Source organism: Magnolia sinica, chromosome 6, assembly GCF_029962835.1.
Source record: "Magnolia sinica isolate HGM2019 chromosome 6, MsV1, whole genome shotgun sequence".
Classification (NCBI taxonomy): Eukaryota; Viridiplantae; Streptophyta; class Magnoliopsida; order Magnoliales; family Magnoliaceae; genus Magnolia; species Magnolia sinica.
The window spans coordinates 23,742,350-23,814,438 of record NC_080578.1 but is presented as its reverse complement, the minus strand read 5'-3'; the positions used below and the strand labels follow the sequence as shown (position 1 = coordinate 23,814,438).

The 72,089-nt window shown below is 38.3% G+C and overlaps 3 protein-coding genes and 2 non-coding genes across 12 annotated transcripts in view; all 5 read right to left on the bottom strand.

Annotated features, from left to right (window-relative positions):
• Positions 1-1,031, bottom strand: part of LOC131248553 (bifunctional fucokinase/fucose pyrophosphorylase) — a 20,318-nt gene extending 19,287 nt beyond the window's left edge. The window contains exon 1 of one of the 4 annotated variants that reach the window (XM_058248882.1): positions 555-1,031. In XM_058248882.1, the coding sequence (XP_058104865.1) occupies positions 555-899 (345 nt within the window). In that variant the 5' untranslated portion in view covers positions 900-1,031. The remainder of the gene's footprint in view (positions 1-554) is intronic. The other 3 variants (XM_058248881.1, XM_058248883.1, XM_058248884.1) reach the window with 3 other exon arrangements.
• A 14,495-nt stretch (positions 1,032-15,526) lies between these two features.
• On the bottom strand, positions 15,527-15,600 carry TRNAV-AAC (transfer RNA valine (anticodon AAC)). The gene has a single exon. It is a non-coding gene; the product is annotated as a tRNA-Val (tRNA).
• A 14,525-nt stretch (positions 15,601-30,125) lies between these two features.
• On the bottom strand, positions 30,126-30,199 carry TRNAV-AAC (transfer RNA valine (anticodon AAC)). Its single transcript has one exon. It is a non-coding gene; the product is annotated as a tRNA-Val (tRNA).
• A 2,552-nt stretch (positions 30,200-32,751) lies between these two features.
• Positions 32,752-43,664, bottom strand: LOC131248552 (pentatricopeptide repeat-containing protein At3g53170). Of its 5 annotated transcripts, none has more exons than XM_058248880.1 (4): positions 43,173-43,664; positions 38,257-39,357; positions 37,326-37,485; positions 32,752-33,089 (listed from the first exon to the last, which is right to left on the bottom strand). In XM_058248880.1, the coding sequence occupies exons 1-3, from the start codon at positions 43,497-43,499 to the stop codon at positions 37,474-37,476; spliced, it is 1,440 nt and encodes a 479-aa protein (XP_058104863.1). In that variant the 5' UTR covers positions 43,500-43,664; the 3' UTR covers positions 32,752-33,089; positions 37,326-37,473. The 5 variants fall into 5 exon arrangements, with proteins under 5 accessions (XP_058104863.1, XP_058104859.1, XP_058104858.1 ...); XM_058248876.1 differs by lacking the exon at positions 32,752-33,089 and adding an exon at positions 33,211-34,110; XM_058248875.1 differs by lacking the exon at positions 32,752-33,089 and adding an exon at positions 33,211-34,101.
• Positions 43,665-47,712: 4,048 nt separating this feature from the next.
• LOC131248551 (uncharacterized) lies at positions 47,713-58,739 on the bottom strand. Its single transcript, XM_058248874.1, has 3 exons — positions 58,528-58,739; positions 56,210-56,297; positions 47,713-48,088 (listed from the first exon to the last, which is right to left on the bottom strand). Exons 1-3 carry the CDS (start codon positions 58,639-58,641, stop codon positions 47,958-47,960), a joined length of 333 nt encoding a protein of 110 aa, XP_058104857.1. The 5' UTR covers positions 58,642-58,739; the 3' UTR covers positions 47,713-47,957.
• Positions 58,740-72,089: the final 13,350 nt, after the last annotated feature.

The window sequence follows — 72,089 nt, the reverse complement described above, 5'->3', positions numbered from 1 at the left end:
ATAATGGGGTGAATCACGCTTTAAGGATGGCGTAAATTTTACGTGATTTAGCCTGGTGAAACGAAAAACAATTAACTTTATTTTATTTTTATTTTCGGTATTTCCAACAAGGCATAACCAAAATTCAATGTGATTGGACAATTGTCACAACTCCGACCATCCAGCACAAGCATTCTGCAATTTGACTGTGAACAGCTGCTCGAAACATTACTTTTACAGACCAATGATCGGATGCCATCACCATCTATCCATGTAGCTGCCCACAAGAACAACAGCCTCGATTGCCATGTAAGTTTGCCACATACTATGAGGAGTAGGCATTGATTCCTCTTGAACTAATTATCGCATTTCTACATGAATACTGCGAAGAGTGAACTGTGTCAATTCCTCTTCAACTGATCATAACAATTCTATTCAGTAGTGCATCCAAACGCAGACTAATACTATCAACATAAATTAACATTAGCTTAATCCGTACATATTCACAGAAGCTTAAACCTCAGTCATTTCCGAAGACAAGAACTAAGAAGAATAAGACAAAGCAATTGAAATACCTGGGGACAAAGGCCGGCCCGGTAGAGATGCTCGGCAAGTGCCGTGATGGCATTAAGCGTCGCGGCGCCGGACCCAATACGGGCACCTTCAGGGTCGGGCACCGCCAACGTGACGGTGGAGCCAGCAATGCGGCCCATCCGCTTCGCCCGTCTCAGCTGCCACTCGTAGAGCTCCGCCTGCTCCGGGCTCGCCGCTGTTAGGACGATCGCGTCCCACGTCGGAACTCTAGCCGGATGCCGCACGGATAGCCGTAGATGATACCATGATTTCCGCAAGATCGCGGCCAGATCCCTCTTTCCCCTCTTCCTGATCGTTCCAGATCTCATTTCTCTTCCGCTCTCCATTTTCTCTCTCAAGATCGGATGCAGGAACCCTAACCCTAGTTTTATTTTCAGTTCTCCGCCATTTGAAATGGTTGGAGAGCGAGATCTGTGAGTAATCTACGAGAGGAAGAAGATGGGGGTGATGAAAGCTATGCCGACGGAAGGTTCGTGCAAACTCTCGCGTGCGACGGACGACGGTCCTGCGCACACGTGCCAAGATGAAATACGTGTATAAAATCAGAACCATTCATCGGGTACGGCGCCACTGTGAACATGCCTTAGTCTTAGAAATCATTCTGGTAGAATCATTAAATGGCCTAAGCTTGTTTGAGAAAAAACGGACGGTAAAAAATAATTATCGACGGTCTGGATTAAAACAATTTGTTTGGCTTAGACAATGAGTGGACCAGCCTAATTTTTTGGCATAAGGTATGATCAAATGATTCATACTAGATCAATGGTTCGGATCTTCTACATATTCCCGTTTTGATACGCGTGTGTGAAAACTGCCATCCTACTCACGTGAGCGAGTAGACAATAGCATTGCGATTAAAATCTACACCCATGACATGATAGTGACATGCAGTCCTTGACTTGTCGAACGCGGATTGCATACCGACACTGCCAGCAGTGAGACGGCGTGTGGGCCCTACAATGATATATTTGTTTTATCCATGCCGTCCATTAATTTTTAAAGTTAATTTTAACTCATTTTCTAAAAACTAAGACGGATCTAAGTATTAAGTGGACCACACCACAGGAAACAATGGCGATTGAAAGCCCACCATTAATATTTGGGGGGCGATAAAAGTTTTGGATCAAGCTGATATTTATGTTGTCCCTTAATCCATGTCTTTTTTACCTAATCAACAGTTTGGATGGAAGATAAAAATTACAGTACGCCTAGGAAGTTTTTAATGGTGAGCCTTCCATCACCACCGTTTTTCCTGTAGTGTGGTCCACCTGAGATTTGGATCTACTTCATTTTTTGTGTGATTCCATAAAATAATGATCCACAATGAATGGACGGCGTGGATGAAATAAATACATTATTTTTGGACCCACAGAACACCGTACATCGCTACTGGCGGTGTCAAAACGCAAGTCGCGTCCTGACCGTTGATTTTGTTAGAGTAGAACAATCAGACTACAGTAGTGCAAATCTCCGTCCGAATCCTCTCCCAGACCTTCTTTTCCGTAATGCTTCGAACAACCACGCTCTGTGGCCCACCCTGTTGTATGTTTGACATCTACTCTGTCCGTTAGGTGGGCTCCACAGGTTTTGTGTGGGACCACTGCAATTCATATCTTTCATCAAACCCGTTCATCATGTGTGACTCAGCAGGATGAAGGGAATATACAAAAATCAACGTGGTCCAAAACTCAGATAGACCACATACGTGAACTTTTAAATTTTAGGAGCAATTTGAATCATTGTGGCCTGCGTAATTTTTTATCGATCTGATTTTTTTAAATGTATGGTGAACATAAGGTTTCCCACGTCATGGACCGATTCGATTTCAAATATAAAATATTGTGGGCTCTGCTAAGCTTTTGCATTTTACACCGTGGGTGGAGTGTGTAGTAGACAATTTGGGCTCGTGTTTCGCGATTATCATCAGAAGTTGAGCTGTCGTTGGGTTGGATGGGGAAGCGGATTGGGTACCTCACACAAGCTATATAACTGCTGTAGGTACGTGTCGTGCGATACTGACGCAGTGAAGCTCCTCGACCTCCGAGTTGTACGAACGGTTCAAAGGAGATCAAAGCTACGTAGTGTCATATTTAATATATATACACCGTTCATCTATTTTTAGAGCTAATTTTAGAAAATTATTTAAAAAACCAATCATATTCAAAGATCATTTGGACCATACAATAAATAGTAGCGGAGATAATGATTTTCACAGTTAAATAATTCGTAGGCCCAACCATAACATATATTTTCCATCCATCTATTCGTTCGGTCACAAAGACTTAAATGAAGAGGAAAAACAAATTTTATATTCAAAACTTAACCTCAAAAAAGGTTTCAGTGGTGGATGTTCAATCCGCCACTGCTTTTTGCAGTGTGGTCTACTTGATAGTTAGATCTGTCTTATTTTTTTGTCTAAAGCATGGATGGACGGTTTGGACATAACACACACCTTATAATCAGACCAACAAAGCTTACTGGCGTCAATACACGCGTGTTGGTGTGAGGTACACCAGCCGCTCTGCTTCCGTTGGATGGAGAGGAGAACGACGCGGAACGGGCAGGTCTGTGGGCGGGCCCACCGTGATGTATCTGTACATCCAAGCCGTTTATCCCTTTTCTCAGATCCAATGATCAAGTGGACCACACGAAATAATGAGGCAGATCCAATGATCAAGTGGACCACACCAAATAATAAGCTTGGTCGCAATAGAATGCACAAAAGCATTAAATGTCAATTGCATTAAATGCAAAAGTCATTTGTGGTGTGGTCCATTTGATCGTTGGATCTACCTCATTTTTGTTTTGATACCTTAAAAGAATCCGAGAAAAGGGATAGACGGCTTGGATGTAAAGATACATCACGGTGGACCCGCCCACAGACCTGCCCGCTCGGAGCTAGGGTCGGGCGAGGGTAGTACGCAATCCGCGTCCAGAGGAGAATGCAAAACATTGAGTAGCCCCGCTCGAACAAGACGCGGATTGGGTATTACCCCACCTATTCATAGCTCGTAACAGCCTGGGCCTCCGAGGGATACACAGTGATTTATAATTTTATCCACACCATCCATCCAGTGTTTCATATCATTGTAGTATAATATATTTAAAATGAAATAAATCCAAGGATAAGGTAGACGACACCACGGGAAGAAGCGGTGATAATAATGTCCACCATTGAAAACTTCATGGGGTCAACCGTGATATTTATTTTCCATCCAACCTGTTCATACATAAGGTCACATAGAACTAGATGAAGGTAAAACCCACGTATCAGCTTGTTCTAAAACTTCCGCAACTCCCAATGAGTTTTTAACGGTGGGCGTTTAATCCCCGCTATATGGCTTACTCGAGCGTTGGATATGCATAAATTTTGGGCTTATGCATCAAGATTACATGGAAAAATGAATGGACAGTGTGGATATAAATCACGGTGGACTCCTCAGAGCCCCAGCATGTTCCGCAGCTCGGTGGCATCCAATCCGCATAAAGCAAATCCCAAGCCAGCCCATTGACAGCCCTAGCCAAAAAGTAAACAGAGGAGTTTATGTCAATCAAGGTCACGTAATAGTCTGCCGTAAGTAAACGGATCATTGCGTGGTGTGCCACACACAACCCACCTTGGTGGTGTGTTGATCCCATCAAGTTCTGTGGAGCCCACCTAGATGTATGTATTGTAATAACCCAAATTTGTATAGTAATTTACACACGCTTGTACTCACACAAAACTACTATACATAGAATGCAGTAAACATCTAAACACACAGCTGATTATAAAAAGTATCCTTATCACCCCTTTTGGTGGGTGTGCTTGAATTTCGGGGACGAAATTCTTGTAAGGGTGGTAGAATGTAATGACCTAGAATTTTAGTACACGTGCGTACACATATATGTATGTACAATTGCCTTCATTGGAGTATACACACATAGACCCATGCATACATCCATGCACCCATGCACACATGCATCTATCAGCTCATGTAAATTGTGACCGTTGATGTGTGATCGTTTTGCTTGGTGTGAACTATTAATTAATGTCATTAATGATTACATGATTTTGATAGAATATATATAAGTTTATTTATAATGCACTCTCTCAACTCATATACTTAAGACCACGTGTTTAATTATTAACTAATCCAAATCTAGCCAACATCAACTATTGACTATGCACTGAGATTAATCTGATCTTAACCACTAAATTGTTATTAAAAAATAAAATAAAAATAAAAAACAACCCATTTTTTGTGGGAACCAACTCCACCGTCCGCTTGTGTGTAGCTCACCTGAGTTTCGGATCAGCCTCATTTTTTGCCTTATATCTTCTCTTGGCCAGGCCGAGATGATAGACGGAGTAGATTTAAATTATTGTTAGTGGGACCCACCATATCTTAAAAATAAAAATAAAATAAAAAAATAAAAGTTATATCTTCCGCACGACTAAACCACTTTCTCCACTTTCTTTCCTTTTTGTACGGTAATGGCCGTCGAACCTCCCACTAAATGAAACCGTCCCATAATTCTCACTCATCCATTCCATTACGCATCCATTTATAAAAAAGAAAAAAAAAAGAAAAAAAGGAGAAAGAATCGAAGAATCAATTAAATTAAAAAATAAATAAATAAATTTTGAGTGAAGGAGAGAAAGATCTCTGTAAATCAAGAGAGAGAAATTAAAGCGGGGCCGGATCATCAGACTTTAAGGTAGGTGATCTTAACCTGAAATTTACCATTTTCAGTTATTATTATATTTATTTAATCCAAACTTTCATAGAAATATTATTGTTAGTTTTTTTTTTTATGTAGAATCTACTCATTTAAGAATTTCTATTTTATTCTTTTTTAAATATTTAATACTGAAATAATTTATAGATAAATAAAATAAAATAAATTTACAGAATAAAATAAATAGTTTATTTAAGATTATTTTGTTAATTCTTAAATGTTTTGATAAGAAAAAAAAATTTAAAATTAAATTTCAAATAAATTATAATATCCTACAATATTTTACAGTACAAACAGAATATATAATTAATTATTTAAAGTATTGATGATTCATTATGCAGAATTGTGAATATAAGTGATGTAAGATTGATAATTATATATAAGCAAATATGATTATGAAAATAAAATAAAAATATATAATAGTAATAACAAATTATAAATTATATAATTGTAATATGTAATCAGTATTAATATGATATATAATAAGATATATAATAAAATAAAATAAAATAAAAAGGTTTATAAGATCATTAAAATATGCTAAAATATAAATATTATGTTTCATAATAATATAGTAGTAATACAATATAATTGTAGGTTAAAAAAAATGACAAAATATATAACATAATTAAAATAAACATGTGTAAGATAATATTATATTACATAATTAATACATAAGTATTTAATATTATTTATATGATTATGTTATAAGTAAAAAAGTTTTATCTGATAATATATAAAAGTTGTAATAAATATAATTTATTATTTCTATAAAAAAAATTATGTAAATGATGATATTAACAATTTAACATAAAAGTAATATAATAATTATATTAAATGTATCAAACAAAAGTAAATTTATTAATTTAAATAGTCAATTATAAAACAAGGTTAATCATACTGACATAATGTTGTAACAAATAATTTATATAATAATAATAGTATTCAAAGTCCAAATTAATATCTTTCTTAACCTTATTAAATTTAGATTTAAAAATAAATAATAATAAAATTCTGAATTTAGATTTAAATAGTTAAATAAAATAATAATAATAATAATAAATTTTAAATTATCAAATAATAATTTAATTACATTATTAATGTTATATTACAGAAATCAGTGTGATAATTTTTGTTCTGTAAAGATTAAAAATTCAAATTTTAATTCTAAAATTTGAAGAGTTAATTAAATTAAATTTAAATGAACCTAAGTTTAAATTTCTTTTTTTAAATTTTGGAATTAAAACTAAATTGATTAGATTTTTATACTTTGGAATTCTAATGATTAATGTATATTTAAAACTTTATTAAATTAAAATTTTTATAAAGTATAATATTAGATTTTTAACTATATATATATATATATATATTTTCTTTGTAGCTCAAAATTTTTGTTTAAATTAAAATTTAAATAATTTATCGATTAAACCTAAATATACATTCTCAATGAATTATTAAAAAGAAATTAAAATTTGTTATAAAATAATCAAGTTATTTCAAGATATATGTGTGTGTGTGTGTGTGTGTGTGTGTGTGTGTGTGTTTATTTGTTTGTTAAGTTTATGTGCTAAATAAAATAATAAAATTTAATTTTAGAATTTAGTGAATAAAAATAATAAATATTTTTATGCTAATATTTAACATTATTTAAGTAAAAAAATAATTTAATTAAAGTTAGAATTTAAATAAAATTTCTTGTACATTATTTCATTGTAATTCCTAAATTAAATAATAGTAAAAATAATATTTTATTTAAGTATTTGAATTATTAAAGTTTTAACAAAATGATATTTAGAATTATTAATTAGAAATAAAAATTTATCTTGTTGATATTTTTGATTGTAAAGCAGTGAGTGATTCATTTTACATACCATATCAACCCAACAACACGAATAGTAGAAAACCTTGATTGGAAACAACCATGGTTAAATAAACTAACCTGAAATCCAAACCATTCATTAAATAGACCACTTAGGTGTTATTTTCTTTTAGTAGATGGTGTCCTGAAACTTAACTTCTCACGCATCTAGCGAGTGTAGACAGCAAGTTAATGCTATGTGTTGCGTCAGTGGGAGAAACTCGTTGAGAGCGTAAGCGTGGGTCAGGTCTAACATGCGACGCTAAGTAGGTCGTGGGCATATTGTTTAGTCCAGAAATCGACGGTCCAAATATCAGGTGGGTGATTCTCCTCCATTTATAAACTTTCTGATTTTATGTATTTTAGAAAATTTATTTATTTGACATAATGACTTTAAATTAATATTGTCAAATTCCTTTATACATAATATCTACTTTTCTAAATTTTAGCATTTACTGAATCTGATTAACTTGTAGAGTTAGATTTTAATCTAACTTTTATTTCTGAAATTTGGTGTTAAGATTTAGACCTTAAATCTATGTTAAAGTAATTGATTTAAATTAATTAGTTTAAAATAATATTAATTAATTTGATTCTAAATTTTGGTTCTCTCTTTTTTTAAAAAAAAAAAAGGGCAAAGAAGATAGCTTGATGTTTCAGTATTGAAATTTTACGGCATCGAATTTCTGCACATTTGTATAGAACTTGCATTGTTGTATCGGGATTGAAATAATTAAATTATTTCGCTACTGATTTTAGAATAATTCATGACATGCATTCATCTATACTGATTACGAAATTATGAAAAAAGAAAGAAAAATGAGAAAATGATTGTGATATTAGCAAGTAGGGCAATCGTGTCCCTTGGGTGAAAGACCCTAAAGCTAGCAAGTAGGGCAATCGTGTCCCTTGGGTGAGAGACCCTAAAGCTAGCAAGTATGGCGATCGCGTCTCTTGGGTGAAAGACTCTAGAACCCGTTGGATCCTTCAGAGTCTCCTTTGTGTACGGCGTATGAGTACAATTGTGTGCGCGGACATACATCAGAGGTACAACTGGAGTAGTAGTCTGACCAGCTAACGTATAAATGGGTTCCTCACCACGAGGTACCAGTGTGTGGGCGTTAATGCAACATAACCATACACCTAAGTACGGTGTTGTAAGATGTGATAATTATTTAATTTTATTATTGAATTCGTGATAGTGTAGCATTCAGTACGTCTTTATGATTCCAACATCGCATTAATGTCATATTTAATATTCAATATTTTGATTCATGTTTTGAATTTCAAGAAGGTAATTTTATTATTTATTTGTTTAATATAAATCTAGAAATTTCAGATTTGGTTGGATAAGATCCCACGAGCGGTTGTGCTCATACCCAAAATAACAGTGTTTCAGGGCATCAGAGTTTAGTTAAGGACAAAGTGGAGTGAAGATCCAATCATCAATTTACTTATCTTTTATTTGTACCGATGAAAAAAAAAATGTATAATAAGAATTTAGAAGTGAGTTTAGGCTGTAATAGTTAAAGGTTATATTTGATAAGCGTTGTTATTGTAATGAGGTTGATTAAGTGTAGTTGTGAATGTTTAATATTAAATCATGACCTGGCATTCGGACCTGGGTTTGGCCAACTCGGGTACCGAATTTCAGGGCGTGACATGTATTATATCCACACTGTACATCCATTTTGACAGATCATTTTAGGGAATGGGCCCACAAATAAGACAGATCCAAAGATCAAGTGAACCACACCATAGAAAGAAGCAGGAAAATGATGCCCACTGTTGAAACCTTCCTAAGGCCAGCCATGATCTTTATTTGGGCTATGGCCCACTGTAACGTATGTGTTATATGAATGTCAATCATGGAGAGATCATTTTAGGGCATGAGCCTGAAAATGGGCAAATCCAAAGCAGTGGAGACAATGACTATGGAGATGTTTAGTTGCCATCCAACCTGTTTATAAGGTCACATGGACCGGGACGAAGGGAAAGTACTAATATTAGCTTAATTCAATACTTCATGGCACCCAAAAGTTTTCAATAGTGGGTGTTGAATCCCACTGCTTTATAAGGTGTGGTCCAGTTTAATTTCAAACGTGTCTCATTTTTCAGCTCATGTCTCAAAATGATCGGCCAAATGGATGAGCCATATGCATATAACATATACATTATGGCAGGGCTCAAAGAACCCTGGTGATGTCAACACATACCATGCAATCGTCTGCCCAAACCCAGTCAGGTTAGGTAGATCCAACCGAGCCCAACTCATCCACAATCCAAGACCCAACTAACCTGGCCTTGTATTGGACAGGTTTGCATAAGAGTGACCCTTTTTCTTGGCTAGAGCTAGACATGAGTTGAGCTAGCTCGTTTGGCTCACTTGACTCAGCTTGAACCAGATTGACTCGGCTCAGCTCAGACATTGGTTTCAAATCGAGTCAAGCCATTGTTTTAAGATTGAAAAATTTTTGAGCCGAGCTCAAGCTGACCCTAGCTCGCTTTGGATTGGTTTGGAATTCGGATCAGCTCGACTCAGTTTGAGTTTGATTTAGCTCAGCTCATTTCTAATTAATATAATATAATATAATATAATATATAAAGAAAAATATATAATGGCCTTAACAGACGGGCGCTCATTTTTCATTCAACCTAACTCTAAAATTCAGCCTCAGCCTCTTCTGATTTCTGAATTTTTTTCTCCACATCCTTGCTCACCGAGTCTTGACAACTAGCCCTTCTCGATGAGCAAGCTAGATCATCTTTACAGAATCATTTTGCAATAGAAACCCTCACAGAACATCACTCCCTAGAGTAGGGCAACCTTTGCAAAAAATCCAAAAACAATTTTCAAAGCAGAGCACCAGGCTTTTGAAGGACTAAGAGATCGATCCCCCATATATCTGGGTGGAGGCTAGTGCAAAATCAAATAAGATCTTCGCCTCTCAGTTTCACCGAAGCCATCGGATTCGTATGGACACAAAGTCTAGCCAGTTTGAACTCAAGTGTCAGAACAATCGTACTAAATGCTAATGTAGGAATGAATAATAGTCCAACTCCTAGTCAAAATAAATAGTATAAAATTATGGAAAAGATGAATTATAACTTAAGTATCAAAACAAGTAGATTACATAGAAAAAGGTCACCTGCACATACCTAGTCCTGGATACTTGAGGAATTTGGTCGAGTCCAAGTCGGCATAATGAGTTCCCTATAAGGCTACAAAAAACGTAAAGTAGCTTACTTTGATGATTGAGTAAAAACAAGTACTCTTATGATGATCTGAGAAACAATAGACATTTATCTCTAGTCAGTATCCTCACGAGGCCGCGAGATGCATAAGGGCTCTAATTCACTAAGTTCTTCCGATGTTAATATTGATCAGGAATGAAAGAATTGTGATTAGTTACCCCTAATGCCGCAGAAAGTACAAGGACAGTCACAAGGTTTTCCTCAAACCCTCATGATATGTGCGAGTTATCTATTTTCAGATAATCAATTGACATAAATACAAAGATAGACAATGAATTCATATTACCTTAAAATCTGACTAAGGAGGGTGGGGTGTCCACTCACTTTAGCATTCAGTTGCACACAACCTCTACCAATGAGGTGCATCTATAGACACCCCATCTCGAGCCGACAAGCTGATTGAAAGCTTAATCAAATTAACTCCACCAAACCCTAACCCTAAAACCAAATCCAAAACCTAACTCTAAAAAAAACCCAGTCAACTCATTGAGTCAACTCACCTACAACCTATCCAACTAATCCACCTTGTCATAACAAGCCCAAACCTACCCTTGTCCAAGCCCATGTGCCTAAGCCTCTTCGAAATCTGAAGCAAAACAACAACCAAGCATTCTTGGAAGTAAAGCCAATACGTGTGCAGGAGAACTCACCTGCCAAAGCAGGAGACCCCGTCACATGGCAAGTCTCATGTCTTGGTAGGAGCTCCATTCGTGTGGCTTTTCCCCCTCTGCGGTCTTTAAATGTGTGACACTGTGAATTAACTCCAATGACCCTCACTTACACCCAAAATTGCAGCCCATGCCTTCAAATCCATCTATTGATATCTTAACATGTGTCAATATCAAATCCCAACCATCCAAGCGCTTTTTCAACCCCAAACTTGTAAGGAATTACTAGAATACTGGACTTGGGGCTATAAATAGCCTACTCCTCTTCCCATTTCAATCATCCTCCACATTCAGAAAGAGACATTCTTCTTTCCTTACACCCCTTAGCTATCTTATCTAGTCCATTCCTCCACCATAGAGAGGAGAGACTCATAGGGGTAAGTCTAACCCAAGTCAATCTAGTCCACCTGTAATGTCATGTCCAACAAGAACAGTATCCTGAGGTGTCCACGTAGGATTTGCCGCAAAACCGTTCGCTTAAACAGCTCATGTGTGGGGTACCACCAATAAATTAACCCTGGTTAGTCCATTAGGGTGGACCAGTCTGGTTATGATCGGACCGGGTGCGAGCCGTCAAGCCAGATAACCTACTTGTACTTGACAACAGCTTGTGCGGGCCGTGCAGCGGCCTAGGAAGGTCAGAAAAATTTTAAAATTGGAGAAACCGCAGATCTCACTGGGCTTGTGATCCATCGCGGACTAAGGACTCATTAGACACCTATAAATCAAGTATCCACACCGTCCCAGCCGTACTTGCCAAACACAACCCCAGCCTTGACCCAAAGGCTAGAATTGAAATCTGACACTTTTAAATGAAACTGAGATATAAGGCTTTGCAGCCGTCGGATATTTTCTATATTTATGGTGAAGGCCTAAACTATTTTCCTGCGCCTGTCTACAAAATCTCGGACCTGATCGTGAAACGGTGACCGTTGATTGCAAATTGAACCTGTACAGTAAAACCCCACATCCGTTGGCCTTCAAATTTTGCACGGCACTTCATCAGGCCATGGAGCACCCATCCTATAAATTTCATAGCCAGGAGGCCATCAAAACAGCCCCAACGGTCAAAATGGACCTCATAGGGCCATTTAAAGATCGGAACCGTACTAAAATTTCACATCCGTTTGTCCCCAAATTTTGTACAGCCCCTCATCGGGCCATGAGATACCTGCACACCAAATTTTGTGACCAGAGGGGTGACGGAGCTACCCCAAAGCCAAAAAAGGGGCCCCCACAGGGCCCTTGAGGGCAATTGTTGAAACTTAAGGCCAATGGGCCCAAACCTAGGAAATAAAGCCCTAAGGCTCTTTTTCTCATACTCCCACCATTACTCCAACAACCAAAGAGAAAGGAGAGAGTAAAGAGAGAAGAGAGAGAGAGAGAGAGCAAGCTGTGACAGAAGAAGGGAGACGGTGGATCATAATTGAAGTGGGACCCAAGATAGTCCAAGTCTTGCAACTTCCTACCTCCTCCTCAAGGAATCTCTCACCCACAACTGGAAGAACCCCTCTCCACCGATTGGTAGGTAAACCCCTCATCCTTTTGGAAACTCCTCATGTTAAGGGAAGATTTGCATGAGATTCTAACATGCAAATGCTTTACCTCAGGGATTCCAGTCAATCGACCCCAAATTTCGACACTCCTAGGTCACTTCCCAAGATTTTAACAATCCATAGGTGCGGACTATTATGCTTAGGTGGTCTAGCACCAATTTTAGTATGAATTTCATGATTATGAATGTTTGGGTGAAGTATTTGAATAACCTAGAGAGAACCTAGTTAAACCCTTGCATGATAGATCCTCCAAATGATATGAATGATTTTGTATTGCTTGTTGTTCCTTAACATGATTGGGCATGAATTTGGTGAGTGCATGTTCATCTCATATGTGTATTCTTGTTCTATGCTTCCTTGTAGTATATATGATGCATTTACCCTTGTTATATTTTTTTTGTGCCATGAGATATATAACTCTTGATCTCTCCGCTAACCCTTCACAACACACATGCACATTCATTTCGTAATATTGTTAGTACTTGCATTTATAAAAAATCTGGATTCCTATGTGGATATATGAGTACATGACATTATTTGAGCTTAGATGGTAAACCATAAATTGTTGAAGTATTACTGAATACCATTAAATCCCTAAGTTAATCAGGAAACTAAGGAGAGTGAAGGTGATCCCGTTGGTAGGACTATCCCGAGGCTAAACCCGTGAATTTGGGTGGGTGCGAATGGGCGACAGTACTTGGACTACATGGGTCACTTGTTCTCGATGTCGTCCGTCACGTACCCGCCTAAACTCGCACGGTCTAGTCCACGTGCTGACCAACTTTGTTTGTTAACCTTGTCTGCTCACGCCTGTATGGAACCTGGAACACCCTTCAACCACTGAAGGCCATTGATAACTATTGAAAATCGATTCACTGACTCGAGAGCCAGGCATGGTGGAATGGGACACTGTGTCCGAGCTGTCGGCCTACGCCGGGGTGACGAGCCTCCCCGTAGTGACTACGGGTGATCCCACTTCTTGGCACTCTCCATGTGCTTGAAATCGGGGATGGGGAATCCGATGGGATCAAGGATCGCGGGGTCCTAGCCTCACACGTTGGGGGGCCTTAGCCTCGTAACCAGTTGAGGGTATTGATATCTTGGGGTGTACTAGTTTCCCCAATTTGTTGGTTGAATGGGACTAATTAAAAACACGGCTAACATGATCACGATTGCATCGCACTAGTTAGGTTGGCGACTCGGCAATTGAGGTCGCAATGAGGGAGTGTTGGTCATGCGCGATCATTAGACAAAGTCATTCGAGGGAGTGTTGTTGCGAGGGCATACATCATGTCATATTTCATGCATTTGTATTAACAAGATTAGTTAAGACTTTATGAATGTGTTGCTTTTCATTAAATTCATAATACAATTGATATTTGTGTAACTTAAGACTACTGGCACCCACTGAATTGATCACTCACTCCCACTCTGGGACAGTGTTTTAAAACACCAACTAGACTCTTCAGTAGCTGCAGGTGATGCTGAGTTCTAGGAGCCGAGCAGCACTGGCATTGATGAGGAGAATGAGTTGTCCTACTTCCAGCTGATGGGCGGCTCGACATAGTTTGGGCAGCTTATTTTAGATCTCTGAGTGGTGGACTCAGCACAACATTCTTTTGGACTTATCATTCTTTTGTACTTTTGCTGGGCAACGCCTTATGCGACCCATTCATATTTTTGGACATATATAGATATATTTTGTGACTTTTATTTCAGTAGACTAGTTGTATTTGTGATTCATGTTTCAAGAAATTCCATACTGCTTATTAAACAGGACTAAACACAGAACAATAAAATTGGTTATAAGTGATACCCGGAAACTTGGGAGTCGAGCGTATGCACAACCCCCAATTTTCAGGGCGTTACACTGCCCCAAAATCTTAGCCACTTGAGCAACCGAAGCCCTAATTCGACACTACTGTCCACCTGACTTTCAATCAGCCTCATTCATTTTGCATAAACATCTTGCCAAACCTGTTCCCTTCTCACCTCCTTTGTTTACTACGTCCATCGTATTGCATTCATAACATTGTGCACCCAATCTATTCAAACGTATGCCATGCAGCTTGCCAACTTAGTTAGACCATGCCCATCAAAAGCTTGGACTGATTGATTTATTGCTTTGACAAGTGGGGCAGTTAAGACGGATTTATCCAGCTAAAACTACAACTTGTCATAGGCGTTACATCTAACACATTTATACACACAACATTAAATACATAATTTCACTCTTTTACATACACCGCACTCAACACACGATCAGTTCAAACGTCTGCTCTGCAACTCACTGAGTTAATCGGATATTGTTCATCAGAAATTTGGACCGGTTGGTTTATCGCTTTAATAAGTGAGCAGTCAAGGCAAATTTATCTAGCCAAAACTACAGCTAGTCATAGACATTGCATTCAACATACCATTGCATTATTAATACGCAAGAATTAATCATAATCATCAAAAGTTCATGGAATTTCGTGAAGTAGAGACCATACGTTTGTACGAGCAGAGTAGGTGCCTAACCCATTCCCTCTATATAACCGTGGTTCCTTATTCAGAATCTTCAACTGCATATTAAGGAGTCATATTAAGCCCTGGAATCCTTTGATTCTCTATCTCAAGGCTTCTATATGGTCTAACCGATCATGTAATCGGATTAATTAACTAGTGGTAACTCAAGTCAAACATAATCTCTTTACAACCTCACTTAAACATCAACCTAAGTGTGTACAATCCGCCCCCAAGCTAATCCCAATGTCCACAAGTAGGACCACTTGATCTTGTTTGGGTTTTTTTAGAGACCCCACCCATTGTGGGTCTAGATAAATATCAATGGTCAGAAATCAGGATCGACCTATCAAAAAAGAAAACATTGAGTAAGGATCCTTCTTTAAGAATGGCTTCGCCCGGACTCGAACCGGAGACCTTCAGTGTGTTAGACTGACGTGATAACCAACTACACCACGAAACCATGGCTGCTAATAATTTGAAATAATATTATAAGCTCTACATTGTACATTAAACACAGGATATAATACTACTTGATAGTAGTTCCAGTACTATTTTCAACAAGCTACCCATTAATTTAATAAATATCATCAATAGCATCTTGCAATTAGATTTTGGAAGTGCAGGTCAAGCGTTGGATGAATAGGGTCAACAATCACACCATAAAGTTTATGTGAAATCCACTCCAACCACTGGGTGCTTCACTACATGTTAGGCCTAGGGTCCAAAAGTCAGCTCCATCCATGATGCAAGTAGAATACACAATATGAAATAGTGTATAGGACAACACTCACCCTCCAAATTATTTCCTTTATTGTGGCCCACTTAATCACGAATGGACCTGAATTTTGGGTCTCATAACTAAAATTTGGTGTTGCATTTAATGTTTGGAGTAGATTTCATATAAATATCAGAGTGGACCTCAAACAAATTAAGGGTGGACATTCTCCAAACTCTTTTCTTCCATGTGATCTACCTTAATCATAAGTTAGCCTGATTTTTTATGGTGAGAGTGGAAATGTTGATATTTCCAAGTATCAGTGAAATATAGGTTAAATATGGTGAAAATATCAATTTGGATTGTATCGCCAAAATATCACATGTTTCCTAGTGCAAAGATTCCTTTGTATCAACTGTATCAATGATATTATTGCTGATTAAGTAGGGGAAGGGGAAATTTTGCAAAAGTAGGGCAAAATTGAGAAGAAGAAGGAAAAAAAAAAAAAAAAAAAAAACCAGTCAAAATAGGAAAAGTGTTTTTTTTTTTTTTTTTTGAAATATTTTTGGGTATCTAGTTAGGAAGTGGATTTTGACCACTCTTATTCATTATTGGTGAATCAAATCTCAGATTTAGGACAAAAATTGGCACTCACTAAGGAGCTGAAACAAATATCATTTTAAAACACTAAAAATATTAAAACAATGGAAATTAGAAAATACATTCACATACTAATAAATAATCTTTCAAAAAAAAGAAGAAGAAGAAGAAGAAGAAGAAATAATTGACTAGCAAAACATTAAACAACATGCATGATCATCTCAAGAAATAATTTTGTGTAAAAATAATCTCTTAAAAATTCAAAAAACACAAAAGAAGAACAAAAATAACAACTAATCTTACGTGTTTTTGTCATATATCAAGTTTGTGACTTTTTGTTATACATGTCGTGGTACCTTATTTTTATTCCTTTTCATTTTTAAGGACACTTTTCAAAAGGAAATAGGCCTCCAAAAATAAGTATGTGCCACTATAAGTGGCGAGCACTCCAATGTGCCACTATAAGTGGCGAGCACTCCATTATTCATAGTTCGTATAATGAAAAATGAACCGAAATATAGAGAGGGAGGAAGTCCTTACAAGTAGTTAATTCAAAAGTTATGTTTGGACACCTCACTCACATGATCAATTGGATCCATCATCCTGTGGTTTTATAGTCAAGAATTTGATCCACGATCGATTTTATCATCCCACAGTTTTATCTCTCTGGGGAAGTGTTTTTGAAAATTTTGAAAGATGATCTGGTCCATTGGATTATGAGTTGACAATCGCAATCAATGTTGGTATTTATTGGAAATATTTGAGATGTTTTAAATGATCTGGTCAATCAGATTGCGAAATGACAATCGTGATCGATGCCAGTTTTTATTGAAAATTTTATGAGATTTTTTGAAATGGTGATCTTGTCCATCAGATTGTAAATTGACCGTCGAGATCAATGCTGGTTTTCATTGAAACATTTTGAGAATTTTGAAATGGTGATCCAATCCTAGATCATGAATTGACGGTCACAATTGATGCTAGTTTTCATTATAATATTTTAAGATTTTTAAATATGATCCAGTCCATCAGACCACGAATTGACAGTTGTGATCGATGCTGGTTTTATTAGAAATATTTTGAAATTTTTTGAAATGGTGTTCCAGTCCATCCGATCGCGAATTGATGGTCGCGATCAATGTTGGTTTTCATTGGAAGATTTTTGAGATTTTTTTTAAAGTGATCCAGTCCATCGAACTGTGAATTTACGGTCATGATCGATGCTGGTTTTCATTGAAATATTTTTAAAGATTTAAAAAATGATCCAAGTCCATCATGTCGTAAATTGATGGTCACGATCGATGTTGGTTTTTATTTGAAATGATTTTTGTAAAATTTGAAAATGCATGGGATTTTCTCTCTCCTCCACATCACCCTTCTAATTTCTCATCAGTATCTCATGAGTTATTAGATTTTGGATTAAAATTCAAAATTTCTCATCATTTTCATCATTAACTCTCTTTCTCTCTTCTATCACTTCATTATGGATAATCCAAGCAAAATTTCTTGCAAAAAGGTCTTTCTAAGGTCCCTCTCTTCCTAAGGAGAGAGAGCTAGGACAAGTCATTTCACGAAAAGGGGGACTAACGGCAAGCTAGCTGCCACCAATACCCCCCCCCCCCCCCCCAGTCCCTTGATTTCCTCCAGGTGTCGGGTAATAGGGTGTGGCCTCCTCTTCTATATATTTCAACTCGAGGTAGCTCACCTAGCGTGCTTCATTCTCATAGTTTCTCAACTTTTTTTTTTTCCTATCTCCCTTTCACGCTCTCTTTCTTTCATTCTTTTAGTTCCAAGTTGGGTTTTTTTTTTTTCTTCTTAAGTTTGAACAGCAAGGATGGTGCTCTTCTCGATGGGAGGAGGTAAGTGTAAAGGTAAGGACCATGTATGCTTTCCCTTCCTTACATTCATCCCTTCTTTCTACACCTTTCTCATGCTTTCTTTTTTTCTCTTCCATAGGTGCTTCTTTGAGGCTTTAAGCATGATACAAAGTGGTGGAGAAAGGAGCTACTGGTGGCCCGTCACTTTTGGTGTGAGATGACTTGGCCTAGCTCTCTCCCATTGGAAGCGAGGGGCCTTGCGAAGGAGATTTGCAAGCGAATCTTGCACAGTTGCAAGAATAAAGGGAAGAGAGAGAGAGAGAGAGAGAGAGAGAGAGAGAGAGAGAATCTTGAGAAATTAAAGAGAAATTGAAAAGTAAAGAGAAAATGAGAAATTGGTTAGAATTTTATAAGAAAATGAAAATTTGTAAATAATATTCTAATAAAAAAAATGGCATCGATTGTGACCGTCGATTCGTAATATAATGAACTAAATCATCTTCCAAAATTTTGAAAAATATTCCAATAAGAACTGGCATCGATCACAACCATCGATTCACAATCCAATAGAGTGGATCATTCTTCCAAATTTAAAAATATATATTTAATAAAAATCGACATTGATCGCGACCGTCAATTTAGAACCCAATGGTCCAGATCATCTTTCAATTTTTTTTTAAAAAAAAGTGTTCCAATAAAAATTGGCATCGATAGCGACCGTCGATTCACGATTTGATGGACTGGATCATCTTCCAAAATTTTAAAAATATATTTCAATAAAAATCGGTATCAATTGTGACTGTCAATTCACAATCCAATGAACCGGATCATACTTCAAAATTTTCAAAAAATATCCGAGAAGAGTTGGCCATGATAGTAGCCATCGATTTGCAATCCAACCACTAAAATCCTCAATAGGGTCACAACCACAATTTTCAAAATATCCCCTGGGAGTCTAGACAACTTTTGAGATGGACCCATTCAATCACAGGACGGGATCTTGACCAACGTCACCAATCAGATTCACGATAAAACAGACCAGATTACAAGCAACGATTTAGATCAACCTTAAAATAATCTCTAGTGGAGCATTAACAGTTAGAAAGTGCAACCATCCCCAACGAATCTAAATACACCTTGAGACGATGTAACCGATCAACCATCTCTAATAGGTTGGAATCTTTATCACGGCCACCAATCAGATCCATGCTAATTATAACCGATGTGGATCACCAAAACCATCCCCAGTGGGTCCCAATCCAGGTCATAACCATCAAAATCAAAGTAATAAAACAAGAATCCCCAGCGAAACCCAACCTGACCATGATTGTCAAATCACCAAAGTAATAAAAACCAAACGACCAATCTCAGAATCCAAAATTTTCATATCCCCAGTGGAGACAATCTCGATTGCAACAGACAGATTGCAAGACAACAGATTGAATCCATTCACCAAATCTTATAAAATAACACTTCCCAATCATGGCCACTTCCCCATAGAAAGGTGGATTGACCCCTTGCAAGTTTTCAATAAAAACCAGTTCGCTGAAATCCCATAGGCATCCCCAATAGAGATAACCGAGCGAGCTATATCATCTTTACAAAATAATTTTGCAATAGAAACCCCGCACGGAGCATCACTCCCCAGAATATGGCGACTATAACAAAAATTCCAAAAATAAATTTCAAAATAGAGTGTCAGGCTTTCGAAGCACTAAGAGATCCCTCATAACTCTGAGTGTAGGCTAGCTCAAAATCAAATAAGATCCATTGCCTCTCAATTTCACCAGAAAAATCAAATCTGTATGTACACAAAGTCTGGCCAGTTTGAACTCAAGTGTCAAAACGGTCGTAATAAATACTAATGTAGGAATAGATGATAGTCCAACTCCTAGTCAGAAGAAAGTGTATAAAACGATGGAAAAGACGAATTATAACCTAAGTATCAAAACAAGCAGATTGCATGGAAAAATGTTACTCGCACATACTTAGTCCTGGATACTTGAGGAACTTGATCGAGTCCAAGTCGGCATGGTGAGTTCCCTATAAGGCTACAAAAAGCATAGAGTAGTTAACCACTTTAACGATCGAGCAAAACCAAGTGCTCCTGAAGTGATCTGGGAAGCAATGGACATTCTTTCTCCAATCAATATCCTCGAAGGTCACAAGATGCATAGGGGATCTAATTTATTGAGTTATTCTGATGTTAGTATCAATTAGGAATGAAAGGGTTACAATTGGTTACCCATAATGCTGTAGAAAGCACAGGGATAGTTGCAACGTTTTCCTAAAACACTCGTGATGTGGGCGAGTTATCTATTTTCAAACATCAACTGACGCAGATACAAATGTAGGCACTGAATTCAGACTACATTCAAATCTGACTGAGGAGGGTAGGGTGTCCACTCAGTTTAACATTCAGTTGCACACAACCTCTGCCAAATAGGGGCATCTGTAGACACCCATCTTGAGCTGACAAGCTGATTGAAAGATGGACTAAATTAACTCCACCAAAATCTAACCTTAAAACCAAATCCAAAACCTAACCCTAGGAAAAACCCGACTCACCGAGTCAACTCACCTAGTCAACTTACCCAAATAACTCACCTTGTCAAAACAAGACCAAACCTACCCTTTTGAAAGCCCATGTGGCCAATCCCATTCGGAATCTGAAGCAAAATAACAACCTAGTATCCCTAGAAGCAGAGCGAGTACACGTGCAAGGGAGCACACCTTGTGGGACTTAATCTATATGCAAAATAGGCCCACGGATCTGTCTGTGCATGGGACATGGCGATCAGGGGTTGGATAGCTTACCTAGCTGAGACGCCGCCATGGAAGACGGATAAGAATACCAGAATACCTGTAGAGCTTAGGATCTTCCTCTCCTTCACACCCTTTCTGTAATTCACAAGATGGGACTCGAATTTCTGCTGTGGTGTAGGATCGAGGACCCAGCTCTCTTTTATAGAATCTGTGGAGAGAGAGTTTGAAACCCATCCCAACTCTCTCTCCCATGCTCCACATTGTAGCATCTTAGTGCAATTCAAATTGCTATCTGGGTAAGACAGCTATAGCATTCCAGCCCTAGTATGCAGAGCTGCGCGGATAGACTGCGCAGCGCATCACCTGAAGTGGGGCTCACTAGTCTACTTAATCATCCAATCCAACTATATGACAATCCAGACCGTTGATCAGTGAGGCCCACTAAATAGAGTTCTTACATTCTCCTACTTGGGCCTCATTGAGCATCGTTAATGATAGTCATATAGAATTATTTAGAAAACAAGTTTTGATCTTTTAAGAAAATATCCAAATGGTTAACCAATGAAAACAGTTGGACAGTATGAGTAATGCTATTCAATCTGGTCCATCAAGACAGTCAATATCGAAACGTGGTAGTCATCACAACATTTAATTTAGGCGAAGTGAGTCTAAGCGCGATCACAAATACTTTCAATCTTAACGACATAGATCACGAACTAGGAAATGTGGTATAAGGATTACACACTTTAGTGTGATGTTATGTGCCTATCCTTAAGAGGTCCTGAAGCTTTTACATGTCTCCAACGAGACACGACTGTAGTTCTACTTACTCAAAATTTGCGCATATATATAGAGAAGCAGAAATAAATCTTTATATCAAAATCATCCAAACAAACTGTATAAAACGAGATCTCTAAGTGTCTGTGAAAATCAAAGTACGCTCAACTCCCACTAACTGAAAACATCTGTGGGATCAATGACTCCCATGGATGTTACATGCTCCTGAAATGGCGTGATAGGGAGCCCTTTAGTGAGCGGATCTGCAATCATCTGCTTAGTACCGATGAATTCCACGAACACTTAATGATTCTGAACCTTTTCCTTTACAACAAGATACTTAATGTCGATATGCCTCGACCTTGATGAATGCTTGTTGTTACTAGAGAAGGAAATAACAGCCGAATTATCACAAAATATTCTCAATGGTTTCGGGATATGCTCCAGTACCCGCAAACCTGAGAAGAAACTCTGTAACCATAGTACCTGATTAGATGCCTCATGGCAGGCAATAAATTCAGCTTTCATAGTGGATGAGGCTGTTGTAGATTGTTTCACGCTTTTCCACAACACAACTCCTCCCACCATCATGAAGATGTATCCCGAAGTAGACTTCTTAGTATCAACGCAGCCTGCGAAGTCTGCATCTGAATATCCGATCAACTCCAACTGATCAGACCTTCTGTATGTGAGTCCGAAGTCTGTTGTTCTCTGAAGATACCGTAATACTTTCTTTGCAGCTATCCAATGTTGCATTCCTGGATTAGAGAGATATCTTTCCAACATTCCAGTGACAAAGGCAATGTCCGGACGCGTACAGACTTGAGCATACATGATGCTCCCTACTACTGATCCGTTCAGAAATTTTTTCATTCGATTCTTTTCTAAATCATTCTTTGGACACTGAAATAAATCAAATTTGTTACCTTTCACAATGGGCGACTTTCCTGAAGCACAATTTTGCATGTCATACCTTTCGAGTACCCTAGTAATATAGGCCCTCTGTGACAAGCTGAGCAGTCCAAGTGTTCTATCACGGCGAATCTCAATGCCGATGACGTAAGAAGCTTCACCATGGTCTTTCATTTCAAACCTTTGAGATAAGAATTTCTTGGTGTCGCTCAACATCCTGGTATCACTGCTAGCTAATAGAATGTCATCAACATATAAAATCATCATAATGAACTTACTCCCACTAGTTTTAATGTAGATGTATTCATCTGCAGTGTTTTTTACAAAGCCATATGAAGAAATTACTTCATGAAACTTAAGGTACCACTGTCGCGATGCCTGTTTCAACCCATAGATGGACTTCTTAAGTTTGCAAACCAAATGTTCTGAGCCAGTAGTTACAAAGCCTTCGGGCTGCAACATGTACATATTCTCATTTGGATCTCCATTGAGAAATGCAGTCTTTACATCCATCCGATGTAACTCTAAATCCATATGAGCTACAAGAGCCATTATGATCCTGAATGAGTCTTTCTTGGATACTGGTGAGAAAGTCTCCTTAAAGTCAATGCCCTCACGTTGGTTAAAATCTTTGGCAATAAGTTTGGCTTTATATCATTCAACATTACCTTTGGAGTCCCGTTTGGTTTTAAATATCCATTTACAACCAATCGGCCTTATTCCAGTAGGTAACTCTACAAGATCACATGCTTTATTGTCCTGCATAGATTTTAACTCATCTTTCATGGCATTAAACCAACGAGAAGGATCAACACTTTGTTTGACTTGTGTAAAGGATTCAGGATCCTTTTCCACCCCTATGTCAAAGTCGTGTTCCTATAAGTATACGATGTAATCGTCTCGATTTAAAGGCCTTCTCTCTCTTTTAGATCTTCTTAATGGTTCAGCTTGTTGGGTCTGATCATAATTTTCCTCATCAGTGGTTTGTATATGAGGTTCTACGTGGTACTCTGCAGTGACTACAGAATCGACTACATCATTAATGTCCACGTGATCTAGACTCACTATGACAAGAGTCGCAGTCCTTTATTCCTCAAATACAAAATTTCTTATGTTCGTGCTCCCACTGTTTTCAGTGTCCTCAATGAATCTGGCATTCCCAATCTCAACAATCCTGATGGAGTGGGAAGGATAGTAGAATCGATAGCCTTTTGATCTTTCCGGGTATCCAATGAAGAAACAACTTATGGTTTTAGGATCAAGCTTCTTTTTATGCGGGTTATAAATTTTGACCTCAGCAGAACAACCCTAAACATGTATATATCGAAGACTTGGTTTTCTCCCATTCCACAACTCAAAAGGAGTTTTGCTTACTACTTTGCTGGGAACCCTGTTTAATATATGAACTACAATTTTGATCGCATCACCCCACAGAGATTCTGGCAATGTTGAATTGCTGACCATACGTCGCACCATATCCATAAGGGTGTGATTACGTCTCTCAGCAACTCCATTTTGCTCTGGAGTACCAGGCATAGTGTACTAAGCAACAATGCCACAATCCTGCAGGTATTTAGCGAATGGCCCTAGATTGCGTCCTGATTCGTCATATCTGCCATAGTATTCACCACCACGGTCAGATCTGACAACTTTAATTCTCTTATCGAGTTGATTTTTAACTTCGGCCTTATAGATTTTAAAAGCATCCAGGGCATCTGATTTCTCATTAACAAGGTATTGGTACCCAAAGCGAGAGTAGTCATCTATAAAGGTAATGAAATATTTGTAGCCACTCCATAAGGCTGTAGGGAATGGTCCATAGATATCTGTATGTATAACCTCTAATAGATCTACACTCCTTGTTGCACTTTTCTTTCTCATTCTAGTCTGTTTCCCTTTTATGCAATCAATGCATACTTTATAGTCAGATAAGTCTAAAGAATGTAAAATTCATTCTCACACAAGCCTGTTTAATCTCTCACGAGATATATGGCATAGCCGCTTGTACCACAACATGGAGGAATTCTCATAGTCTAGTCTTCGCTTAGATCTCACTATATTTCTATGCAGGGTATTAATATTATAGACGTGAGAGGCAATCAAGTCTAACTAGTATAAGTTGTTTATTAAAAATTCAGTTCTAACTTTAATCAAATTAAAGTAAATGCTAAAACTTTTATTTCCAAAGTGAAACGAGTATCCCAACTTGTCCAAACAGGAAATTGAAACTAAATTGTGCCTTATAGACGGCACACAGAATGTATTTACTTAATTCAAAAAATGACCAGACTTCAACTTAAGCCTATAGACTCATATTGCCTCCACATCAACTTTGACACCATTGCCTACATATACTGAGCGCTCCGCATCAGTTGGTGGCCTGGCCTATAGTAATTCCTGCATAGAAGTGCATATGTGAATAGTAGCTCCTGAATCTATCCACCAGGAATCTGTTGACACATCGGTCAAATTAGATTCAAAACAGACAAGAACAAAATGATTACCTTTCTTTATGAGTCAATCCTTAAAACCTTCCCAGTCTTTCTTTAAATGACTCATCTTTTTGCAAAAGAAACACGGTTTGCCTTTAACCCGTTTGCGTCTAGATCCATTTCCAGATTGATTCTCATGGTTTCTAGATGGAGGACCAGAGAATCCATTATTAGAACCTTGTTTCCTCTTCCTTTTACCTTTATTCCCCTGCCCATGCCCTTGTCCTGAAGTCACTATATTATCATTTTGAACTTTTATCATCTGTCTGATTTTGTCTTCTTCTTGGACGCACTGAGTGATGAGTTCATCCAATGTCCACATGTCCTTCAGAGTGTTATAGTTTACCAGGAACGTGCCGAATTGGGGAGGTAGGTTGTTCATGATCAAATGAACCATTGATCATTAGTGAGTACAAGCCCTAGAGCACGGATCTTAGAAACAACTTCGATCTGCTCTACAATGTATTCACGGATGTTGCCTTTTCCATCGTAGGACGAGCGAGTCAATTTATTCAGAAGAATGCCCACTTCGAATTTATCAGATTTCTTGAATCGTTTTCCCATTTCAATTAGGAAAACTTTAGCCTTATCTGTTTCAGGCATGACACCCTTCATCGATTCAGAAATTGAATACTTAATGACTTTCAGGCATGTATCATTTGATCTAAACCATGCAACCCATCGATTATATTCAGCTTTAGTGGCATTATCAGATGGCTTTGGCGGTTCTGGTGTTATCAGGGCAAGATCTAATTGAAGACAGCCCAGTACAACTTCAATGGCGTTCTTCCATTGAGCGTAATTAGATCCATTAGGGGCAGGGACTTGATTCTAGTTAGTTGGAATTGAGACTGAAATAAAAGAAATACATATATACTCACATTAGTTCATTATTTCACAAAACAATTTCGTAATTGTAAACAAAGAATATCAGGCAAATTAAATCAATTCAGTTGTTAAGAGAGGCATCAACTGAATCATCCAGGATGACGAAGGGCCCAACCATCTCATCCTGGTGAGAATCTGTTACATCATCATCATTCCTCCTGTGGGCGGTAATAACAACATGTTAGTGATCCTCCTAAACATGAAGCTAAGTGATGTAAGTCATGTAAATCTGAGACACTCAACACCTGTGGGTGAGATGAGTCTTTTAGCTTTACATTACCAGCACCAATTACTTCACCCGTTCACGTGATTGCCAAACGGTAATCGTCTGTGTTTTCGTTACCGTATGCATGAAAAATGTGAACGCAACTGTATGCAATCCTTCTTATCCCAATGTTACAAGTCTGTGCTTGTAAAATTTTCATCGATTGAGGTCACTATGGTGGCTAACACAACCAAATCCAACATTACAAATATAGACTTAGGATTGCGATTCTAATCCAGCCTCAATGAATTATACTTAAATTAGTTTGATACAGCCCATAAGATGTCAATATTGATCATTGGGGGATAGAGAAACTTTGGATGAGAACTGATGGATATGTTCCGCTCTCTATGGTCCAATGGTCTATATAAGACCTTTAAGGATGGGAAGTGGGCTTACAGTTGGGCCGAGTCAAGACTCTATATCATCTGGTCATTTTAATCCAAATCAACTACTCAGATCTGGCTAACAGATCCAAATAGGTCCCTAAAATATTAGCGGGCCCAGATGAGATCTGATTTAATGTGAAACACGTGGTCCAATTAAATGGGCCCAATCAACATCCATGCTAAAGTCTCCTAATGAGGGCCACTTGTGACAAAAGAAACTTGATTTAATGTCTCAGTGTGCATGTAATGGCCCTAGAACAGGTTTTAGGCCCATTACAGAAATAAGTTGATCCTCAACTCGAAGTGGGCCTGGAGACGTGCGTCAGGCCCAGTGGGTAGATCCAGCACACGGGTCCATTAACAGGACCCGTTTAACAAAATCGGCTCCAAATACCCGTTTCCTCATAAGGTTGTTCACGACATAAAATCTCAAAACCACATTCGATTTCGACTGTCTGAGGCTGAAGAATTTTTATGCGAGAGCTCTGCCACCCGCATCTGCCGGAAGGATCTCTATGTGCGGTGATGACGACCACTGCAGAGAGAGATCACGGCGCTGGTGATCACAGCTTCAACGACGGATATCTCAAGGAGACGACCATCATCGATCGTGCTTACAAGAAGAGTTCCAACACTTCGATGCTAATGGAGGAGGCGATAGATGCATGAGATGAAGGAGGTGGCTGGAATCTGGCCCTACTGAGATGAAGACACGCAGCCGACTAACCGAGATGCCGGCGAGGACCTTGCATCCATGGCTATCAATCCAAAAGGCATAGGTAAGGGTATTTAGGTGAAAACCCTATGCCTTAATCACAGGATTTGGGGATATAGAACTAGAATCCCTAGTTGACTGGATTTGGGATTCGAATACAATAAAATCCCCAAATTGATTTAGGGTTTAGGGTTTGAAATCCCTAATTATCTAGATTTTAGGGCTAATCAGGAGTTTTCCTAATTGCCAATCTGAGGTTCGAAAGTCAAAATTCCTAATAGGAAGTTGAATCTGAAATTCCCAAATAGGGATTCTGGTTTTCGAAATCTCTAATTAATTGCCGTATACAGGGATTCGAAATCCCTAATTTCAACTGAACTTTGGGGTTATAAAACTAAAATCTCCAATTTTGGATTTGGGATTTTAAAAAAAACCCTAATTCTGTATTTCGGATTAAAATCCTTAATTTTGCTATTTCTGGATTCAGAGATTTGGAAATCTCTGATCACAACTGTTTCAGGAATTCAAAAATCCCTGATGTGATCAGATATAGCTGGATGTGATCATCCATACCTATGCACAGATGTCTCTGATACCAACTGTGAGACTTAAACATATGCGGAATAGGCTCACAGATCTGTCTGTGCATGGGACATGGCGATCAGGGGTCGGATAGCTTACCTAGCTGAAACGCCGCCATGGAAGCCGGATAAGAATACCAGAATACGTATAGAGCTTAGGATCTTCCTCTCTTTCACACCTTTTCTGCACTTCACAAGATGGGACTCAAATTTCTACTGTGTTGTAGGATCGGGGACCCAGCTCTCTTTTATAGAATCTGTGGAGAGAGAGTTTGAAACCCATCACAACTCTCTCTCCCACGCTCCACATTGTAGCATCCTAGTGCAATTCAAATTGTTGTCTGCGTAAGACAGCTATAGCATTCCGGCCCTAGTACGCAGAGCTGCGCGGATAGACTGCGTAGCGCATCACCTGAAGTGGGGCCCACTAGTCTACTCAATCATCCAATCCAATTATATGACAATCCAAACTGTTGATCAGTGAGGCCCACTAAATAGAGTTCTTACACACCTGCCAAAGTAGGAGACCCCATCACATGGCAAGTCTCCTGTCTTGGCAAGAGCTCCATCCATCTAACTTTTCTCCCTTTGCAACCTTTAAACATGTGACACTGTGAATTAACTTCGATGATCCTCCCTTGCACCTTACAACAAATGCCATCCGATCCATCCATTGACATTTTGCCATGTGGCAGTGTCAAATCCCAGCCATCCAAGCGCCTTTTCAACCCCAAATTTGCCAGGAATTATCAGAAACTGGGCTTGGGGCTATAAATAGCCCACTCCCTTTCCTATTTCAATCATCCTCCACATTAAAAAAAAAAAAACACCGTCGCCTTTCCTTACAACCCTTAGCTATCCTAGCCATTACATTCCTCCACCAAAGAGAGGAGAGAGCTATAGGGGTGAGTCTAGCATGGTCTAGCCTAAAGCCTTAGCCACTTGAGCAACTGAAGCCTTGATCTGATCCTTTACGACACTACCATCCACCTAACTTTCAATCAGCCTTATGCATTTTGCATAATATCGTGCCACACCTATTCCCTTCTCATCCCCTTGTTTACTACATACATTGCATTGCATTCATAGCATGGCGCACCCAATCCATTAAAACGTATGCCATGCGGCTTGCCAACGTAGTCAGACCATTCCCTGCAAAAACTTGGATTGATCGATTTATTACTTCGACAAGTATGGCAGTTAAGGTGGATTTATCTAGTTAAAATTATAGCTTGTCATATGCGTTGCATCTAACACCTTCACACACTGAATTTTACACACATAATTTCACTATTTTATATACACCGCACTCAACGCACGATCAGTTTGAACGTATGCTCTACAACTGACCAAGTTAATCGGATATTGTTCATTAGAAACTTGGTCCAGTTAGTTTATCGCTTTGACAAATGAGTAGTCAATGTATATTTAACTTGCCAAAACTACAACTTGTTGTAAGCATCGCATTTAACACAATATTACACACACTATTGCATCATTAGTGCCCAAGAATTAATCATAATCATCAAAAGTTCGTGAGATCTCGTGAAGCAAAGATTGTACATTTGTACATGTAGAGTGGGTGCCTAATCCATTCCCTCTCTATAACCGTGGTTCCTTACTTAAAATCTTTAGCCGCATATTAATGAGTCATCTTAGGGTAGGGAAATACTGGATTCTCTATCTTAACATTTTTACACAATGAAATTAAATTAATTGACTAGTGGTAACTCCAGTAAAACATATACTCTTTACAACCTCACAAAAACATCAACACAAGGCTCACAATCGACCTCTATGTTAATCCCAACGTCCATGACTAGGACCACGTGATCTTGTAACCCCACCCATTGTGGTCCCGGATAAATATCAATGGTCAGGAATAGGATCAACCAGTTAAAAGGATTTTTTTTTTTTTAATGAAAATAGACACCAGATCAATAGGTTAAAGAGTAGGACCACCTGATCTTGTTTGGGTTTCTTTAGAGAATCCCCACCCATTGTGGATCCGGTGAATATCAATGGTCAAAAATCAGGTTCGCCCTATCAAAATGAAAAATAAATAAAATGGCTTCGCCCGGGTTCGAACCGGAGACCTTCAGTGTGTTAGACTGACGTGATAACCAACTACACCACGAAACCATGTTTGTTAATAATTTGAAATAACATTATAAGTTCGATTTTATCCATAAACACAAGGAAGGTCTTTCGATAAGGTGCTTATTACTTAATAAACATCATTAGAGCACCTTGTTATTATATTTCTTGACGGAAATGCAGTCCAGCTGTGAAGTTTAGGTGAAATCCACTCCGACCATTGGCTGCTTCACTGCATGCTAGGCCTGGGGCCCAAAAGTCAACCCCGTCCATTATTCAAGTGGACTAGACAATCTGAAACAGTGTATGGGACAATGCTCACCCTCCAAATTATTTTCTTTATTGTGGCCCACTTGAATCATGAATGGACCTGATTTTTGGGTCATATAACTAAACTTTGGTGCTGCAGCTGATGATGTTTGGAGTGGATTTCATATACTAATAAGAGGGTGGACGTCTCTTTTCTTCAATGTAATCCACCTTAATCATAGGTCAGCCTGATTTTTGGCCCTAGGACTAAAGTGGTATACACATCTGATGGTGAGAGTGGATTAGTGTCCCCTTTTAAAAAAATTAAGAGTGGACGTCTCTTTCTCAACTATTACCATATTTCAGCAAATATACGAGGGGAATTTTAGTGAATCCCCACCCTGGTTTTTTAGCGGGTCTACCATTATGTTTATATGAGATCCACTCCGATCATTAAACAAGTAATCTCACATTCGGGCCAGGGTAAAAAATTCAAGCTAACATGTGATTGAGATGGGCCACATTAAAGGAAACAGTTGGGAAAGAAATATCCACCCTTGATTTATATAGCGGCCACCATGATAGTTATATGAAATTCACTCTAACCATTAAATGTCACATCAAAATTTAGTCCCAGGGCCCAACAATTAGGCCTATCCATTATTCAGGTGGGCCACGCCAAGGGAAACAATTTGGACGGTGAACGTGGCCCCTAAACAAAATCTACCAGGCAGTGGGCCCCATTATCATAGGGCCATGGTACAACGACCCCATTGACCAAACAGGCACCGGGTGGAAATGCAAGCCATGTCTTAAATTCCAAGTTACAATAGTTCCATCTCTGGGCTCCTTTGATCCACAACAACCGTCGGCAGGCCCCACTGTAAATGGGCCATCAGTTAGAGATGAAATGGATTGAACAATCCTAGCCGTCCTATCCTCCATTGAAAATGGACTAGCAAAAGGCATCCTTTCGTATGGTTAAGGTCGTTTGACCAGTATGGTTTTTAGTATATGGCCTGTGCCCAGTGAGCGTTCCAGATGAATGGACCAGATCCATTCACGTGTGAGACCTGAGAACTGAGAAAATAGGACATTTGAATTTGATCCTTTCCCATTGAAAGGATTTTTCTGACCACACCAGACAATCAGTGGACATGCTTGCCCATCCAGACCGCTCAGTACACATCTTTGATTGTCTATAGCTCAAAAACCTCACTCAGCATATTATCCTAACCACCCAATCTTTGTCTCTTCTCTGTCAGTATTAACCGTCCATTCAATTTTATTATAGATTCAACAATTTGGGTGGCGCACATTATTCCTCAAAAGATCAAACGAATATGAAATTTGGACCGTGCAATTGATGGCCCCCCTCTTGATCATATCATAGCTCAAAAAATTACACTGATTGGAGTAAGCAATCTGTTTAATAAACTGCCTAACTTTTGGAAGGTGAACATGAGTCCACAAAAGGTCCACTTTTAGGGACATCCATTGGCGTGCAATTTGGAGTTGGACGGTCCGGATGAATGTAAATCATTTTGGCGAACTTAACATGGTTGACACATATGGTGGACTTTAGAACTTAAAAAAGGCCCAGTGAGTAATTTGATGCGATGATAATCTGGCAGAGTACGAAGCCTGACTAAATTGTACACATGGCATGCATTAACTCAAGTTAAAATTGTGGGACCAACTGTAGCAAAGTCATGGTTCTAAAATCATACTGCTTGAACAATCCTAACCTCTGATTCGTGGCAATTGTTTGTTGAAACTCGGACCATTGGATGTTTTTCATTTTTAAAATCGTCCTATCACTATTCACCAATCCAATAGTCAGATAATCAAATAATAATCCTGGGTCCCTACTCATGGCTCAGTAGTAGAGCCTGTGGGTTTCAACCCTGAGGTCATGGGTTCAAGTGGCCATGTGGTGTGTGTGTGGGTGTGAGGGTATGTGTTTAAAAATGAATTAAAAAAAAAATAAAATCAAATAATCCTAATTTTTAGTCAATGAGATATAGCTGAACTGGGACCCATTTGTAGTTAGTGATGAATCTGAACTATTTGTATGCCACACATGCAAGTTTACAAGTAATTTTGCACCCATCCTATCATAGACGGAAATGGTCACCTACTACTCAGCAGTACAGCTAAAACCATTGAACCCACTGTTACTAAATTACAATCCCAAAATCAGATTGGTTGAACAATCCAAACCTCTGATTCATGAAAGCTTCTTTGCTGAAAATGGGACCACAGGATATTTTCCATTTCATATATATAGAAAGCCCACCAATCAGATCATTATATAATCAAGTGTAATTGTTTTGGTTTGTGATTCATCTCTAAACTAGGACCCCATAGTTTGGACAGTCCAATTTAAATTCATGTAAAATTTCCAAGTACCTGTGTATCATCCATCACACTGCCAGAGTATCAAAGTTTTGTTAAATTATTATTTTTTTCTCATAATTAAATTACAAGTCAAAGTCATAGTAAAATACATTCAATATTACCATATAATGAGCATGAAGCTGAGCATGAAAACCTGGATTGCCTGACGAGCAGTCCAAAACCCCATCATAAGGACCCTTTGGAGGATGTGGGAAAATGGAAGGTGGAGCCAGAAAAACCTTACCCAGACATATGATGATTGGACAAGAATCCACCGGCAGGGGCACTGTGGGGAAGTCAGTAATGGGCCTCAAGCCGACATGATGAATGATATCCCTGCTTATCATTCCCCCAAAGAGAAGCAAACACTTGAAAGAAAAAAAATATGGTACGTGAAACAAGCTCCCTTCATTTCTAACATTTTTCTCTTTATTAGATGAACTAATCAGTATTTTGCATATGATCGATTCACAAGTTTCATTTCCATAACACCAAATTCATTTTTAATGAAAACATCAAATACAATTTCTTAATTTTAACATCTTTTAACATCCAAACCTGTTTGAGAAAGTGCATGGCTTCAGGTGGGTCACACATGTACTCACTCACCTCTATGACCAGATTGGATTTGGATGACCTTGTTTTGTTTGCAGCATGGAATGATTGGAGAAGCAAAGCCCGCATGAATCTTTTTCTTTGTTGACGACAAGATCCATGGGGAAGTTGAGTTGGAAACAATCTGCAACAGTCCACTGATGGATCTTTCAGGGCTTCAGTCCAGCAGCCTACAAGTTCTTGTACAAACCATAAGCAAGCTGAGAATTACGGAGTATCTCGGTTTGGCATTTCATGTAATTTTTGGAATGAGTTTTGCTATGCCCAAATGCACCTCTACAGGTGGGCCACATGTATCCTGGCATTTTTGTGGGACATCCAAGCGACACACAAGTGGTCCCCATTGTTTAGATGCCTGACCCAAAACGACAGGCCAGTCCGCTCATCAGGCAGGCCCATGTTTTACATGGAACATGGACACTACAAAATTTTAATCATCCATTATCTGTACGTGGTGGCCCGCCTGAAGCACGGGTCAGTGTTCCACAAAGATGCCAGGTTGGCTGGTGCATGTATGTAGGCTTACTAAATGTTATGTTAACCAAGTCCAGATAGTCATCGCCGTTGTCATCATCATCTATGCCGTTTCCCAACTAATTGGAATCAGCTACATGAATCCTCTTTCTTGGGTATAGTGAAGAAATGGATATTCTGCTGTGTCTAGCGGAAATGAATTTCAATACCTGTAAGAACTACAATGACCAAGATAATTGCAAGATTTAGAAGGCATAAAGGCATTCCTAAGTCCTAACAGACATTTAGTCCACTAAATCTAAGAAGTATGAATACAAAATTTTCAGTAGTTTGAAGAAGACAATACACTGGAAAAGAATGCTTGGAGGCATGCTGGTTGTCAAAAGAGACTTAAATGTGGGATAGCCAATGATCGCGCTAAAGACTGGGAGCCTGAACACAGCTATAATCCACTCCAATCTCACATGGTGGTCCACCGGAAGCACCGATCAGTGTTCCACAGGGTTTCCTTCTGGCCTTTGAGTGGCCCACAACACCAATCCAACACCAAATCACCAACAGAATGATTGAGAACCCATGAAGTCCAACAATCCAGCGAAAAGTTCCATACCTCTTTTGGCCACCATGCAGTGGATAAAGAGGCAATCAACCGATTCTTCCTCTTTCCTGCCAAACTATCAATATGTACCACACTCAACCTGCCAAGCCAATTCACGAATAGAATTGCTTCCTCGCGTTAAAAATTCCTTGCAATCTAATGCTCCAAACAACTTCCTTTTTTTCAAAACACCCACCATTTCACAAAAATCTCCTTTGCAATTGCAGACATGGATAGAGACAGAGGTTGAAACGAAGTCTCCATAGAGGCCTCATCCAACCAAGCATCTCCAAGATCACAATTTGACGCCATTCCCAACAAAAAATTAGATACTTTTCCCAACCATAATTCTAAAGCTTTCTCCATTTATAAAACATCTAAATGGTGGATATCTCTTCAAAGTTTCTTGCACGAATGGTGGGAAGAATCCGTAAAGTCATAAGCATTTTGTAGTGATACCAGATTCATCCAGACACAAGATATGAAGTCTCAACACAATCAATGCATCAATTTTAAAAGAAGAATGATCACCTACAACCAGTTGCATGTGAACTTCTCGTGCAACCAGCTCGTTTGCCTAAAGCATCACGTGTAGGACATCCAAGCAGTGTATAAACCATGAAGATCACCTGATGCAAAAGTAAAGCTGATCCACTTACCAGGCATGCCACGTGTGTACATTGGATCAGGCAGCAGGACTAATTTAAAGTTTTATACTATCAATTTTGCTTTGGGGTGGCCCACTTGATGGTTGGAATGGCATGATTTTTGCGCCAAATGATTCATGCAGGGCTTACTTTACACACAGCTTAGATGTCCTACACACGTGAAACATGGCGTAAGCTTAGTTGCATGCAAGGTATTCCGTGTTGGTAACAGTGGCCGTAACAGTCACCATCATTACCGATACGGGTATCGGCTGTAACGGCCGATACAAGGGGCGTAATGGTTGAAAATTTTCTTTTGCCTGAAAAATTCTGAAAAAATATTTAGAAAATCAAGAATAATGTAAATATTCCAAATATGTGTTCATTTTTTGTTTTGAACATGTTTATGGTAGTGTAAGAGTGTTGTATTGGGCAGTCTAGTGAATTTGTGAACATGATTATATGTATCTAATGTTTACACATCACAATAAAGCATTAAAACTAGAAATAAGAAAAATTGCATAAATACTACTTTTTCAATTTTTTGAAAAAAAAAGGCCATCAGAGCTTCTATTCGCTCAAATCACTTCAATCTACCATTTTAATATTAAAAACGATAGTAAGAGTGGTCGAAATCTATTGTAAAATGATCTAGGAGAGTTTTTGAAATGAAAAAAGTTTTTTTTTTTTTTTAAGGGAGAAAATGGATTTAAATAAATTTAGTAGAAAAAAAAATAGACAAAATAGGAAGTGTTTTTTTTTTATTAATATTTCTAGGTATCTGGTTATGAAGTGGATTTGGACCACTCTTCTTCATTATTGGTGAATCAAATCTCGGATTTAGGAGAAAAATCGGCACTCACTAAGGAGCCAAAACTCAAAAGGTGAGAAGATTTCGAATATATATATATATATATATAAAAGCATATTTTCCTTCAATCTTGGGGTGGATGCCACTACACATCCATGTCTATGCATAATTGACATGCATTGACATTGATTGCGTTGAAAATTTCGACACGTGGGAAGTGAAAATTGGGAAAAATTAGGACAATCCTAATTTTCTCCATTTTCTCCCCTTAAATTGGTAATTCAACAATGAAATTTTTATATGTTGATGAGAGGCGGCCAATCAATCGATTCGCCAGAAGCTTTCCATTTTGGAAAATTTTCTTTTTAATTACTTAAAATTTATTTTTAAAATAATGATATTGTTTCATGGAATGCATTTTTTAAGGCAACACTGAACCCTAGATCACTCACACACACTGCCACTGTCTCTACCATTTCATCTAACGAGCATGAGACATTCTATTTAAGGATGGATGTTGATGGTGATGTGTTGCATTTTTTAATAAAAAATTATTTTTCAGAGATTTAAAAATTATGGAAAAATAAAAAAGAATGCTTACTTTTAAAAAATTAAGTGCGTTATTTCATAATTATGTATGCATGTATGGATGGATGTCTGATATCTGTATGTCTGAATGTGTGCCTTGATGGATGGATGGATGGATGAATGTGTTATATGTGTGTGTGTGTGTGTGTGTGTGTGGAAGTATCATGCATGAATGTATTGATAGATGCGTATAAACACATGAATGCATGCATGTAAATATGTATGATTCTTTTTTGAAATATTTTGATTCCTAAGTATTAAACATGCATCTTTTAGCATCTGTCGTAGTTTTACTAAAAACCACTTTTTTCTCCATGTTTCCCTCAGTCAGATATACTTTTCCAAGAACTAATGATATTATCGGTAATATCGAGACATGTTTCTGTATCCCCAGTCATCGATACATGCAATGATACCAACACTACAAAACATTGGTTGTAGGTTAGAGTCCCTCGTATTAAAACAAAAACATTCTGGACATTAATTCCACAACCCATTTCTACGTTTTTACATACATAAACAAAATTGTATATCAACCTAGGTATTAGCGAACCCAGTGTCTCGTGTTCTACACTTGCTTCAGCTAATATTATGCAATTCACATCTTTCAATTGTGTCTACACATGTCGATGGTCCAAGTCCATGCCACGTAGTTGAAGAATGTACCACAAAACCAATAATTTGATTTCAAGGACTAAAAATGAAGCGATGCTTGACTAACGATGCAAACCAGCAAGATTTTCATTGACTAAATAATAGGAAGCTTCTCAAAACAAGATTTTTAATTACCTGATGTAATATATCGGATTGGGAAAATGAGAACTCCGTAGATCATGTTACCATCTTCCCATTTTCAAACATTGACTGGGACCAGATGTATCCGACTTAGAGAGGTTGTCGTTCTTCACTATGTTTCATTTTAGCACAGTATGTCCCGTCAACCAGGCTCCTGCATACACACAAGACCATTGTTATAGGACGTTTAGAATTGTGAGCATAAAATACAAAAAATTGGCACAAGGACACTTACGGACACTAATAAAGAATATTTTATTTAAATAATAACATTTTAAAACAATGGAAATTAGAAAATATATTCGCATACTAAGAAATAATCATTCAAAAAAAGAAATAATTGACTAACAAAATATCAAACACCATGCATGATTGTCTCAAGAAATAATCGTGTAAAATAATCTCTTTAAAAAAAAAAAATACACACACACACACAAAAGAAGAACAAAAATAACAATTAATCCTGCGCGTTTTTGTCATATATAAAGTTTGTGAAATTTTGTTATACATGTCATGGTACCTTATTTTTTATTCTTTTTCATTTTTTAGGACACTTTCCAAAAAGGAAAGAGGCCTCCAAAAATAGGCGTGTGCCGCTTTAAGTGGTGAGCACTCAGTATTCATAGTACCTATAATGAAAAATGAACCAAAATCTAGAGAGTGGGAGGAAGTCCTTATGGGTACTTTATTCAAAAGTTATGTTTGGACACCTCACTTGCAGTGCCCAACAAGCAGCATTTTACAATGACATCACTTGGACACTTCGTCCATACAGATTTTTAAGTGTCATGTTTAGGAATGTCCAAGTGCCGGCAAGAGGAAAGCCCAGAAAGTTGAGCTTTCCAGGTAACACCGGGAATGGCACAACAAAAATGAGTTTTCTACAGGCCTGAATGAGCAGAATCAAAAGAAGAAAAGGAATTACCCCAATTATGTTTTTCTTCATATTTGTAATCTTGATTTCCAACTCCTGAGCGGCCTCGACCATACCTCGATCTCTGTACACTTGAATCATGGTAGCAAAGGTGATGTTATCAGGCTTGCATTTTCTTTCCTTCATTAACAAAAACATTTCTTCCATCCTCTTCACTTCTCCAGCCTGGCCATAGGCACTGATGATACAGTTGAAAAACGGTGTATCCAGAATGACATCACTATTGTCTATGTGCCTCAAGATAGTGCGGACCTTCTTCAGAAGACCCGCTTTACTGTATCCACTAACTAGCGAACAATAAGTAATGGAATTCGGCTTCACTCCTTGAATCTTCATTGACTGGAAAAAGTAGTCCATCTTTTCAATATTTCCTGCTTTTCCAAAAGTTTCGATAATTATATTGAAAGTAACAACCGTTGGAATGTAAAACCGTTTCTTCATGTAATCCATAACTAAACCCATTTTCTCATACATGCCTGTCATACCATATGATCTGATCATGATGTTAAATGTCTTTATGTCCGGTCCAATACCCATATGACAAAACTCCTCGTACCACTTTTCCATCATCTCTATCTGTCCAACATTTCCATAGGCCCAAATGAAAGAGTTCAGTGTGAAAACATCAGGCAGGCAACTGCCAGTTTCAAGCATGTCAGACAGTGAACTCTCCATCAGTTCAAACATCCCAGCCTTACCATACCCATCGATTATAGCGTTGTAAGTAACAGTGCTGCACTCAATCCCCAGATACGACATTTCAGTAAGGACCCTACTAACCATATCAAAGCGGCACAGTTTACAGCAGCAATTGATGAGGATTGTGTATGTGTATACATCGGGTTTGCAGTCGGAAACTGACTTCATTTCGTCAATTGTGTGAAATGCCTCAGCAAAAAGACCACAGAGGCCATATACGCCCACAAGTGACGTGTAAACATCAACATTCGGTTTGAGTCCTTCAGACAGCATGGTTTGGAAAAGCGAGCTGGCCTGCACAGGCTGCCTGCATTTTCCAAGCATCGTCAATAGCTTTGCATATGTTTGGCATTTCGGATTGTACCAGTGTTGTTTGCGAAGTAAGCCAAAAATCTGCAAATGCAAAAATACAAAAGATTTATTTTTTAAAAAAAGACCATGATCCATTGAGAGCTGCAGGGGGAAAATGCAGTTCGATTTGGAATGAATAAGCTGTCTTGAAACACATACAGGAAGAAAAAAAAAAATCCTATAGGCAATAGAAAGTGCACTACTTGCATGGACCTTCTAGGAGGCAACGGGACCGAGGGTCCATGTGTTAATTTCAACCATGGAGAACTTCCTGTATGCATTCCACAACGGATCATTTCAAAGATGCAAAAACATGACGTAATCAATACCATGAAAAGTTTCTGTGGAAAATGTGGTGACATCATCAATCTGAATTTTTCATTCATTGATACAACTAGTAGAAAGCTGCGGTGCAAGAATCACACCGATCAGATGATCCTCACCCTTTGAATGGGGCCAATTTCTATCTCTCATAATGCCGCCTACAAGAGTGAGGAAGTGTGTAGAGAAAGAAGCGTGAAGGCATTCTCTGACAGTGGGGAAGAGGAAAGAGATCTCTCTCCGGCATAGGAATAGAGTGTGTTACTTTAGAATCATAACAAACATTTAAGTGGGATCTATCTAGCAAATGTTTCAAGATGATGATTGGATCTATTTTGTTTCTCCAGTTAATCTTGACTGTACACTTTCATGCTGTTGATCAGAAGCTTAGGATCACCCAATTGGCATGATTTTTGCACCATGGCTTGCTCCTTAGCTCTATGAATAAATAAAAGTTTGGATCGACACTAGGTCACCCTGCCATTTAAAAAGTTTGGGGACATAACTAACATCCCCGTGAAGGTGACGCATGCACACACATAGATGTATCTATGTATATGCTTATCTATACTATAAATAACATTAGTAACATTTGGGACTTTTTTTCCTCTCACGATTAGTTTTGGAGGGCATCGAACATTGAAAATTCAAGGACATAAAGACCTTTCAATTAAATTTAAATGCATTTCAGGAATTTAAAATTGCTGTTTGTGTCCCTGGGACGGCTCAGATTTCACCTGCAAAAGCCACCCAATGGTTTGCTTTTTTCTTTACCAGCAAAAAGCCTGCAGAAAGCCTACTTTTTTCTTTAGATAAAACACTTTCATACTCAAGCAAAGTATGATTAATGATGCTCGGGCAATGAGATATCACTGAGAAAATGCATACTTGGCATACAAATAATTCAAAATTAACCTTTCAAACTATGTGTGCCAGTTTAGATGTGTCGTGAACCAAAACCTAATTTTACTTGGTTATTTAATTATTAGATTGTTGGGCATTTAGTGGATGCTCAAACTGAAAAATATCCAATGCTCTATGTTTCAAAAAGAAAAATATCCAATGGTCTTCTTTCAAAAAACAAGTTTCCACAAATCATAGGTCAGGATCCTCCAAAAAATGTAATTTCCAGAATCTAACCTAGCATCAGTGGGTTCCACAATACAGTCGCTTTAATTTGAGAAAATATATTCCACGTGTAACATTTCATGTAAATGTGTATCAAGCGTTCGTACACAGCCAGCATATCATATACCTCCTCCTTTCCCTCCCGTAACTCTAGGCGCAGCCCCCTCTTGGACTAGAATCCTCCTCTATAACAACTGTTTTATGCAACGTGTAAAATAAAAAATAGAAATAAATAAAAAAGCTCTTTGAGGCCCACCATGTCACATGCGTCAAATCCACTCTGTCCATTAAGTTGCCATGCACGCCTACAGTCTATGCCATGGAGCCAAAACACATTCTAAAACAAAATCTAAAGTGGGTTATAACTTATCCCACAGGGAACAATACGGATGGAACACTAACCATATGTTTGTCCATGGGGTCAAAATGTTGTTTATATTTCATCAAATGTAAATCACCAGGATTAATGGAATATAGAAATATCAGCCTAATTCGAGACACAATCCACAACGCGTGAACTTAGAGGTTTTAGGTGGAATTTTACATTTGTTCCCATTGGTTTGGTCCATCTAAGATTTTTACCAGGCTGATCTCTTTTGTGTACAGTGAACATAAGGACTTTCACATGATGGACAGATTGGATTTTACATATATAACATCATGGTCCCAAAGGGCATGGATGTTTTATGCGCTGCGTAAAATAGTTGTTGTAGATGATTCCAGTCCCCCTACCCAATTTCTTTCCTCTGTCCTCCCTCCATGTCCATTGCCCGCATCACACCCCCAATCTTCCTAATGATTGCCCGCTTCATTGAGACGTTAGCAACATCCCCAAGCTTTTAAATGACACACGGAATCTAGACAGTCCATTCATTCATACCAATAGGGGCAAGCCATGGTGCAAAAATGACACTAATCTGATGATCCTAACCATCCGATCATTAACATGAAAATTGGACAGTCAAGATGCTGAGAAACAAATAGGTCCAATCATTGTCTTTAAGTATCTATTCAATAGGCCCCACCATGGATTACTTACGATTCTAGAGAAGCACTTTGGTTTGATAATGCTAAACATCCAATCTAGGCCTGTGAAAACCAGAAGGTTGTAACATGATGGCCATATTCAAAGGGTTAGGATCATCTGATTGGCATGATTTCAAATGTGGCTTGCCCCTAGTGTTATGAATGAATGGACAGTCAGCATCAGTGACTGACTGTCCAATTCCCCACATACAGCACCGAAAATCTTTGATCCTTTAGTAGAGTGTGATGGACAATATGCATGAACTTAGAAATTGGATACGTGGCGTAGTAGTAATTCAAATTAAACTGTCCAAATTTTGGCACTAGTTTTGATGCAACACAGACCAAAAATTACACTTAGTTGATTATCTAACTATCAGATTGGCTGACATTTATTGGACAATTAAAAATGTAAAATATCCCATGGTCTTATTTCAGCAAACAAGTGTCTATGAGTTAGGTTAGGATTGTGTGTGTATATATATATATATATATATATATATTCACAGTAACTTACAGACATGGACTCCACAATTTAGCTGGTCTAATTTGAGTTTTTATTTGATGCATGTATTATTTATAAGTGCTTGCTTATCAAGCATCATTTGCAATCAGAGTATCAAATAACTCCCCTATTCAAATTAAAAGAAAAGAAAAGGACAAAACAGACCTGTTTAGAGAGAGAGAGAAGAAGAAAGGGTCCAAAAACATCGAATTAAGATGATACAAACTGCTGCAGCAGTCATGCTTAAGGGCGTGATTGGGTGCACCATTGAAGAGCAGATAACCAATATGGGCTTGCCCCACAAACCACGAAAGCGTATCTGAAGATAGATACCTACTGGGTTACTTTCACAAACCTAAAGCCACATGGGTGGAACTTTAATAAGATCCACTGCGTCCATCAGCTTGATTGGCATAGAATTGTAATTCCAGCCATCCCAACACCAATTTGAATGGCATGGAATTGCAATTAGATGTTCTGATTGCACTTCATTGCGGACTAAAATGGTGAAATCCCCACATTGGCCTTATACTCTTTATTGAACTGATGTGTTGCAATCCAGTATAATTGAGCATCCAAACACACCCAAAGTTTTCATACAATCACAGTTCACCGACAAATCAAACCTATTACAGGAAGCCGAAATTGAAAAAATCCTGCTACAATCAAACCCAAAATTATAAAATAAATATAACCCAATAAAATTTCAGCAAAAGAGTCAACTTACGATCGAAAATGGCAGATTCTTTGAGTATTTTAAGAAAATAAAAACTACCCAATACTTCAATTCATCTGATAAAAAAAACTATTTATAGCAAATAACAAAATTCAACATCCTACAAAAAAATATATATAAAATAAAATAAAACCCACCAACCTTGAGCGCAGCTTCCCATCGATTGCTGCGTATAGAATCATCCAAAGCTTCTAATACGGCCTTCGGCCAAAGACGCGAGTATTTCACGGAATTCGCCTTCCTTTCGATGTTTCTAACCGCAGCCTCAGTCCTTAGAATCCGAGAGAGCGCTTCCTTCGATTCCTTCTGGATCACTTTAGATGTATCTCCGCTCCTTTTCGCCGATTTCACAAAGAGAAATAGCGGTTTTCTTCTACCGGATGGTTTACATGGGATTGCAGGAGAAGTGAAATGAAGAAAAGAGGAAGAAGAGCGCAAGTTAGCAGTATCGAGGAAGTGGAACTGCATTGCGCCGGGATGTAACTGAACGGAGAAAACGCTACCCTCTGCTGAAAGCAGAATAGCTTTGCGGATTGAGTTTGTGGGGGCGGGGATTGTGGCGTGAGAAGCTCACCACGACATAGCGTGGCATGGATTCTATGCGGGGCCCACCGTGATGTATGCATTTTATCCACGCCGTCCATCCGTTGCTCAAGCTGATTTTAGATAATGAGCCCAAAATCGAAGCATTTTCAAAGCTTAAATGGACAATACCACAGGAAATAGTGGGAATTGAACGCCCACCGTTGAAAAGATGATATTTGTGTTTTCCCTTCATCAGGGTTTGTGTGACCTTATCAACAGGCTGGGTGACAAATAAACACCACTGGGGGCCTTGGGAAGGTTTCAACGGTGGAGATCATTATCCCCACTGTTTTATGTGGCGTGGTCCACTTAAACTTTGGATATGCTTCATTTTTGTCCTTGAGCCCAAAAACCAGCTGGAAAAACGAAAGGACCGCATAGATAAAACACATACATCAAGTGGGTCCCACAAAGAATACACACCACACCAGTGTGGGGTGAGGGGTAGATGTGAGCCACCCTTGTGGTCCGGAATTTCATACCATGTGGTTCGTTGATCTAGACAGTTTTATTTTATTGGAGTCACCGAAAATGAGAGATGACCTAAAACTCTAGAATATTGAAAGATCTTATCTGTCAAAATTTTGGACATCTTGCCCGTTGCTGTATTCTTATCTTAACTGTTTATCTGTATGTAACAAACCTAATAGTTAATAAACTCCTGTCGAAAGTATCTTCCCAGCGGTTGGATCACCAAACCGATTGGTGCTTAATCAGTAATCACATTGGTAAGATACATCCTACCAGGGAGTCATTTGTATTGGGTCCCTGCTCATGGCTCAGTAGTAGAATCATAAGAGTTTCAATACTAAGGTCATGGGCTCAAGTACCCAACGGTGCCTGTGAGTGCATGTGCGAGAGAAAAAAAAAAATTTTATATATATATATGGGAAAAGGTACTATGTGCTCGACCTCACAATAAGCTCCGTGAGGTCGAGCTGTGTGGGCCCCACTGTGATGCGTGTCGACCATCAACACCTTGCATTTGATGGGTCCCCTCTAAATTATGGGATATCCCAAAAATCATCCGTATACGGAACTCAGGTGGGCCATACTATCTAAAATCATGTGAAGACACCATTAAAACATATAAAAGCACTTGGTGGAGCCCACCTGAGTTTTGAATGCTGCTGAAACTTGGTCTGAACCCTAATCCAAGTGGGACACACATAATGGATGGGCTGGATTTGCAAACCACATCTCGGTGGGCCCAAAAAATGATTATGAATGTTTTAATGGTGCATCGCCCCTCCCCACTTCTGTATCTGGTGTGGCCCACACAAGTCACGGATGGAATTGACTTTTGAGATCTATGCCCACGATGGAATGGTACATCTGACTGATGGGGTAGATGTTCGAAACGCATCACGGTGGGGCCAACACAGCTCGACCTCATGGGACGGACTCGTGAGGTCTAGCGAATAGTACCTTTTCCCATATATATATATATATATATATATATATATATATATATATATATATATAAAGAGAGAGAAAGAGAAGAAGTCATTTGAATGTTTATGGTAGTGTGATGGCTCACGGGGCATGTACGCCAAATTTTCAGTACGCGATTCATCAAGATACATGCGATGAGATATTAATAAGAAGCATTTTTTTTATTATTAAAACAAGAGAAAATAAAAAATACAATAATTATCTCTTTTTCATCTATATAGGAATTTTCTATTAAAAAAATACTTCAAACGGTGAATACTAGAATACCTTTCTCTATCTATAATTCTTCCCTCTCTAGCTTGGGGTGTAGGTTTTTCCTTGCTTTGTCTTTTATATTTTTGAGCTGTTAATGTTTTAACTTTTTTCAAAAGAATTTTTTATATAAAAACCACCTATTGAGTTAGCCATACGTACGACAAATTGTATTTTTAAAATGACTAAACCGCCCATGAGTTAAATCCGGTTGAAAACCTCTCTCCAAAGAGATAAGTTAGTTTGAGCCTTTGAGGGACCACCTTCAATGGTCTCACTGTAATAGGGTGCTCAAGTAGGGCCTGCCCTCTGGAGATCTAGACCGTTAAATGGAGGGGCCATCATTAATGGGTAATCTTCGGCAAATATGCTTTCACGGAGGTTGCTTAACCGTATTAGTAGATTATAGATGAAAAATTAGCTAGTGGCGTGCACCTGATGGGAGGTAATTGCTGATAAACGGTCTGGATGACAAGCATTTGTAGGTTTTCTCAACTTTAAGGGCCCATCCTGGTTTATCGTTATTCTTCGAATGGGCAGCTTGGGTTGATGGCCCACGAAGGTTAGGTCGCATCTCAGCAATCCACACCATCAGATGGTGAGCCTTTTTCTCGACCACATTAACAACCGACTAGATTTTTTTGCAACTTCCATTTGCACCAAAATTAGTGGAATGGATAAGATTTGCCTGATGATAGTTCTTTTACGCACACGCTGGCCCACCGCATCAACTGCTTGGATTAGATGAGTGAGGTGGGCCCCTCCTAATGAATGATGGTTCGAATAAAAATGTCCTTAATAAGCATGATCTGAAAAAAATGGATGGACAACGTAGAATTCCCACAAGGATCATACTGGCCCCACCAGTAGTGACCACTCTACTGGTTGGTGCCAGAAAACCTGCAAGCTTTTTATCCATTCTGTCCATCCATTTTCCAAGCTCATTTTAGGACACGAGCCCAAAAATAAGGCAAATCCAAATTTCAAGTGGGCTACACCACAGGAAACAGTGGTGAGGTGGTGCTTGAAGCCTTGAACACCCACCATTAAAACCTTCCTAGAAATTGAACTGGATACTCAGTACGCTAAGTAAACTCTGTGGGGCCCACCATAATGTTATGTGTCATATCCACATTGTCCATCCGTTTTTCCATATCATTTTAGGGCATGGTCCCAAAATTCAAAAACATCTAAAGCTCAAGTGGACTACACTACAGGAAATAGTATGAATTGAACATATACCAATGAAAAAATTTTGGGAGTCCACATAAGTTTTGGATGAAGCTGATATTTGTGTTTTCCCTTTGTCCATATCTTTGTAATCTTATGAAGGGGTTGGATGACAAATAAACATAACTGATGGACCCACTATTTCATGTGGTGTGATCCACTTAAGTTTTTTTTTTTTTTTTTATGTTTCAATTTTGGGCATAACCTCTAAAATGAGCTGAAAAAATGGATGCATCCATGGTGGGCCCAACAGAGTTTACTCAGTACCATAAAAGCATACTAAGTTACCAGTACACAATTGGCTTATTTGCCATCCAACCTGTTGATAAGGTCAAACAGAGCTGGATGAAGGGAAAATACAAATATCAGTTTGATCCAAGAAGTTTTCAACAGTAGGACAGTAAGACCTGGACCTGGATGAAGGGAAAGTACAAATATCAGCTTGATCCAAGAAGTTTTCAACAGTAGGACAGTAGGTGTACAATTCCCACTGTTTCCTATGGTGTGGTCCACTTGAGCTTTGAATTTGCTTCAATTTTGAGCTCATGGCTTGAAATAAGCTGGCAAAACAGTAAACCGCATACATCACAGCAGACCCCACGAAAACTTTCCCACGCCCAGCGATATGCCTCAAATAAAACAAGAGGTAAAAACGTCACCACTCAGATGGGGTAAAACTGTGAAAACAAGGGGTCATGAGAAGCAAATATAACTTCTTTATCAGTCGAAGTCAATGCAGAATGTTTTCAACTGTATTTACAAACAATAGGCAGTTTTTTCGTCATTGGCCGGAGAGGCAGGCGGTTTTATGAGGGAAACGTATCCATTTAAAAAATAAAAAAATAAAAAAATATAAATAAATAAATAAAATCCTTTGATTGTTATGAAAGATTATTGGCATGATTTTTTTCAGCTGGAACTGATCTAAATGGGGTAGCAGCACTTAACAAGAGGTTACTCCCCAAATTGCATCAGATGGATAATTACAAATAGAAGGTTGGTGTGGTAGTGATTTGATGCAGCCCCATCTCCATTTTGGTCAAAAACACAAGGTCACCATCAAATCCCTGTGTGTGTGTGGGTCTGTGGGCGCAAATCCATGCACATAATAATACAAGCATTGTAGGACTCAACGTAGATAGGTCGTCCAGAGGTCAGATCGATTGAACAATCCTAACCTTCGATTAATTGGCCTTTTTTTTATGTAAATTCAATTTTGATTGTTAGATCAAGCTATGTCAAACTAGAGAATCATCCTTGTTCATCAAACTAGGCATGAACCAAAAATCATGAGAATTGACTAATGAAACAAAAGAGCCTGCCTCAACGAACTCAGAAAATTTTCAAGTCATCAAACTGCAAACTACAAAGTAGAACACCTATTGCGATTCATGTAATTATGGATCAGTCTTCCCGCCAGTCCCGTCTGCAAGACTCATTGCAACACATGTAAAACGTCGTCATGGGCTCATCAGCTGATCGGATCTGGATCTGCTTGAAACACGCCTCGCCATGGCCACAAGCTGGGCAGGTTGCTGTATCAAAGGAGGAAATGTCAACGTTATGGAGAAAGAATTACAATGCTGATTCTAAATGGAAATTGATGATTTATTAGCCCCAAGGGATGGGTGCGAGAGTATTTTATAAGGTTCAACCTGTGGGGCCATCTGGCCTCCATGTTCAAGCAGCCAATGGTGTATAGCCTAATTTTATAAAGGGGCAATATCAGGTGATGTGCTGAAAATAGCCATAACATTCAACCAAATAACTGATAAAGTCAATTCGTGGTGTTTTACTCACCCAAAGAGTCCTTTGTCCAAATCCGACTTGCATTAGAAAGACGACTTTCTTTAATGGTTCGAAAGATAAATGGAATTCCCATTTCAAAATTTATTTCATTGATGAAACACAGTCGGGCAAACTAAATAATAATAATAATAATAAATGAGGCAACTGAACTAATATAAAAATTCCATGATAATACAAAACATTGAGATTCTACCCTAAAACACCACTCCAAAAGAGGAAAAAAGATTGAAACACGTATGGACCACACAAACACACTAGCACTAATGCCAAGCTATGGAATTAAGGATGTAGCACTCTTTAGATATTTGTACCATGTCAATAGGTGATGTTGCTACTGAACACGTCCAACACTCTGTGATGTAGCCTATATAAACAACTAATTTACATATAAATAATTAATTTTAAGGTTTGCTATTATTATTACTACTATTATTTGAAAGGTAACAATGTTTATTATTAATTTTTATTTATTTATTTTTGTAACTCTTTTCGCATATACATGATTAAATAAAATGAAACATTCTAGTGTTTAAATCATCTATATGGATGTGTTGGAAAATCTGACCTATAACAGCAACTGCATACAACATCGATGCAGATGATAGTGTCCAAGTAGCATAGATGCAAAGAGACTAAGAGGGTGACACTGAAAAGAGACTGCTCTATGAAAAGAGGGAATCAATGAGACATGATTAAATGCCAAAGGGACTAAACCCACATTAACACAAACATAAACATGGTTATGTAAATTAAAAGTTGTCGGATTTTGGATAGAGTTGATGAAACTGCTCCATATCAATTGCTTAGAAGTTACATCAGTTTCATGCTCTTTGGCAAGAAGTCCAGCCCCTAGCTGTTGAATGACTCAGGAAAACAATCTCATGACCAACCAGCTTCAGTTTCTAGTCCTTCTAGTTTCGCTTCAAGAAAGAACACATTTGGCTTAACAGTTGCCATCTATTCATCCATGAATGTCACCTACCTTCCAACTAAAGCCAATTCTACCTCCAATCCATCTCCTACACTTGAAAATTGGAAGATTTACAAGGGCAAAAAAAAAATCCAGCAAGTTAGGCCATATTTTATCAAATCAGACAAATTGCAGTTAGCCATTTCTTCAATTGTTAGCATGCTGCTTTAAGGTACACTTGTATCCGAGTCCCTCCGGAATTTTGACCCCCACGGAGAAAGCAAGGTGGAAAGAGAAGGAATAAACACATCTAACACAACCACTAGTTAAGCTACCCCAATCCCAGTACCAAAACCGTCAACTAGAATACTGAGAATATATGATAAACGGTAACCGAACCTGATAAAAAAACATTCATCCATCTTTAGGAATTGAACCATTAGTCTGCCCCCAACCAAAGGGCCCCAAAGCATATAGAAACCAAAATGACATATCGAGGACATGAGCACGAGACTAGTCCTACCCCATTAGAAGAGGCCCTACCTTAATGGCCCCATAGCGTAAAATGTAACAAAACAATGAATGAAGTGCTAAAAATTTCAGACATCAAGAAAAAGATGGAACTGGAAACAAATACTGGACATCAATAAAAATACCAATTTTAAATAAAAAAAAAAAAATTATACACACGCACACACACCCCACACACTCACGCTAGTGGAATTTCACCACCTATGGGTACTCGAACCCTTGACCGGGAGTTGAAACTCATACCAATTTAGGGCCTGTTTGATTTTCCGAATCCACAGTAAATACCTTGTAAATGAGTAATGATTATTTCCTTAAGTAATTACTGCATGGTTCCCAATGCTTGACTTTTTGAACACGGAAACCGAGGAGGTGCAAATTATATGTGGGGCCCACCATAATGTATGTAGCTTATCCACACCGTCCATCCGTTATGCCAGCTAAATTTAGGGCATGAGCCAAAAACTGAGGCAGATCTAAAGCTTGAGTGGAGCACACTAAAGGAAAAAGGGAACTGAACACCTACCGTTACAAACTTCTTGGGGCCACTGTTTCCTTTGGTGTGGGCCACTTGAGTGTTGGATCTGCCTCATTTTTCGGCTAATGCCTCAAAATATTCTGGAAAAATGGATGGACGGTGCAGATATGTCATATATATCAAGGTGGGGCCCACAAATTTAAACCAACCCTTTTGGACTGGTTTTCAATGTGGAAATAATTGCCTATTTATCAGGTATTTACCAAGGATTTAAAAAATCAAACAAGCCCTTAAAGACGGATGGAACTTGTACGTGTTGCCCTCTATACTCAACAATCATAAATTTGTAGGGATGAATTTCTTTATAAAGAACCACTTTATTTATAAGAAGAAACGACGAGACAAAGGGGGCAAGGCATGCCCAATACATGAAGTTGTTATGTAGACTCTAATGCAACTATATCAATAAAGAAAAGTATTTGCAACGTGTAGACACCCGACTTAGTATCCAGTTATCCAAGACATCTAATCTACTTGCATTGAGTAAGGAGGATCTCGACTTGTGGCCCCAATTTTGCAGGGATTAAGCACAATTGGATTAGCCCTTCACTAAGCCTCAACCCCCACCTAAACCCCATTTTCCTCAAGCAAGATTCTAGGAACCCTTAGGCCATCAGACTTCCACGAAGTACCATGAAACATGCAATCATTATTATGGATATGTGTTTGGGAGGCGTATGGAAATTTCAAATGAAATCCCGCCATTTCCCACATTAAATGATGTCTGCATTTCAGCCCTTCCCAATGCTTCCACGCATCATCATTAGACGGATGCGAAATGACTGAAGCCACCGTAGCGTGCTCCTCCTTCCCACATGATACCGTATACATGCGGCCATTGCAGCTTATAAACACAACTCCAAAACCAGTGCTTACATCTCCAGCCCTCACAGCAAAGTGTCTCGCCTCCTTTTATCTTCTATTTTATTGTATCCATGTGCAAACATGATTTCTGCGTTAATGGAGGCGGGGCTGGAGGGGCCATTGCTGATGTGGTTTAGCCACATCTGGGTTGGTATGTATGTATGCGCATGATTTACTTGGGTGTTTGTTTCAGGAGTCTCTGGAAAATCTCAGTGCAGAAGGTATCCTGAATGGGAGGGTGTAGGCTGCTGAAACAGGAGAAGAATAGTTGTTCTGTTTCAATAACTATCAGACAAAAGCGAAACAAAGAGAGAGGTCACGTCAGTGCATTTTCCAGATGATATCACAGGACCAAGCACACTTGCATTGTAGTCGACTTACCATCAGTGCTGCCGACTTTTCATGTAAGTTGTAACCATTACAATGGCACGTTACATTACCACAGTAATGGCTAAAACAAACACATCATCTCAGTCCAATCTCTCCAAATTTTGTGTGAGTACCAACGATGCATCATCCTGCCTTCCTCTTGCCAACCTAAGACAGTAAGGGCCTGTTTGGATCATTGAATACCATAGTAATGTGGTGGAAAACTCACATCATTACACTTTACCAGTGATTGGATATAGCCAGCTGTCAAATCATGGTAATCCTTCGGAATCACCTAAGAGACTTCGATTGGTGGAGGTGTGGTGTGTTTATGTGGCATAATTCCGTGGGCCCCACCATGATGTATATATTATATCCACACTGTCCATCCATCTAGCAAGATCATCCAAAGCAGAAACAGACCACACCACAGAAAGCAGTGGGGATTGAACGCATGTCATTGAAAACTCCTTGGGGTCCACAGAAGTGTTGAACAAGCTGACATTTGTGTTTTCCCTTCATCCAGGTCTGTGTGACCTTATGAACAGGTTGGATGGCAAATAAACATCCTAGTGGGCCCTAGGAAGGTTTCAATGGTAGGCGTCATTGTCCCCACTACTTTTCTGTGGTGTGGTCCATTTGAGCTTTAGATCAGCCTCATTATTTGGGCCATGCCCTGAAATGATATTGCAAAATGAATGGACCATGTGGATATAACACATAATGAAGAATTTACATCAACGTGCATCAACCATGGTGAGTACTTTACATACATATCCATTGTCAGAAGTGAAGCTGCGTGAGTGGTATTGCGTATGGCTAATACCTTGTTATAATTCCATATACGGTGGTAATGATAATCATTACACATTTACAGCACGTTATGGCTGTTATCACTAATCCAAACAGACCCTAAGGAACTCCTCTTGTGGGCATAAGAATGACTATCACAGAGTTTTATCTTTTTATTTTAGAGATAATGAAGACTTTATTAAAAAGCCCGCCAAAAGGTACGAGAAGATGACAGTTTTTTTTTTTTTTTTTTTTAATTTTTTTTGTTGGGAACTGTTTTGGATTCGTGAGGTTTGTTTTGGGATAGGGAATTGGGAAAAAATTTGGCACATGAAGGGACAAGAAAATAGAAAGGATTAAAAAAAAAAAAAAGAGGAAGAAGAGGAAAGCCCTTGCAAGAGCAATACTTGCTCTTGTATCAAAATAATACAACTAGATCACTAAAGAAACCAATTCACGTTCAAAATTTAACATTCAAATCACATGCAAGTGTGAAAATTTTGTACACGAAGAAGGAAGGAATGTGAGCAAGCTAAACAGTCTCCTTGTCTTGCAGTACCATAGAGAAACAAAGTAATTTGTACTTGAAGAAGAATATCATTCATCTATATTATTATGCACGTTCTGTGCCATTTTTATTTTTATTTTATTTTGAAATGTGAATACACACACTCTTACACTCACACACACACATAGATCTGGGCATGTTGGACCCGATCCAGTGGATCCAATCCAATCCGACCCAATTCGAACCGATCAGACGGCCTGGATCGGTAAGTTTTGGGCTCTCTTTCTTTCTCTTTCAGTGAAAAACTCTATTTGAAGATTTTGGTATTTGGGTGTCTGAGGATATGTGATTTCATACTTGAATTTTTGCTGTTTGGGAGATGCTTGCTTTTTGGGCTCTCTCTCTCTCTCTCTCTCTCTCTCTCTCTCTCTCTCTCTCTCTCTCTATGAATGGACAACCCTAAGTTTTTTATCAGGGTGACCGTGGCTGGTTCGGCAGCTTGGTTGGGCCCCACCGTAATGAGTGTCGACCATCAATACCGTACATTTGATGGGTCCCTTTAAATTATGGGATTAGCCCAAACCTCATTTTGTATTAAGAACTCGTGGGCCATCCATCTAAAATCATGTGAAGACACCGTTAAAACATATAAAAGGCATTGCGGGGCCCCATCGAAATTTGCATGTCTCGAACTTGGTCTCAAACCTCATCCAAGGTTGCACATAATGGATGGATTTGCAAACCACATCTTGGTCGGTCCAAAAATGATTATGAATGTCTTAATGGTGCCGGATCGTCACTTCGTCAACCTTAGTTCGAATCGGTCATGGATTGACTTGAATTCTAAGCTTATGAAACACGATGGAATGGTGCATCTAACAGATGGGGTAGATGTTCGAAACGCATCACCATGGGGCCCACGCTCGACCTCATGGGAGGACTCGTGAGGTCAAGCGCATAATCCGTTCCCATATATATATATATATATATATATATATATATATATATATATATATCGCACTTATATGCATCTGTTGGGTTAGCAAACCTCCTATTTTGTATTCAAAAGTTAGTAAATGGTGACAAAATCATGATTTGTTGATGGTTGATATTAATAATGGGGGCGAGATCCAAGCCATCCATCAGTTTAAGTCCGTTCCGAACCGTGCCCAATCCGATCCAACTTGGTTTTCCTGACCGAGTCGAACTCGAATCGGATCAAGCAATGCACATTTCAGATCGGTCCGAGTCAGGTGACCCAGACTCGGTCCCGGATCAGATCGAGTTCGGATCAAGCCATTAAGATTTCGAATCGGATCAAGTTGGACCCAATCCAATCCGACTCAGACCGATGCCCAGCTCTACACACACACACACACACCACATGGGTTCTCGAATCCATAACCTCATAGTAGAAACACACAGTATCTACCACTGAGCCATGTTCTGTGCCATATTTATAAGGAGAGGCATACAAGATTTCCTTCTTTGAAAGCATTGCAATAATGTTGAAGAGCTTCAATGGGCACTCCTACTCTTTGTTTGAATTCTTAACACCTATAGGACCTTAATAGGCTATTAAGTCATCACCCAATTCCCTAGAAGGGTTCTTTGCATTTCTCCCCAACCTCCGATTGCAATGCAAGTCTAGAGCCTTGATGCCCCAAACTCCACGATCATTGCCCACATTCTCCCCCTATTCTTTCTTCTCTTTCTATAGTAACCTTGTTATGGCACGTGGTCTCCAAAAAGGAGTTTGTTTAATCTCTAAAAGCCCTAGCATTCCTCCCTTCAAATGCCTCATGTTATGGCACAAGGATCTCCATAATGCATATGGCCATATGCCCACTTGCACCAAAAGCCCCTCTCCAACTATCCAATGCATTCACCACTTAGACCAGAAACACCCAAATAACATCAAAGTGTTTCGCAAAGAAATTCCAAACTCCTTGTGTCATCTGATGAAAAGGTGGTTAGCTGATTCTTTCACCGTCCTACACAATACAAACATGATTTAGATGGACCTCCATGTTTTTTTAGATGATCAAATGTGAGTGTCTTTTCTAAGTATGGCCGTCTAATAAGATACGGCACTCCATGAGGAGTTGGAGCACCACACACTCCCCAAAATAAGACATCTTCCAACTATACAAAACAAATCCACTAAGCCATGTATCTTGGCATCCTTTAGCTTTGTTCTAAGGACCAGGTTCCAAGCATTCTTGTCCCCAATTCCTTCAATCCAATCCTTCATTCTTACTTTATTTCCCCTTAGTTTACTGACCTCCCATTCAAACAAGATGGAATTTACGATCCACCCTTTTGAATTCCCAAAGGAAGCAGCCTCGAATTATCTCAAGCTTATACAACAAAGCACAAGGGATCTTAAATAATATTGTAGAACTCTAAAGAGTGCATATGATTGTGTAATCACCTCTCAACAAAAGTACAACATTTGGCACAAAGACAGCTTCCTCCCAACCCATTCAATGATCAGGTCGCAAAGATTCTTCAGGGTTTATCAAACCCAACTAGAGACCAAGGTACAGATAGGGAGAATGCCAGTTCTTCATTTATGCTTACAAGGAAGGTATACCAATCTGTCTACAATATACAAATATGTAGAAAACAACCCTATTTTCTTATACCCTTAATGCACGTAAACAAAACCCTAAGTAGTACCAGCACAAAAACCTCAAAAGGAATATTATTGGGTTTTAATAATAAGAACAAGGAAAATAATGTAAGAAAGGAAAAAGTCAAAACCATGAATTGGAGAAACAAAAGAATGGATGAGAGAACATAAGACAAAAAGTATATAGAATTCCAAAACTAGTACCTATCACCTGATAAGAACCGGTTTCATCCATAAACAATACAGATGTATCGGCCTGATATAGGCACGAAATGGCCAGATGCGCGGTGATATGACCCAGTTTCAATTGTGACTGATATGATACACCAGAAGTAATTTTCAATCCTCGTTTAGGGTTCCAAGACCCCAAATATAAATGTGAAAGTTTTAAATGCATCTGATGAATGTAGGATGGGGCCCACCTTTTGCATGGCTCAAATGTTCTGCACATGAGTCGAGTTGGTGGGGATCAATACAATAGAACAAGCTAAGCATATAACGCCGGGGGGTATGTGATCTTTCAACCCAACTGAAACCTAAAATGCCAACACAAAATCCACAACCCACTACAACCAAACTCTGATACACCGATACAACAAAGACAAAAGAATTTCAATCCATTCAAGCTGTAAACTTCTTTCTGAAATTCTAGACCACATGAGAGAGAGAGAGAGAGAGAGAGAGAGAGAGAGAGAGAGAGAACCTTGGGTTTTAGGGGCATTTTTCATAGATTCGGCCCAGCTGAAAATGGGCTCCACCTCTTTCTTTGGCAGCCTCTCCTTTTTAGTGATCTGCAAATATATACACATGTAGAGAGAGAGAGAGAGAGAGAGAGAGAGAGAGAGAGAGAGGGATCAGGATAGGACCTAATATTTTTTATTTATTGCTATCTTTGGAATATCCATATCTAAGACAAATCTTATCTTTTAAATATCCAAATATTGGATAGATCCTAGGTTTTTTCCAATATATTTAGTTGTTATCAAATAATAAAGCAGAGATTGATTCCCAAAAACCATCATTCATTGTCTTTTACACTAAGGGCCTATTTGGATGCTTGTAACTTTTCTAAAATGTAACAAAGTTACAGGTGACTTTGTTACAATTAGAGTTTGGGGGAGGAAAGTCACAGGTAACTTTCTCTCGACCTGTGACTTTCTTACAGGAGAGAGGCGAAAATAATATAGGCACTTGAAAATTTTGAAAATATAGTAACGTTTTTCAAGTTACCTGTATCAAAACAGGTAACGGTTGGAAATTTTGAAATGAAAATTTTTGGAAAGAATCGCAGCTTCCCTCTCCAATGTCTCCATCTCCCTCTCTCAGCCTCCGTTTCCCTCTCTCAGTCTCCTTTTTCCTCACCCAGTCTCCTTCTCCCTCTCCGATCCAGCTTCAACAGGGTTAGAAAACCCCATTCTTTCTTTCCTTTTTTTTTTTGGTTTCCCTTTCCTTTCTTTCTTTCTTTCTTTCTTTCTTTTATTTTTTCTGTCGGGGTTGACAGAGGCAGTTTGGCTAGAGGCGTGGGTAATGTCCAATGGCCTGTGGGGTCCACCATCTTATATTTTTTTTATCCATGTCGTCCATTCATTATTTTGGATCGTTTTAGGGCTTGATTCCAAAAAATGAGGCATATCTAAATCTCAGGTGGACCACACCACACAAAATAGTAATGATTGAAATTCCACCATTAAAAAACTCCTTGGACCACTGTAATGTTTGTTTCACTCCCTCGGCTGATGACTTAAAATGATTTAGAATAATGGATAGATGGTGTGGATAAAACAAATACATCATAGTGGGGCCCAAATCTATTTTACATCATAGTGGGACCACACCACATGAAACAGTGGTGACAAAATGTATAGAATTTATATCAATGTTATTCCATTGTTCATTTTGTATAAGTGGGGCTTGTTGGTCAGTGCAACTTGTCCCCAAGTAGGTCCCAAATCTGTTTTAACAGATGGTTTTTTAAACACTCCCAATTTCTATTTGCATTGAGATTCCTGCGCTTCCTCAGGTGTTTTGAAATTGAGTGCCCTCTGCATTGTTAACATATCCAGTTTCAAGCAGTCCCAAGTTCCATTTGCATCTGGATTCTTGCCTGTTGTCAAATGGTGAGAAATTGAGGGTACATCGAAGTGTTAAGATATCTGGTTTTAAACAGTCCCTTGATATTGGTCCATTTTAATAATGTCTCACTTTGAGATTTTAACTGCTAATGCAGAATTTGGTAGAAGCAGCTTCATGTGCTCGTCATTTCTCTTTAACCTATCCTTGCCAACAAGAGTCACTCCTGTGGGAAATTTTTGCCTGGATATCTTACTTCAAGATTTTTTTTCCTACATTACAAGCATTTTGAAAACATGAGCCCACTTTTATGGCCCACCTGTTGATTTGTTTAGCCTAAGAATCAACCAAACTATTCATTTACATGGGCTTAATAAAATGGAATAATTTTATCCAATCTTTTTTACGTGTTAATCTGATTTTTCAATGATTCCCTGTTTCAAGATCTACTTAGCGTGAATATGCAACTTATTACCTGTAATAAAGTTACAAGTTATCCAAACACAAAAGGTAAGTTACAACTTACATCCAAACAGGATTACCTGTAACTTTCTTTCACCTGTAAGTAAGTAACATGTAACCTTTTTACCACTTAAAAAAGTTACAGGCATCCAAACAGGCCCCAAGAGTTTTCAAACGGGGGTTGAATGGCAAGGTCTGAAAATAAAATAAAATAGATTTAAAATTAAAACACCAAAATCCGAATTGGATAGGGATCGGTGGGATAGGAATTAGATTTGATTGGGTGATATTTTGTATATTTCTATCTATAGGATATACAAACCTTGGACGGATCCTATCTTTGGGATATCCAAATGCTGGATAAATTCTAGGTTTTTCCCATATATTTACTTGTTATAAAATAATAAATTAAAGATTGATTCCTGAAAATCATCATTCAGTGTCTTATGCACAAAAACATATATCTGATGAGGGGGGGATGAAGAATACCTTGTGATCAATGGTGTAAATGTAAGGACAGGTAGGGCAAAAGAATCTTGATTTACGACCGGCACTAGCTGGCTCCACTTGCAGCAGGTTCGCGCATGTTGGGCAGAACTCCATCTTCTTCACTTTTGCTCCCCTGTTCCAACAAAAGAACAACTCTTCTCACAGTCACCACAACAGACGACGTTTTATACAATGTTGGCCCTGGCTGTATCCAGCCACGAACGAGTACATCTCAGTATGTGGGCTTACCGTGATGAATCCGTTTATCCACACCGTCCATCACTTTTATTAGATCATTTTACATATTGATCCTAAAAATGAGGCATATCGAATGCTCAAATGGACCACACCCAAAGCTTTGTACATTTAACGTAACCATAGCTTAGTATTTGGTGTCGTGCACTTGAGCGTTAGATCTAACTCATTTTTAGACTCATAACAAAAAATGATATAAGAAAAGGGATGTACGGCATGGATAAACAGACATATCGGGGTGGGCCCACACAAATGTGCCCCTTAGTGGCAAGAAACCGCCGAGGTAGGACCCAATCCGCGTCCCTCCGCAGAGGCCACTGCCTAATCTCAATCCCTACCGGACGGTGCTTGCGCGCTCTATCATGATGCATGTGTTCCACGGAAGCGGAATGGCTGGTGTAACACATACCAGCTATATGGCTGGTGTATTGACGTCAGCAAGTTATGTGGGTCCCATCAGGAGGTATGTGTTATATCCAAACCGCCCATCCATTTTGCAAGCTCATAGTAAGGATTGAGAAGAAAAATAAGACATATATTATGATCAAGTGGACCACACTGAAAAAAGCAGTGGGGATTGAACGTCTACCATTGAAACCCTTTTGGGGTTCACAAAAGTTTTGGATCAATATAAAATTTGTTTTTCCTATTCATCCAGGGCTTTGTGACCTTATTAACAGATTGGATGGAAACTAAACGTGATGGTGAGCCCTACGTAAATTTTTACTGATGAAAATCATTATCTCCGCTGCTATTTGTAGTGTGGTCCAACTGATCTTTGGATATTATTCGTTTTTTGGATAGTACTCTAAAATTATCTCAAAAAAATGGATGAGTGGTATGGATATAATAAATACATTATTGTGGGGCTCATGTAACTTTGATTTCCTTTGAACCGTTCGTATAACTTGAGCTCGAGGAGCGTCGGTGCCCGTCTTCGCACGATTGGTGTCTACATGATATAGCCGCTTCCATGTTCCACCCCCTCATTCCGTTCTTACGGCATGATTCAAAAAATGAAGAAAATTCAAATTTCAGGTGGACCACACCACAGGTGGTGATTGACCGCTATTGTTAAAAACTTCGTAAGGCTAACTAATGTTTATTTGCTCAACCTGTTGCTTAGGACACACTAACCTGAATGAAGGGAAAACACAAATATTAGCCTGATTCAAGACTTTGTGCCTCCGAAGAGTTTTTAATGATGTTTGTTTATTTACCACTGTTTTTAGTCCACTTGAGATTTTGATCTACCTCATTTTTGGGCTCCTGCCTTAAAATGATCCAAAAAAGTAGATAAACGGTGTGGATAGAACATAATCATGGTGGATCCCACATAACACCATCCAATGCTACTCGTGTCTGTACGTAATTCTCGACCCACATGGATTGCGTCCACCCCACTTGTCTCCAGCTGGGAACGGACAGGAGGTTTGAGTGGTCACGGTGATGTATGCATCCTATCCACATTGTCTTTAGGTAAAATAAATATTTAGACCACACAATGGGCATTAAACTCTTACTATTGATAACTTCCTAGGGCCACAGAAGTTTTGGATGGAGCTGATATTTGTCTTTTATCTTCATCCCGGTCTATTTTACTTTATCAATATGAAAGTTAATAGGTTGGATTGAAAATAAACATCATGGTGGGACCTAGAAAAGTTTCAACGATGAGAATTATTATCACTGCTGCTTCCTGTGTGTGTGGTCCACTTGAGCATTGGATCTGTCTCAATTTTGAGTTGGTTTCATAAAATGATATGAAAAAATGGATGGATGGTGTTGATAAGACCCATATATCACGGTGGCACTCAAATCTCCTGCCCATTCCCAGCTAGATACAGGCGTGGGTTGGACGCAATCCACGTCCTTTATAGTGAACTTAATTGATACTTGATATGTAGGGGTGTACACGACCCGAGCTAGCTCGGTTAGCTCGCTCGACTCGACTCGAAAAAACTCGATTCGAAGCTAAGTTCGAGCCGAGTCGAGTTGATTTTTAGCTCGAAAATGAGTTCGAGCAGGCCCAGCTCGAATTGACTCGGATCGAATCCAACTCGAATCGAGCTCGGATCGAACCAGTTCGGTGACTCGATTACTTTGTCATTGATGTTGCTCACCAAGTGTTTGATAAAATGACTTAAAGAATTGTGGTCGATGGCAAGGAAGGTATGTACATGAAATAAATACCCTTTTATCTTGGTTTTTCTTAATTTTTATGTTGCTTAGAAGGTGTTTGATAAAATACATGTAAAATCATTGCTTCTGTTTCACATACAAAAGGATTTTGAAGGTGTAGTCCAGGTGTTTGTGGAAATGCCTCAATGGCGAACTCAACTCAATCTTGGCTCGAACTCGGCCCGAGCTAGCCTGAGTTGTTGACCGAACTAAGCTGAGCTGGCCAGTCAAGCTCGAAGACCGAGCCGAGTCGAGCTGAGGCCAGCTCGACTCGGTTCGACTCGATGTATACCCCTATTGATACGCAATCCTCTGAAACGAGATGCTTCGGTTATTTGATACTCTCGTAGTGTGATGCTTGATACTCGTCCATGGTTACCGTTAGCACACGAATAATAACCCAATCCAAAACTCAGGTGGGCCACACCACAGTGAACAATTAGGATGATGACACCTTATATTAAAATTGTGCATTTGGTGCCCCTCTTGGTGTTCATTATAAATTTAAATAATCATCCTAATTAGGTGGGACGTACCACATAAAGCAATGTACAATTATATAAATACAGTCCATAATTAATAATAATCATTCATTCATCATTCTTGGTATTGTGAAAAAAAAATTGCTAATATTTTGCATGAAATGACTCTTAATGGTTTAGATGGTTAAGGTTCATAGGACCTATTAGGTTGTCCTGAAAATTCAAATTTTGCTTACCTTATATTGATCACTCATTTGTAATTTTAGTTAATATGTGTTGAACATGTCTATTCATAAGAAGTTTTTCATCTAGACATCCTATAACACCTGAGACTAAATATAATAGCTATTGGTTAAAAAAGAGTTGTGGTTTATAAATCTTAATACCTTTGTCATATAGAAGTTTGACTATAAATGTTCTAAATTAGTTATTGGATAAACTTGTGTTTGTGTGTGTGTGAGGGGTTTGGGGTTGTGTCCAGAAAGATCAATGTTATTAGACTTTGATTAATAGGCATAATGCATTTTTCTTTTTAGTTAATTCTTATATAACGTGTTTGTATAGTTTTGAATTATATATCTTCATATACTATTTGACACTTGAAATTGGATGCAATAGCTTAGTAGCCAATGGATAGTTGTACTCTATAAATCTCATTGCCCTATCTATAACCATGCGGATTCTTGCGCATATTTGTAATTTAATTGAATAGCATCTTATGTGAGAGGAATAGCTTGGTGTAAAAATATTGAATAATCTCCACCCATTGGGACTGACTTAGTATCGATTTGTCTCCTTCTCTGGTCCCACTTGAATATATGTGTCATGAATGATTTATTGAATTGTGCCTTTAATTATTTTTACAGGCATGGATTACTTACAAGTGTCAAGGCTATGAGACTCATCATGCTTATCCTTAAATAGGCTTGTAGTTGTATTAACAGCGTCCAAAAATTCTCATATCCCAATAATGTGTGAATGGAGATACCCTAGTCGTTCATACTTTAACATTTCTTATGAGGCTTCTCCATAGCCACTGAAAGTGGTTATAGTTAGATTTTTTCATTATGGTCCTCAAAATACACATAATCATACATAGAATCTACTTAGTCTTTCTAGGACATGAATAGCCAGTTGATTTCAAGATTTGGACTATCAATCAAGTATGTTAAAAAGGTTGATTGATACCTTTAAGGTTTCTAATTAGTTTATCGTATTTTACAATTATTCATTTTTATTTTTAATCATCAATTTAACATAATGGACATCTAATAGTTAGGATTTATTTTGATCCATACGCTGAGTGGTATATGAATTATCCAAGGATGGTGTCAACGGATGGTGGAGGGATTTGGACGGTTAGGTTGTATAAATTAAGTACGTATATGGACATCCTTCATAGTAAAGTATACAAATGTTCCGTAAGGTAACAGAGCACAATGTGATGTGTATCCTTTAGTAACCCCCATTCGATCAAAATGAGAGATAAAAGTGTGAAGAGAGAGAAGTAGGCCACGCCCATGGCTTATCATCTCTACACATCCATACATTAAGTGTGGTGGTTTGCTTCATAAATGCTTCAAAATCATATTTGGCTCTCAACAGAATTCTAATGGAAACTCTCACCTCTTCTCGTCTAGATAAATTTGAGAGAGATTCCCCGTGTTGGGAAATCAACGGTGGCATTTGATTAATAAATTTACCTTCAGTATCAATAAATTATATATATATAGCTGATCCATACAATGACCCGTGATTATAAATTATTTGATATTTAAAATTAATTTTTTATTGTGTTTTCACCCTAAAAACTAATAAAGAGACTAAGTGTCAAGATAGACAAACTCAACCATTGGAGGCTAACTCTAAATTGATGTACTTAGCTCCATTTATGTGTAAGTATGCCATGGATGGTAGCCTAATAAGCCACCCGGTCACTTGTATTATCAGGATTGCTAACAAGTATCTAAATTGGGAGGCCTATTGTGTTAAGGCTATGAAAGACTTCCAGTTGCACTAACTTTGTCAAATCCCTAAACTTGAGGATGTGTGGATGGAGAGATCTTGATTGAAAATACTTTGACTCATATTATGAGCCTACCATATGACCATTGAAAGTGGTGTAGCTGGGTGTTTTTATTAAGATCATCAACATACATCTGATTCAATACGAGATCCACTCGATATTTGCAAAAATTAGTACGTAGACCGATCTTATGGTTTAGACCCTCCAATTGTTTTAAAGGTCAGTTAGCAACTCAGTGTTTTTGAATGGTTAATCATGATTCTTCAATCATTAGCATTTAATTTTAACCGTTAATTTATTAAAAAATACACTTAATGGAGGTCTAATAGTTAAGATATGTTGATCTAATCATTTGGACGGCATGAGATTACTTAAAGATGATAACCATAAATAGTAGAAGGAGATGGATGATTGGGGCACATAAATTGAGCAAGTGGGCTTCCTTCGTGGTAAGTATGCACTATGAATTAGTAGTTTTTACGTATTTGAGACATAACATCATTATAACTCTAGATATGTTAAGGTTTCACTAAAATATAGATTTTCTAAAAGTTTTCCATTAACATATGCCTCACATTGAGTCATGGTTTTTGTGGGCCTATGTTTGCTCATGTGATTAGCTCATTCGAAGATACATGTCTGAAAATTCTTAATACATGCTTGGTGACGTTTTTCATGTGACCATCATGAGTCCTGGTCAATTTAACTTGAATGTTATTGTTTACACCTGTTTTTGGCACACCTACATGGCTAATGAGATAACACAACGTGTTGACACTATGCGCTAAATGATAGGTAAAATCCTAATCGAGCCCTCCATCATTGTTTACATCCGATTTGGTATGCCCAAATCAAACGATCCATGAGACACCATGTGACAATTATACCATATATGATATAGATGAATTTAAGATAATGAAGTAGAAACGTGCACATGAGAAAGATAGCATTAAATGTTATAATTATATAAAAAAGTATTATCCGATAAGAGTCCTATAGAAGAAAGTCTCTCTCTTATCATTAAATGTTATAATTTTATTAAAGAAAATCTCTATTTAGCATTAAATGTTAGAACCTTATGAAAAATAATTCTCTACGGATACTAAAGGCAGGAAACATAAGGATCACAACGATTTTTCAATATAGGAGTTAGAGACGTGAGGACTTAAACCGATGCACGCAATAGTATATCTCTAATACATGTGGTTATATGCAATAGGTCATGCTAATGTGGAAGAATTAAAGAGATTTTCGTAACTAATTATCCAAATCCTTCACAATGCTAAAACTATTCAAAGCCACCGCATCCTAGAAGTTTATAAAAATAGCACTCAATGAAGAGATCTGGCATCACGTTAATACAAATAAAAATAACTCTTATTTATCCGTCCACCATGGACATTTATTCTTTTATTTTATTTTAGTTTAGTTTTAACCTCATATCATAGGCCCCCTAATTTTAATTATTAATTTATCTTTCCACCATTTATCCATAGCATCCCACTGGATTGCAAGAAAGATCACTCACTTTCAAATGAAAAAATGTTGCAAAGCTTTCTTGCTATGTATCAGGTGATTCTGTCTGCTATATCGCCATGAAGTCTAGTGAAAATCAGACGACAAACGAATAGTCAAATCACGACCATCTTACCACTTGCTTAGTTCCTACCAAAACCACGAACAAGTTGTCACATCACCAATAATCTCACCATGGAGCCTAGTTCTGACTGAGCAACGAACATATTTTCAAATATATACCCTTCATCGACCATTTTGCCATGGGGCTTAGTTCCGACCAAGAAATGAACAGATGATCATCCCGCACATCATGATCATCTCGCTTCGAAATTCAGTCCCAAACGAATAGATTGCTGTCCCTTGATCTGATCGTGAGTACCATTGTTGTAAAAAATCATTAATAAAATAACACTTTTAAATTTTATATATTTTGATTATTATTTTTACTATTGAACTATAGTAGTGAATCACACAAAAAAACATAAGTCCTTAAGTTCGTATACTCACGTCTATTGTCGCAAGGAAAAAATAATCCATTCGGAAGCGTTAACCTTTACTATTTCACAAATCACTTGAACACTGAGCGTGATTGGTGGTTAAAAAAATAATTGGATCTTATGTCCAGTTTCCAATCTATCCATCTTAACGAAAGGGAACACCACCGATTTAGTTAAACCTTGAATTAAATAGACTCTGGCACGCTCGTATATCTTACCCATACATAAAAAAATAATCTAGGCCTTCGTTCACACGCGCGACCTTATTTGATTGAATTGACAACAATATTAATAAGAACATAATAAAATAAATTTATTAAAAGAAATAGCTTTCAGTATCTTCAACATGTGAGTTTTGCTTAAACTATGAATTAGTGGGTACAATTAAGGCTTGAAATTACCTTAGTTTTAGTTAAAGTATAACTTTAATTTTGATGAGTTTATTACAATGATTATCTAACATATCTTAGATATATGACACTTCGAAGCATTAAAGATGATTTATTTTATCAAATTCATTATTCATAGATATATTATAAAATTTTCTTAAGCCAAAATTCAATTTGTCAAACATAATATTTTTAATTTTATTAGATTTCGATTATAGACCGTTAAATACAATTGAAAATTTAAAATCACTTCAATTCCACTGGAATTATAATATGGATTCCATTATATTACAAATTCAAGTTGCCAAATGAACCTTAAGTATCTTATAAACTAAGAAAGATTCTTTTGTATATGTGCATAAAGGGTGAGGCCCATAATACCGACGACTTCGATGGCTAGATAATAGATTCTATTTGTATGGTTTGAAATCCAAACTTATTATAAAAACTCCCACCCTAGTATAAAATTTTTGGTGGGGTGCACTCAATGCTATTAGTATCGAACAAATGTAAAGCCCATGCGATGCATAAAAAAATCAACCTGTCTAGGATCCATTGAATTTTGGCATATGGGGTTTAATATGGGTGCCTAATCTAATGAATGAGTTGGATGCCCTTTTTTCATCACGTGGACCTCTTATCTTCATGGTATCACTATAAGTTTATAATGGCGCCACTTGAGCATACTCTATCTCTTTCACCATTCCTAGTAAATGGGACATCAAATAGGGTTTTGAATTTTGTTACAACTATTGTGGCATACGATTGATGCCCGTGAGTTATAAAGTAAACTATATCCTAAGTCAAAATATCACAAGTACGACCTCATCTGGGACCATCACAAAGAAAACTATAACCGAAATCTTTTTTGTCTAATATTAACTTGGAACCATATTCATGTAAATCACATTTCAATAATATCAATGTAGTTGTTTGTAAAACTAGAGCAATAGTATAATGCACTAAGAAGTCTCTATAACATATTGTTAAGAATAGTAAATTACTATTCTCATTAACAATATTCAACTAGCTGAGTGATCATATGCTTCGATTAACATTGAATTTTAAGCAATTCGCCAAAAATAAGAGTACATTGAACCTATATGAAGTCTTATCATGAATAATTTATATCCATTGGGAAAAATATAGGTTTGATAAAGGTTTATTTCTCCGGAGTATCAAAAGCAAGCATGGCGTTGTTATGAACATAAAGTTCCAGGATATGGAACTCTATAAGCATAACCCAACTTAAATGAGATTTGATAGCTTCTTTATGGTTTAACATTCTTGCTAATATACTATCTTAATATTGAATGAAGAATATAGCTCCATGAGCAAAGACTTATGTTATGACGAATCATGTGATGTATTGGTGATGGGTATGTAATACAGCTTTAGTAAAGTATTATATTATAAATGCATCAGCATGTACGAAGTACATGTGTTGAGCTACTAAGGAAGTAATAACCCATAATTGAAAATGAATTAAATTATTGATTATGTTATAAAGACTCCTAGAACCATGTAACACCTGGTCCATTCGGTACTATTTTCCATGCTTATGATGATTGAAGCCCTTAGCTAGACATGGATTGATCATTCATAGTACACACCCAACTGACCGGAACCCCAAGACCTTGAAACCTATCTCATATCGACCGCCCCATCGCCGCGATCGTGGAGGTACCACCCGTGTGTCGGTATGATACTCCGTTAGTGAGATACGCCGTGAAGAATAATAAGCGTATCATGTGCGCATGACACCATGTATTTCATTTCACACATGTGCACAACACATGTCAAGCACACATGTACATGCCACACATGGGTGAGAGAATCTCTACCCATGTGTGTGATGTCATATACCCATACATCTTCTCTCTCATGTGCATAAAAGTCAACATTTCTCCATGCCATACACTATGCATGACATCACCACACCATGCTATCCCATGCTCCTTTAATCCACCATTAATTGCAAAGCATGAATTAAGTACCATAATCCTAGCCTAAACTAATATTAATCACATTAGCTTAACTTAACCAAAATTTTATCCATTTCTTTATAAATACCCCTCCATCCCTTAGCATTTTACCATTTTTCCATAAGAGAGAGAGAGAGAGAGAGAGAGAGAGAGGAGTGATCTTGGTGGGCCATCAACTCCATTAATCCCATACCTTCCATCCATCTCAACCATCAATTTCATCCCTTCCATCCATCTCAACCATCCATCTAATTCATCAAGGTGAGTACACCCACTCCACTCTTGGTTTGTTTGTTTTTTTTAAAATTATTTGTATGATTATTAGTGGAAATGATTTGAGAATAATGATGCGATCAATGGTGTGGATACATAAGAGAGTACATATAAATAATAATAATTAATACTTGTGATGATATGATGATAAGGATGTGATTAATGGTATGGATGCATGAAAAAAATAATAATAATAATTAAATATTTATTATAGGCTTTATGTGGGACACATTGATAGTGGGCCCCACCAGAATATTGTAGCTATCCAAACTATTCAAGTATGGCAATTTGGTTAGCCACACGCTCACACATGCACACGTCCATACAAACCAAAGAAAAAAAAAAAAGAGGCAGGCGTTGGACCCTGCCGCCGTTTGAAAGAAAAAGAAGGGAAGAGGTGTGGGTCCGCAATGGGCCCTACCCATGATGTATGTATTAAATCCACGCCGTCCATTCAATTTTTAAGATCATTTTAGGCGTTGAGCCAAAAAAATGAAGCCAATAAATTTCTCTAGTAGGCCACACCATCAAAACTCATGTAAAAACATGCTAAAATATATAAAAGTACCTTCTGGGGGCCCACCTGAAATTTTGATGCATTTAAAACTTGGAGTGACCCCTTAACTTAGTGGGACACACGCAATAGACGGACTAGATCATCCTGTTGTGGGCCCCATATATGAGAAACAAAAAAAAAAAAAACAAAACAACAAAGCGTCTCTGTTGACGCTGCAGCATGCCGCGTCTCTTTTGACGCTGGAAAGAGGTGGCCCCACCACAGGCCCTAGCCTGATGTATGTCGAACATCAGCACCCTGAATTTGATGGGTCCCCTCTTAAGAAGGGGTCATGCCAAAAATCAACCATACAAAGAACTTAGGTGGCCCACACCGTCTAAAATAATGTGCAGACATGGCTAAAACATATAAAAGCACTTGCTGGGCCCCACCTGAAATTTGGATGCATCTGAAACTTGGACCGTCCCCTCCATCAAGTGGGACACACACAACAGATGGACTGGATCGTCCTGTTGTGGGCCCCATATATGAAAAATAAAAAAATAAAAAAATAAAAACACAACATTGGTGACGCTGTTGCTGCCAGCGTCTCCACTGACGCTGGAAGGAGGTGGCCCCACCATAGGCCCCACCTTGTTGTATGTCGAACATCAGCACCCTGCATTTGATGGGTCCCATTTAAAAATGGGTCACCCCCAAATTTCAGCCGTACACAGAACTCAGGCGGCCCACACCTTTAAATATATATATTAATAATAAATAATGATTACAAAAAAAAAAAGATTTGGATCAATCTAATCATGAGGTATGTGTTATATCCAAACCGTCCACCCATTTGGCAAGTTTGTCTTAAGGCTTGAGAAGAAAAAAATAAGATAGATCTAACTATCAAGTGGGCCACACTACAAAAGTGGTAGGGATTGAACGTAAACCATTGGAACCCTTTTTGGGTCAGAAATTTTGGAGCAGTATGAAATTTGTTTTTCCCCTTAATTCAGGTCTTTATGACCTTATGAACAGATTGGATGGAAAATAAACGGTATGGTGGGCCCAGTAAATTGTTTAACGGTGAAATCATCATCTCCACTACTATTTGTGGTGAGGTCCAGATAATCTTCGGATATGATTCATTTTTGGATGGTGCTATAAAATGATCTCAAAAAAAAAAAAAAAGAAGAAATAAAAAAAAAAAAATAATAGATTAACTGTGTATATGCAATAAATACATCTCTCTGCACCCATGTAACTTTGATCTCCTTAACTGTCTGTACAACTCGAAGCTCGAGCATGTAAAATCATGTGTTAGGTCCACCTGAAATTTGGATGTATCTAAAACTTAGTCTGACCCCTCAACCAAGTGGGACACATAATGGATGGGCTGGATTTATGAACCACACCTCTGCGGGCCCAACAAATAATTATGAATATTTAAGGGAGGGTAACCCTCTCAACTTGTATGTGGTATGGCTCACTTTGATGTAGGTGTTATGCCACTTAATCCACCATGGTTATGACATGATTTATATTCAAGATCCTCATCGTTTATTTATTTTATCAACCCCTTTGACGTTATGTTACCAAGACTCAGGCCCATCCAATGATTAGATAGCCGTTCATTATAAAATAATGTAAATTGAACTCTCATCACAAAAAAAATAATTTATTATGGGCCATCCTGATGATGCATTAAATATTCAACCCATCTAGCGTATGTACCGGGTCCCCTCTAGGGCATTGTCCCAAAGATCAGTCAATCCAACCTGAACTGGACCACACAATACAAGGCTGCGAAAATAAGGACTTAACTATTGAATCCAACCTAAGGCCACCATGGTGTATCTATTTAATCCATGCAGACCATCCACTTTCTCATATCATTTTAGGACTTGGACTAAAATAATCAAAGCAGACCTAAGTCGTAGGTGGGTCACACACAACTCAACCTCATGGAAAATCCCCATGGACTCTACTGCATAGGACCCATTATGAATTCCATTGATATGTGAGCCCAAGAATGTTAAGGCCCATTTTGAGTGAACGCCATGTGGGTCCATCAGTGATAGCCTTGTTTGGGCCAACCATTGGGCCTCTTCGATAAGAGTTTGTAAATTTCATGTGTGGAATGTATGATGAACTGGTATTGTAATTTTTGAAGTAATGATGATTAATCCTTTAAATGGGCTGATTATGGACATCCCTTGATCACTTGGCACTTTGGTTAGAGTGCGGCCCCAAGTAATAGGATCATGATACTTGTGTTTTAAACTCTTAAAAACATGTTTAATTATAACAAATATATAAACTCTAGTGGTGTGAGGGTGTGATATTACCTGTTTGGCCCATTGATCATGTGGGTATTTGATGTATGTATAGCCACCTAATCATAGGCAATGGTGGAGTACATGTAGTATACGTAGTCATCTAATTGTATGAATGTGAAATACGTACAAAGCCACCTAACCGTATGAAATCAAGTGGCATTGATGGCCATTCAATGACGTAGGTTTGTGCTTATCGATATAGATACCGCCACTTGAATCACATACAACTAAGTTGTACACTAACCGAATGTGATGTAGAGTTATATTACCCAAGCTAATGCTATTAAGGTCCTGGATTCTATACGCTGTGATCGCTAAACCGTAAATGGTACGATGAAACGTGGCTCTTGGCCCTTAACTATGCAGCACCAAATATGAGCCATTAACTATGTGACGTGTGAAGTGGTTGTAATATGAGACTTATCATAATTAGTGTAGCCATGTATTTGTGGCCTATGGGCAAGGCCCATTGAGGTATATTTCTGGCCCATATGATGAGGCTCATTGTGATGTATTTGAGGCCCATGTGTAGGGCCCACCTATTGTGTATTTGAAGCTCATGGGTCGTGAAGCCTGATGTGGTGTATTCATGGCCCATGAGCCAAGGCCCATTGCGATGTGTAGTGCACATATGATACGACCCAATGTGGTGTATATGCGGCCCATGAGTGAGGCCCAATGCGATGAATGTGCGGCCCTTGTGTGAGACCCGAAGCGATGTATCTGAAGACCGATGTGGTGTGATTTCACCATGATGTATGTATTGATATTTATGTGGGCCATTCCTTGGGGACAATGTTGGTTAAATGTCTACATTGTCGAAGCCGATTGTTGAGGCCGGTTATTGATACTGATTATGAGTATGTGACAGCACAACATTATCATACATGCTCATACGCATCATCTGCATGTTTGTTATGAGATGTGGTTGACCATTGCATATGTCGTTGGACAGATTGTTATGAGACTCCTTGATAGGCGGAGGTTATCTCACATGAGTGCACGGTATGCACAGGATTGATGCATGACTGTATTATATGACTCATGCATCTTGCATTGTGTGCCTTAGCGACATCAGGGTCGTAGCCTCCACGGGCATATCGTGGATGGCCAGATGG

Coding starts and splice junctions, on each gene's coding strand:
- LOC131248552 (XM_058248880.1), bottom strand. CDS start 43,499: ATGCAGTTCCACTTCCTCGATACTGCTAACTTGCGCTCTTCTTCCTCT. Junction 39,358..43,172: donor GATGGGAAGCTGCGCTCAAG/GTTGGTGGGTTT, acceptor TTGCATTTGCAG/ATTTTTGGCTTACTTCGCAA.
- LOC131248551 (XM_058248874.1), bottom strand. CDS start 58,641: ATGGAGTTCTGCCCAACATGCGCGAACCTGCTGCAAGTGGAGCCAGCT. Junction 56,298..58,527: donor TTTACACCATTGATCACAAG/GTATTCTTCATC, acceptor ATATATTTGCAG/ATCACTAAAAAGGAGAGGCT. Junction 48,089..56,209: donor AAATGCCCCTAAAACCCAAG/GTTCTCTCTCTC, acceptor CCTTTGATACAG/CAACCTGCCCAGCTTGTGGC.